Genomic DNA, 60,948 nt, shown 5'->3' on the forward strand with positions numbered 1-60,948 from the left:
GCCAAGAGAATCCACTGCTACTCCACTGAGACAAAAAACATATCCAGCATCCACACTGCCGTCACCATTAGCATCACTGTGGCCATTAGGACGGTTGGCAAGGCAATAGGTTGGCACTACTGCTAGGCAGCACCATTAGTCTTCTTAGTGATTTTTCATAATGGACAGTCTGAAGCTAAAAGCACGAGCCCTGGAGGAGCTCATTTCATCAGACCTGCTGCAGGCAAACACTCCTCCCTTCATACCTTTCCCGCCTGTACATGTAGGGTGATGCCTGTGTTGGGAGGAAATATAGATACAGTGCCTAGATATTCCAAAGCCCAGTCTCAGAATCCGTGTTCCCTTTGTTTTTTGATATTTCCCCTCCTTTCCTCCTGCCCTTTAGATCCTGTGCATTTGTGGGTTTTTCCTTTTCTGCTCAGCTGTGATCACTTACTTGCTTTTGTTTTTGGAGAGCTGTGTCCTCTCGTTACCCACGTGCTTCATTAGAGATTGCTACTCACCTGCAGTATCTGTGCTCACCTTCTTCCACAATAATCAAAAGCCTGTCTGGCACACAGCTGTCTAGTTAAAAACTGCTTTCCCTAGTATCCCTTGCAGCCTGGTGTGATCATGGGACTAATTTCTGCAAGAAGAGTTTGAGCTTTAGTGTGGTGTGACTTCTGGACCTTTAAGGAGAGCAGCTTATTCCTTCCACTCTCCCACCTTTCTCTTCCTTCGTCCTTGTTGGAGTGTGGTTGTCATGGTGATGGTGAATCATCTTGGACCACACGCATGATGGCCACACACTCAGGATGCTGGAGCAACAAGGTGGAAGGTACCTGGGTCTCCACTGCTTACCCTTGTGAAAGGTAAATGCAGCTCCATCTTATCTGAATCCTAGTATTTTCAGGTTCTGTTAGAATTGCTGCACCTGTATTCTAACTAATGTCTTTTTTAGGCTCTTTGGCCCACTTACCAGATTGCAGGTTGCAGGAAGACAGAGCATGGTTTTGCTCACCATTAGGTCATCGGGGCTGGCACAGATTGCTCAACACATAATAAATAGTTGTTGGAAGTGTTAATGAGTTACGGTTTTACTCTGGTATCTGGACTTCTGCTTTCCAAAGGATGAGTGGCCCTTGACGCATTGTTCCCTTGGGCGACTGCAGCCTCTGTCATGGGCCAAGTATGGAATGTCCCCAGGAAAGAAAATCTCAGAGGAAGAGAGCTCCTGCTCAGCGGAAAGTCACCCTGGAATTGTGAGCCTCCAATTAGGCTAGAAGATACAGTCTTCCTATCTGTTGTAGAAACAGAAAGTTATTTAGAGGATTAAAACAATCTCCCGGCTTCATGTGTGAAGCCTATTTGAAAGTCAGAGGGTTCCAGCAGAGGCAGGAGGATCATCAGATACACCTGGAGCTCTGGGGCTGAAAGAACCCATGAGGGCCTCATAGATTACAGAGTTTGGACTCCCCCAGGGAACCATGATCCAGTGTGCTGGCCTATGGTTCTTTGTGATCCACAGAGTGAGAGTGTCCATAATCGCCTGATGTGCGGTATTTCCCTGACTTGAGCCTTTGCTCATAACCAGCATAGCCCACAGTCTCCAGCCTTATCCCTCAGTTCCTGACTCCTGCTTTCCTGTCTTTACAGACGAACCCCAGCTGTGCTAATGGTCCTGCAACCTCTCAGCTCAGGGTCATGCAACCTTCTCTCTGCATGAATCTTGCCTCCTCTGCACCCCACACTTCCACACCACTTCCTCATAAAATGTGTTATCTGACTGCACAACCCTGGAATTGATGTTCCTCCTGAGTGTTCCCAAGCATTCTTGCCGTTCTACTTCCTCTAGAAGCCAGGGAGCTTCAGGTGACCGGGTCTGTGTCTTGGGCACCTGCCTTGGTGAGTGACCTCTGGGAATTTCTCACCAAACACTTGTTGAATGAACTAGGAGATGAATAAGCGAATGCCTCTTCTGCCTTCTGCCTACCACGAACATGGCCTTAAGTGTTATCTGTTGCTTGGCCAAATCTTGGCCTTGAGTCCCCAGTGAGGTGCCCAGCCCTTATTCCTGATGAATAAATACTTTTAGACTCCTGATTATTTTCTTGCTTCCTGATCTATTCCTAGTCTAGTTCTCTGATCTCCCTACTGCAACTTGGCTCCATATTGAGTTCCTTGCCTTATATCCATACTTGCATGGCCGCTATTTGCCACCCAGAGTCCCTGTGCTGGCAAATTCAACATCTGGAGCATCAACATTTTGGTGCAATTCCTGGGCACAGCTTGCTGACTCTTAGGTACTTATTGTTTCTATCTGGAATACAAGAGGGAGTATATTATGAGGAAGACAGTAAACCCAGATCACGGTGCTCAGAGAAGATCTGAAACTCTGGCCTCGTAACACCTCTCTCCAGCATGGACAGATAAGGGTGATTATTATTTAGTTAGACTTTTCATTTGGAGAGAACTAGATTCACATGCAAATGTAAGAAATGATGTGGAAATCTATGTACGTTTTATACAGTTTCCCCCAATGGTAATACCTTCAAAGCTATTGTATGATTTCACAGACAGGACACTGACATTGATAGAGTCCAGATTTAGAACATGTTCGTCATCACCAAGGTCCCTCATGTTGCCCTTTTGTGGCCGCACCTGAGTCCTCTTACTCTCCCCATCTCTGCCCCGTCTTTAACTCCTGACAACTACTAAACTGTTCTCCGTTTCTATAATTTTGTCTGTCATGTCAAGAATTTCGTATGAATGAAATTACACAGCATGCAACTTTGACTTTTCTTAATCAGTACAACCATCTGGAGGTTCACTCAGGTTGTGGCATGTGTCAATAGTTTTATCTTTTGTTGCTGAGTAGTATTCCATGATAGAGATGTACCGCAGTTTGTTTAACCACTCACCTTCCACCTGAAGGGCAGCTGGGTTTTCCACTTTGGGGTGATTACAAACAAAGCTGCTACAGACATTCACATGTGGGTTTTTGTGTGAACCTAAGTTTTTTTTTTTTTTTTTTTTTTTTTTTTTTAGCGTGGTGGGGCGGGGGGATGAATGCCCAGGAGTGCATGCTAGGTTGCACGGGACTGGCATGTTTAGCTTTATAAGAAACTGTCAGACTGTTTTCTAGAGTGATTGCACCATTTTACATTCTCACCAACAATGTATGAGTGATCCAGTTTCTCCATATCCTTGCCAGGATTTGTGGTTGTCACTCTTTTAGCCATTCAGTAGTCATGTAATGACATCTCATTGTGGTTGTAATTTGTATTTTCCTAATGGCTGATTTTAAATTACCTCTTCATATGCTTATTTGCCATCTGTATATTCTCCTCTTCAGTTAAGTACCTCTTCATGTCTTTTCTCAGTTTTCTAATTTAAAAATTCCTCTTATTATTATTATTATTTTTACTATGTAGTTTTGAGAGTTCTTTCTATATTCTACGTACTAGTCCTTTGTCAGATAGGCAGTTTGCAAATATTTTCTCCCAGTCTATAGCTTCACTTTTCATCCTCTTAACAGAGTCTTTCATAGAGCAAATGTTTTAACTTTGATGAAGTCTAATTTAACCATTTTTCCTCTTATGGCTCATGCTTTTGGCATCAAGTCTAAGAATTCCTTGCCTAGCCCTAGCTTTCAAATATTTTCTCTTTTTCTTCTCTATAAGTTTTATCGTTTTATGTTTTACATATAAATCCATGATCAATTTGGAGTTAATTTCTGCATAAAGCGTGAGACTAGATTGAGGTTTATTAATTTTTTGCTTATGAATATCGATTGCTTCCACACCATTTGTTGAAAAGGATATCTTTCCTCCATTGAATTGCCTTTGCACCCTTATCTAAAGTCAGTTGGAAATTTTGCATGGACCTATTTCTATTAACTTCCACTGGTCTGTGTATCTATCCCTTCACTAACACCATGTAGCCTTGATCACTGTGGCTATACAGTAAATCTTGACATTAGGTAGACTAATCTATCCCCTTTCATTTCTCTTTTTCAAAATTGTTTTAGCTATTCTAGTTTCTTTGCCATTTTATATACATTTAGAATAATCTTGTGTAGATCGATGCAATAATATTGCTGGGACTTTGTTTGCAGTTATGTTAACCCATATATCAAGATGGGGAGAATTGACGTCTTTACTGTTGAGTCTTCTGATTCATGAATTTGTTAATGTTTCTTCATGTATTTTTAGCTCTTCTTTGGTTTCTTTCATAGGAATTTTAAGCACATAAGTACTGCACATATTTTGTTAGATTTGCATCTAAGTATTTCATTTTTCTTGAGTGACTGCAAATGGTATTGCATTTGTAATTTTGGTGTCCACTTGTTCATTGCTAGTATACAGAAATAGAATTGAGTTCATATGTTTATCTCTTACTCTGTAACATTGCTGAACTCACTCATTAGTTCTAGTTTTTATTTTTTGTTTGTCTTATAGATTCTTTGGGATTGTCTATGTTCATAATCATAGGGACGGTTTTATTTCTCCCTTTCCAGACTATCTGCTTTTATTTTATTTTCTTATTTTATTACACCGGCAGAACTTCCAGTAGGAAGTTGAATAGGAGTGGTAGAGTGGTCATTCTTGCCTCTCCTTGATCTTATGGGGAAAGCATTGAGCCTTTCATCATCAAGTATAATGTTAGATACAGAATTTTATAGATGCTTTTTAGCAAGTTGAGGAAGTCCCCCTCTATTCCTATTTTTCTGAGAGTTTTTCTAATGAATGAGTGTTGGATTTTGTCAAATGGGGGAAGAGGGTGATAATTCTTCATTATTTCTTACTGTAATTAGTCTGTCAATGTGAATGGGCATGCTATTATTAAGCACCTATTGGATGTTCAATGTTGTGCTAGGCCTTGTGAGACATATAGGAACCTAAAAATTTGGGCCTTGCCCTTAAGCACTAAGGAAACACAATTTCTAAACCACAATTTAGCATATATCATAAGTTCTGTAGAAGGCCCCAGGCAGCGGAGGCCAGTGTTGCTCTGGCTACAAGGTGTCACTTAGATTGGTCTTTGGGAAGGAGTAGAACCTAGATACACAAGACAGGGGAGTGAATTAGAGAAAATTCAGTGGCCTAAAATTGTATTTTCTAACAAGGACAATGGTAAGTTGATAATTAGTAGGATACAGATAGCTTTTGATTAATGAAGTGGGATTATCTCTATTCTGTGGCTTATCCCTGACAAATGCTTAATCCTGAATTTCCTCCCTTCCTGAGCATTTGGGCTCTCCTTTCTGCCATCCGTCAACATGTTCAGGGGAATGCAAACTAATATTACTATTAGCTAAAGAAAAACATAATTAAGGAGGACAATCTGTTGTCCCTAAATTGTATCATCTCTTCCAAACTAAATGTCAGTGATATGGGTACTATCTTTTGTTTGGAGATTCCACACTACTTCTCTCCCTCTTTAGGCTCAACCACAGATGACTGTGACCATGATCTACACAATACATTTCTTAAGCTGTCGCTCTAACAAGTTAGCTAAATACTTGGGAACAAAGAGTAATGCCTTAGAGATTTTGGAACCCATGACATCTGATTCACTGGTCTTGTCCATATTTGTATGTGTTTCCTCTGACATAAAGCAATAATATAATAGTGCTGTCATCTGCAAAATTAAAAATCCTGGCACATTATTCATGGGTCATGCTTTGGGTTGTTGTTCTAATGGGTTTGATGGATTTGTACAGATCTGGTCCTCTATCTCACTTTGTCCTGCTGGTGACCAGTGACTCCTCTTGGAGGCAGATGGCCAGGGTTAAAGGTGTAATCTGAGGCCATGAAGGAGAGTGAAATTAACTGCTCCCTTCACAAGGGGATTGAAGCCCTGACCTTCACCTCATTAGCACAGCACTCCAATGCAGCAATTCCCAACCTCAATTTTATATCACCCCAGGGTGTTTCTACTTATCTCAAGCGGGAGCTGCAGAATTCCTCCAACAAAATTAATTTTAATTCACTTTAATTTAAACATTAAATATGGACCATGAGGCTGGACCTTGCAGGAGTGGGGAAGAATGGCTGTTGTTAATAAATCCCACCACCACAATGCACTGTTATCCAAACACCCCAAAACATCCTCTAGAACCCACTGAACCAAACAGTGTGGGGAGGAAGAAGTCTATAAGTAAGTAGCAGGCATGGAAGGCTTTTAAATTATGGGGGAAGCAACACCAAAACCTACCAAACATCTGCATTTCATAGAGACTGTTTCATGTGGTCGGCTGGGGTGCACTCTGACATTCCCTGGGCCAGATGGGCATATTTCAGCTCCCGTCCAGCCAGCCCATCCCTTTTTCCTCCTAGGGACTGTGATGCTTTGCATAGTCCCAGGAATTTTCTGCAGGAACATTTTGTGATTTACTAAGAAAATAAATTGGTCTTTGTTGCTGGGGCTTTCTCTTGGGTCAATACAAAAGATTTATCACCTCCATGCTGGCCCAGGGAGAGGTTGGCTCAAAGGATTCTCTGGCCACTGGCTTATTCTGGAGGCAAGCAGGGTCCCAGCAGAATCTTTGCAGGGCAGGCCAGCAGCCTGAGTGTAAGGCGGGGGAAGTAACTGTAGGAATCAGTTATTAACGAACATCCTTAAAACTCTTTTCTTTTTTTTTTTTTGAGATGGAGTCTCACTCTGTCGCCCAGGCTGGAGTGCAGTGGCGCCATCTTGGCTCACTGCAAGTTCCACTTCCTGGGTTCATGCCATTCTCCCGCCTCAGCTTCCTGAGTAGCTGGGACTACAGGCACCCACCACCATGCCCAGCTAATTTTGTTTGTGTGTTTTTAGTAGAGACAAAGTTTCACCGTGTTAGCCAGGATGGTCTTGATCTCCTGACCTTTGATCTACTCGCCTCAGCCTCCCAAAGTGCTGGGATTATAGGCTTGAGCCACCGCGCCTGGCCGAACATCCTTAAAACTCTTCATTGTAGTTTACTGAGAACAACATCCACATGCATTTTTTAAAGGAGAATAAGCATAGTTCCTTACCCTGGCCATGCATTTTATATAATTTATCAAAGAGTTTTGCATGCATTGTATCTCATTTGTTCTTTACCTACCCAGAATTACCATCTTCATTTTATTGAAGAGCAAATAGACTCAGAAAACTTAAATGACTTGCCCAAGGTCACATAGCTAGTAAATCATGGTGGTAGCACCACATCCCATGTCTTCTCACATACTGCGCCCTTTTCCCTATACTAAGCTTATCTTGGTTTATTATCAACATCCATTTGCTTTTGGCAGGGAAGGGTCCAGCATCTTCATTTTACAGAAGAACGAATTGATATAATTAAGCATTTTGAGTCCTGCCTCTTTTTCTGATGGCACCATGTACCTTTCTTGCTGAAGGGCAAGGAGTTCTTTTGCAGGCACATTCACTTCTGCTCTCAGAGGCCAGGTTCTCAACCGTCATCATCAGTGCCATGGTGCTCATTGGGCCCCACCCTGCCCTCTGTGTCCAGTGGGGGCTTGCATCTGCTGTTTCTGGATAGTGAGGGGTCATATGTGAACAGTTCCTTCACATCTTAAAATTGCTGTTTCAACTCTGTAAGTTCAACTACTCAAAACACTCTCCTTCACACTCCTTCAAAGATGAGCATTTGTTCTACATCTCTTTTTGTAGTCACGTGTTGCAAGTGCACACTTTCCCACTTGGGTCCTTAGACACACCCTTTTCCAGGTATGATTCACTTCCTCAAGCTCCATTCTAGACACATACATCTGGTGCCACCTTACCTAGAAGAGGGCTTATCAGGTCCTCCCACCTGGGATACAGCTTAGCCAGAGTTGATTTCCAAGGCATGCAACCAAGAAACCGGACTGATATAAATGGGATATTATTGATTTTATCTGCCTGAGTCTATACATTTCTGAAAGCCATAGAAGGAACTCTATTTTGTTGCATCCAGAATGGTGCTTTGCATATAGTGAGTGCTCAAGGCATGTTTTCAGATGGTGACAAGGATGATTTGATATCATTTTAAAGGCCGGACATCCGAGAGGAGGTCTGTTCTCTACGTGTGCGTGCACGTACACTTACACACACTCTCTGACTTGTAAGATGCCCTTTGCAAGAGTCCATTTGGGAAATGCAGTGGGCTCACTGAAAATTGGAAGAGACTCAAGGCCACGGGCCAGCTACACCACGGAAGCCGCACACCCAGCCAAACGTGCTCACTGGCAAGTCAAACCCAAAAGCTGTCATCAAATTCTGCTTCCTGGCAGTCCTGATCCAACAATGCTCTGAAAGACAAAAGAAGCAGAAACTCAAATGAAGATCACCAACGTGTCTTTTTGGGCAACTAGCAGATTGAGCAGAGGGTCAGCACAGACACCAGCAGAGAAGAACATTCTCCTGGCAGGACTCTGCCTCCAAATTCGGCACCACTTCACAGGATCTCAGCCTCACACCTTATGGGATTTAATTTTTTTTTAAAGATCCAACATTTGTTCCTAATTATTCTTAGTAAAACTGCCTTTCTTGATGCGGCACCCATTCACTTATTCATTCACTCACTCATTCATTCATTCAATGAAACCCCTGTCATCCACGCTCTGGGCTCTTTCTATGGCCACACGAGATGATCAAGAACTCTAGAAAACAGGTAAGCTATTATCATCAGTGTATACGAAATATGAAGAAACCCAATTAGATGGAGATATCTCCTACAATGCATTAAAATCAGAACTCAGACAAGACTCAGATGTTCTAACTTCAAATTCTGAGCAGTAGCCCCTGGATAAAGGATTATGGAGAAATACTGACCAGAAAAAAAAACACTCTTAAAGGGCATATTATGGTGTTTTAAGGCAAGGTTATTGGTAGTGCCTGTAACCCCCAAAATACTGTTCTGGAAGTTTGTGGTGATTTTGCAGAATGGCTTTGAGTTACCTCTGGATGTTATCAATCATCGGATAGTATTCAGAAGAAATCCACTTTAATTTGAGTTAAATAATATGTCATTTAGCCAGATTTCCCCCTGCCTGCTCCCGACCCCCATAGGAGTGAGAAGCCATGGCTTGGGACATTATCTCAGCTTCATGGGAATTGCAGAGAGGGTACCACAGCTTTAGAGTTTGAGGTGGTGAGCCTGAACAAAAGGAAAGGGTAAAAAACTTGGGATGGACAGAACATGGAACTACTCTTACGAGCTTATTGCGTAGAAAAAGAGAAATTTGAGTTTAAAAAAAAGAAAAAAGGAAGAAAGTAAAGACAGCCCAAATGGGAACAGTTACCAGAGGAGATTCCCTGGAATTTGAAGGAAACAGGCTGAAGGATGGTTTCCAAATCTGAATAATTACAAGAATCACCTGGTCCTCTTTTTAAAGCTGTAAGTTCCTAGGGCCCCAGTCTTAAAGATTGCATTTCGTGGGTTTGGGTTGAGGCCCAGAAATCTGTATTTTTTGCAGAAACCCAGGTGATTTTTATAGTCAGGAAAGATTTGGGCAATGTCTGCATTTGAAGATGCTGTCTCCCAAAATGAAGAAATAACTGGACAAAGCCAAGTCCAAGACGGGGGCTCTAAGTCAAAAAGGCAAGAGCAAAAACAACATGAGCCTTAAAAAAATGTGAATTGGCAAAAAAGCAGCTGTAGCTCATATTTAATAACCTCCCATGGCTTCCAGAGAAGCAGCTGGGTCTGCAGAGTCCTGTTTGTGTACAGGATGAATGGAGCCTGTGTGCTACTCAGGATGCCCCCACAATACGCACATTATCACTGAGGTGCTCCAGCGAGCCATTCATTATGCACTCCCCTGCCACCCAAAGCCTCAGGTCAGGTTTGCCTTGGACACTCTCCCTTCTCCCTTCTGCCTTCTCTGAGGCTGAGGGGCTGCAGGGGCGGATGCCTGAACTCCCTCCTTCTCTCAGGGATGCCTCAGCTCTATGGGACTTCCTCTGGATCACAGGATCGCATTCTCCTGCTTTGGGGCATCCAAAAGGCCTGCCTCTGGGAAAGGGGGTCTAGAGGCATGAGCTTGTCTGGACAACAGAAGCTCAATTTCCACCTCCAAGCAGTTCGGTCCCTCAACACTCTCTGTATTAAGAGGGGAGTCTCTGCAAGTGTGAGGACCAGGGGACTCTAAACACGGTTTTTTTCTTTTCTTTTCCTTTTTGAGATGGAGTCTTGCTCTGTTGTCCAGGCTGGAGTGCAGTGGCACCATCTCCACTCACTGCAAACTCCGCCTCCCAGGTTCAAGCCATTTCTGGCTAAGTTTTGTATTTTTAGTAGAGATGGGGTTTCACCATGTTGGCCAGGCTGGTCTCAAACTCCTGACCTCAAGTGATCCGCCCACCTCGGTCTCCCAAAGTGCTAGGATTAAAGGCATGAGCCACCACACCAAGCCCCTGAGGCTGGTATCCCAGGAGGCCTTGAGAAATCTCAGGTTTTCTGCTGACAGGTGTGCCAGGAAAAGACCTGGCTGCTGTCTTCAAGTGGCAAAACTCTGATAATCCCAGAAATAAACAATAAAATAAAATCCTCAACGGTGATTATACAGTACTATTGTTTATTCAGCCAGGACCTGTGCTAAGCTTTTCACCTACATTATTTCATTTATATTTCAGAGCAGTCCTTTTGAAGTAGTCATGCTTACATCAATTTTATGGATGAGGTCAGAGACTTCTGCTGGTGAAGTACCTTGCCACTATCACACAGCTAGTTAGTAAATAAACTTTAAAAAATGGAAGTATTATGTACATAAAGACAGGCGTAGTGTACAACTAAATGTGTTATCATAAAAGTGAACATACCTGTGTAACCATCACTGAAATCAAGAGCTAGAAGATAACCAGCATCAGAAAAATTCCAGACCCACTCCAATAACTTCCTCTTCCCCAGTGGTGACCATTTTTGTCACCAAATATTAGATGGCTAGTTTATGAATTTTATAAAAATAGAATTCTACATTGTAAATTCTTTTTGTCTAACTTTTTTTCTCCACTCAATTATGTCTGTAAGGTTGATCTAATGTCATTCACGTATGAGTAGTTTGGTCACTGTTAATGCTATAAAGATGTTCACAGGATGAATGTATCACAATTTATTTATACATTTTTCATTTTGCTGGTTATTTGAGTAGATTTTAATTTTGCCCTATGACAAATAATGCTACTTGGAATGTGCTTGGATAGTTGACCCTGGAACAACAAGGGTCAGAGCAGTAAAAAATTCATGTATAACTTTTGGCTCTCCCAAAACTTAATTACTAATAGCTTACTATTGCCCAGGACCCTTACTGATGACATAATTGATTAACACATATTTTGAATGTATATACTGTATTCTTACAGTAAAGTAAGCTAGAAAATAGAAAATACTTTTAAGAAAATTATAAGAACAAGAAAATATATTTACTATTCATTAAGTAGAAGTGAATTATCATAAAGGTCTTCATCCTCACTACCTTCACACTGAGTAGGCTGAGGGGGGGTTGGTCTTGTTGTCTCAGGGATGGCAGAGGTGGAAGAAAATCTGTGTGTAAGTGGACCCACGCAGTTCAAACCCATGTTGTTCAAGGGTCACCTGTACATGTGTTTTGTTGTACATGTTTTGGTGTGGGATATACCAACAAATGGAATAGATGGGTCATAAGGTATGTGGATTTTCAGCTTTAGTAGATACTGTTTACATAGTTTTGCAAAGCAGCTGTATCAGTTCACTTTCAGCTATGAGAGTCCTGGGGCATTCACATCCTCACCAACATTTGATACTGTTGGTCTTTTTTTACTTTTGCCATCCTGACAAATGTGTTTCAGTTTGCATTCCCTGATGACTAATGAAATTGAGCAGCTTTTCAAATGCTATTGGTCATTTGGATATCTATTGGCTTATTCAGGTCTCTTGCCCATTTTTTATTGTGTTGTCTGTCTTTCCTGGTGATTTGCAGGAGTTTCTTTATATTTTCTGGCTATGAGTCATTTGTCATTTATATGGATTGTAAATGTCTTCTCTATGGCTTTTCTTTTCACTGTTAATAGTATCTTTTGGTGAAAAGAAGACTCAAATTTTAATGTAGTCCAATTTTTCAATGTTTTCTTTTTTGATTCTGTTTTTGTTTCTGTTATATGTAAATACAACTCACTTTGTATATTGATATTTCAATCCAAGAACCTTGCTGAATTTACTTATTCTGTTAGTGTTTCTATAAATTATTTTGGATTTTCTACATATGCAATGATATAGTCTGTCAATAACAGCAGTTATTTTCCTTCCATTTCTTAAAATTTTATTTGTTTTCTTGCTTTGCTGCAGGCGCTAAGGCCTCCAATACATTAATGAATAAGAGCGGCAATAGGAAGCAACTTTCTTTTATTCTCAGTATTAGGGGAAAAGTATCAATATTTGAACATTTACATGATAGTTGCTGGAGGTTTTTTTTTGTAGATACTCAATCATGTTAAGGCATTTCCCATCTAGTCTTACTTTCCTAAATACGTCTTTTTTCCTTTTATTATCATCAGGGGTTGAATTTTATCAAATGCTTTTTCTGAATCTATTGAGTTGATCAATGATTTTCTTCTTTATTCTGTTATGGTAAATTACACTGACTGATTTCTGAACACTGAAATAATATTGCATTTCTGGAAAAAAAATATCATCTTGGTTGTATTGATGTATTGTCCTGTTTATACATTGCTGAATTCAGTTTGATAACATTTTATTTAGGATTAGCATCCATGTTCAGGAGAAAGAAATCACCATTTTCTTTCCTTGTCAGGTATTAAGGTTATAAAGTTCTCAAAAATGAGTCAAGAAGTCATTTTTATTTTCTAGAAGAGCTTTTGTAAATACTGATATTATTTCATCTTTAAAGGTTTTGAAGAATTCACTGGTGAAGCCAGCTGGGCCTGGAGTTTTGTTTTTTGTTTGTTTGTTTTGATGGAAAGGTTTTTCATTATGGATTTTATTTATTTAATAGGTATAAGGCTATTATGTCAGATATTCCTTTTTTATTTGGGTCAGTTTTATTTTATTTATTTATTTATTTATTTATTTTTTGAGACGGAGTTTCGCTCTGTCACCCAGGCTGGAGTGCAGTGGCCGGATCTCAGCTCACTGCAAGCTCCGCCTCCCAGGTTTACGCCATTCTCCTGCCTCAGCCTCCCTAGTAGCTGGGACTACAGGCACCCGCCACCACGCCCAGCTAGTTTTTTGTATTTTTTAGTAGAAATGGGGTTTCACTGTGTTAGCCAGGATGGTCTCGATCTCCTGACCTCGTGATCCGCCCGTCTCGGCTTCCCAAAGTGCTGGGATTACAGGCTTGAGCCACCGCGCCCGGCCTGGGTCAGTTTTAATAAGTTGTGTTTTCCAAAGAATTTGTCTATTTCACCTAGATTTAAACATTTATCATCATCAATTGTTTCTGAACAGCTTTTTATCTTATTTAGGAGCCACAGATTCTATTGTTAGGGCTTCCTTCCCATTCCTGATAATATTTGGGACTCTTCTTTCAAAAAAAAAAATTAGTCTTATCATGGGCTTACTAATTGTATTAATCTTTTTTTTTTTTTTTTGAGTCGAAATTTCACTCTTGTTGCCCAGGCTGGAGTGCAATGGTGTGATCTTGCCTCATTGCAACCTCCACCTCCCAGGTTCAAGCGATTCTCCTGCCTCAGCCTCCCCGGTAGCTGGGATTATAGGCGCCTGCCACCACGCCTGGCTATTTTTTTGTATTTTTAGCCGAGACGCAGTTTCTCCATGTTGGTCAGGCTGGTCTCGAACTCCTGACCTCAGGTGATCCGCCCCCCTCCACCTCCCAAAGTGCTGGGATTACAGGCATGAGCCACTGCGCCTGCCCCTGTATTAGTCTTTTTTAAAAACTTTTTTTTTTTTGCTTTGTTGGTTTTTTTAATTGTATTATTGTTTTCTACTTTATTAATTCCTGCTATTTATTATTTCCATTCTTATACTGTCTTAGGGTTTAATATGCTATTCTTTTATTAAAATCTTGAGATGGAAACTTAGTTCATTGTTTCTTCATCTTTTCTTTTTTTCTAGGAAAGCATTCAAGGCTATAAATTCCTCTTAAGCATTCTTTGGCTGCATCCCTTACATTTTGATATGTTTTAGTTTTATTACCTTTTTATTGAAATATTTCCTAATTTCCATGGTGATTCCTATTTTGGTTCATAGATTGTTTAGATATGTATTAGTTCATTTTACATACCTTAATCCAACCGAGCACTGAGCTCTTTAAAGATGGTGCAGACTTTCTGCAGGCTGAGTTCTTCCTGGATCACCCCTTTGTGGGTGATCACTCCCTTTGTGGGGAGTCTCAACAGAAGACCAGTGGTATTTAACCCAGCTCTTCCTCCTTGCTGGGCTCTGAATTCCTTTCTGTGCCTCAGCCCCATAAGAGTCCTGGAAACTCTGCTCACCTTCTCAGTTTCCGAGCCACTGCTGGGGAATCCACACAAGCCTAGGAGAAAAGTGGCTAGCACCTCTCTGCTCACACCTTGTTTCTGGGATCTTAGTGCCTTAGTTTCTCACTGCATTGGTGGGTTTTGTTGTTGTTGTTGTTTTTGTTTGTTTGTTTTTAATTCTTATTTATTTATTTATTTATTTAGGAGCCAGAGGTCTTGCTGTGTTGCTCAGGCTGGCCTCAAACTCCCGGGCATAAGTGACCCTCTCGCCTCAGCCTCCTGAGTAGCTGGGACTATAGGCTGCTATTAGCTAGTAGTTTTTGATGTCTTCAAATAGATTTTGAAAAGATGTTTTGTCCACATTATCCAGTGTTCTTGGCACGAAGGGCATCTGATAAGCCAATCTACACTTACCAGCAGGGGACATCCCCTGGAACCAGGATTTAGGCACAGATCTGTGCACACCCAGACCCCAGAGCCCACACCACTGCAAGGCAGGAGGAGCTGCCATGTTGGAGTACGGGCCACCAAATGCGGAGCTGAAAAGGAATGTGAAGCCCTCTTGCTCTCCAGCTCTCTTCTTCATCATCTTCATTATTCTGGATCTAGTCAAGCATTGCCATTTATCTAATCTCAGTTCTAAAATGTGTTGAACACAAATTTCCTAGTTTCTTAGTAAAATTAATCTTTTAAATCACTTACTTTCTAATAATTGTTCACAGGGCATCTGGGACCCTCTTTTTCAAGTTCACCTTCTCCTGGTCTGAAATCAAAATGAAAACAAACAGAATCCAAGTGTGCTGTAGCTTCTGACTTCCCTCTGTGGGCTCGGCCAGCCCCTGCGTGGAAGCCTCCACATGGGTTCACCAGGCTGTTGTTTGGGCTCTCCCAAAGTGGCTGCTTTTCCGTCGATATGTATGGCATGACTGGCCACATCTCCCTTTTTTCTTTGGGTGCCAGGAAGCCTGGACTGTTGAGCCAGCTTTACTGTACAGCCATAGCAACTATGTCAGCGTGCAGATAACTGAAAGTGCCTTTCCCTCCCTGGCTTGGCTTCTCCCTCTTACTTCTCTTCCCAAGCTCCGAATTTGCTTTATTTTTGTATATTTTGCCATGATATTGTCTCTCTGTATGTCTTTACATAAAACTTGAGTTACTCCAGTTCTGCCAATCTGTGTCATCACTTGGCCTTTTTATTTGTGTTCATAATTTTTCAGTCACGGAGACATTTGAAAGACAACAAAATCGATCCTGGAGAAACAGAGATGTGGGCACTATTGCAATTCGGAGAATTTATTGTGAAGTTGGACTTTTATGAATCTTTGCCATACATATTCTGTTGCTTAAGATTTTTTGTAACAATTTATATATCTATTGCTTTATGTGAAAGACATTTTTCAAAATGAAAATCACTAAACAGTGTTCTGTGATTAACCAGGAACAAAGGTAGATGGACAACTGCTCAATGAACATGAAACCATGAAGATCAATTTATTTTCAAGGTCATGGACAGATTCAAGTAGTTAAGTGTTAAAAACAGAGACCATCATGTCATTCCTCATGACTACAATAGACCAATATGTAACTCTAAGTGTATTTCCTTTAAAAAAAAAAAAAGTAACTAACAAAAATGTAGTTAAAGGTGCTAATCCACTACTTTTGATACTGTAATATTTACTGTCGTATTTATTTTTCTATTTTATGGGCATAGCCATCCACAGAAGGGTCAGTAAGAGATAAATTTCACTGCTTTCCTCTTCTATCCATTATTTTTGTTGTTTCATTTCATAGCTATTACTAAAAATAATGTCACAGAGAAGCAAGGTGATAAAAGGATCCTCTCATGGGGGTCAGTCCACGAAGAAAGCTGGAGAAATATCTGCTGAACAGAGTTCATGGCTTCATGTTCTATCCGAGCAAGTCTCATCCTGCTGTCGGCTCTCTTGAGGCTGAGCCAGGTCTTTGCACACCTTTCCTCTGGCTGATGCTTTTAAATTCCCTCTGTCTCTGCTATTGAGTTCGGTCTCCTCCGTGAGTCCCCCACGGGGCCTGGTGAGGACAGGTTCTGTGTGAGCAGCTTTCTGTTTTGAGCCTGTGATGTCTGGCCAAGGAACGCCTGTCAGCTGCCTGGGCTCCATCTCAGTCCAGAGACGTCTTGCTGTGTGGTCTTAAAGCAGGTCACCTCACCTCTCAGTATCTCTCTCTGTAAAACCCAGATAATAATACTTCCCAAATAAAGAAAGGGTTTTCTTTAAGCCCTTTGAGCTCCTCAGATGGAGCGCACCACAGAAATGCCAAATGCAGCATTGTGATCCGCGCTGCCTCCATGTGATTAGGTAATGTGAGATTGGGGTTCATTATGCTTTGTCTGGAATGAATGTGAGCCCTGCCACAAAGCACTGGGAACTCTCAGTTACATAGAAACCCCATGGTAAGCTTGGATTGGCTTACACTTAAATAAAGCACACCAGAAAAGAGCAGTAGTTTTGATGAACCCGGCCCTCAATTAACATTCATTTGATTTCTTCTGCTGAGTGTGGGCCATAAGTAAAAGATGACCCAGTGACAGGTGCAGGGGGCATAACCAACACTCTGAGGTGGCTGAGTTGGGGGAAGGGCAACTCCTCTGCAAAATGCTTCAGGCTCCCAGGGAGGCAGGCCCAGAGTGGGCAGGTCTGGACTTACCACTGTACAGAGAAGGGGGAAATTCAATAGCTACCATTTATTGAGTTTCTACTAGGTGCCAAGAACTCTGCAACGTATGTCATTCTTCTAAACCCTCCAGACAACAGTATTAAACCATATTAATATTCTGAAAACCAAAACAAACACCCACTACACTTGAAACATTTTTTTTTTTGTACATAATGAAAGCCTATCTGTTTGGGCCCAGAGTTTCAGCCAGAATTCTGACCTGGGGCCTCCTCACTGATCCTGAGGCTTTAAGACCACACAGCACGGGTCTGCGAATTGCAAATGGGAGGCTTACTTTTCCCATTCTTATCCAGGCCTCCAGAAATGGCTCTGGAGCTAGATCCAGCCTCCTTTCTTCTGAGGCCTTGGATATGTTCCACTTAGCTTGACAAACTTTTACCAGAATCCTCTGATCCCATTTCACAGTCGGTGCAAAGGTAGGATCTTGGCTGTGTCTTCCTTCAAGCTGATTATGAACCAGCGGTGGAGACTAGGAAGTAAGGAACCCTGGAATCGGAGAAATCAGGGGCAAACATCTTTTTGGCTTGAGGTTCTCCAAGAACCATAAACGAAGTAATGTGCATACTAAGAAAACAGATTGGACAACAAGAGGAGAGAGGGAGGGTCCTTAGGATTGGCTGCTTGTACCATGGCCACCAGTGGCTCACTAGAGACAAGGTGAATCCCAGGTAAGAAGACTCCTTGGCTCCCCAGTGAGGAATCTATTGTGTCAATTGCTGGGAAACATGCTCAGGTGAACTGACACTCTATCACCATACGTGTGTGTGTGGAATCCATTGTTAGGGAAACCATGGTAAGAAGGGAAGTGAGATGCTCTGGATGGGTGCTGAGCTGAGTGCCGATGGAATGGGCCTTCCAGACGAGATTGCATATTATCCAAGGAACTGTCGTTGCCTGGAGAGTCCTGGGCTGACTTGCTCTCTTAGGAGCTGATGTTTAGGGAACGGGAGAAGCAGCTGGTTTAAAACATCAAACAATGTGAACTTCAGAATCTGCCAAATCCTAAACGTTTCTTGCCAAGCACCATTTTTTCTAGATTGTGAACTCATCTGTGCTTCAAAAGCAATTTTGTTTAAATGACTTCTTCCCCTTACTCCTAATCCTTGGGAAGCTGTAATACACAGGTGGTAAAGGGGACTCCCCAAGAGATACTCACTAGGGCTGCTGTGAGCCAGACACTTGGCTGACACCGCATAGCACCGAGGGTGTGGGAGACCAGAAGTCAGGAACCTGCTTTCTCAGGGGAGGGGCTGGGTCCCTGCAAGGAAACAACGTGTGGTGTGTGTGGCTTCATGATCCACTGGCCGAGGTCTCACAGCAGATCATTTTGCAAATTTCTCCTTCCTTCCTTCCTTCCTTCCTTCCTTCCTTCCTTCCTTCCTTCCTTCCTTCCTTCCTTCCTTTCTTCCCTCCCTCCCTCCCTCCTCTCTCTCTCTCTCTTCTTTCTTTCTTTCCTCTCTCTCTCTTTCTCTCTCTCTTTCTTTCTTTCCTTGCTTTTTTTTTTTTTTTTTTTGAGACGGAGTCTGTCTCTGTCGCCCAGGCTGGAGTGCAGTGGCTGGACCTCAGCTCACTGCAAGCTCCGCCTCCTGGGTTTACGCCATTCTCCTGCCTTAGCCTCCCAAGTAGCTGGGACTACAGGCGCCCGCCTCGTCGCCCGGCTAGTTTTTTTTTTTTTGTAGTTTTTAGTAGAGATGGGGTTTCACTGTATTAGCCAGGATGGTCTCGGTCTCCTGACCTCGTGATCCGCCCGTCTCGGCCTCCCAAAGTGCTGGGATTACAGGCTTGAGCCACTGCGCCCGGCCTCCTTGCTTTTTTTTTAATGGAGTTTTGCTCTTGTCACTCAGGCTGGAATGCAGTGGTGTGATCTTGGCTCACTGCAATCTCTGCCCCTCGAGTTCAAGCGATTCTCCTGTGTCAGCCTTCTGAGCAGCTAGGACTACAGGCAGGCAACGCCAAGCCTGGCTAATTTTGTATTTTAAGTAGAGACGGGGTTTCACCATGTTGGCCAGGCTGGTCTCAAACTCCTGACTTCAGGTGATCCACCACCTCGGCCTCCCAAAGTGCTGGGATTCCAGGAGTGAGCCACTGTGCCCGGCTTGCAAATTTCTGTTTCTAATTGAGCCAGCATTGTCCCCCAAAAGGTTCACTGGAAAATCACTGACAAGAAGTAGATTGATGAATAGGAGAAAAGGCATACACATTTATTTAACGTATATACACAGAAGTCTTCAGAATGAAGACCCAAAGATAGAGGGGCAATTGTCCACTTTTACTCTTAGGTTCAAGAAAGTATGGATGGTCATGTGGAAATATGACTGGACAAAAAGGGTCTGATGGAATGCTAGACATAGTGGGAAGCCCAGCAAGGCCTGTCTGCCTAGATTCTTCCTGGCATTCATGCAGCATTCCTTCCTTCTGGGTATGGGACAGGACCCTTTCTGGAATGGGGGTCTTATGACCTACAGTCCAACAAGATAGGTCAGATGAGTTCTTTACAGCCAGTTTTTACACAGAAAGGTGGAAGGAAAGCTAAAGTCCTATTTTAGGTTTTATGGCTGGCTTTGGGGAAAAGGGGTTCTGGTTTTTATACCCGCCTTGGGGAAGAAGGATTCTGGTTTCTATTGCTGGCCTTGGGGAGAATGAGGGGCAAGAGATAGGAGGGCAGAAGAAGATCAGAGAAATATTTTGCCTCTGAGGCTAAGCCTTCCTTTTGGAGTATTGTTTTCTGAGTCCCAACACTTGTTATTTGGAACAACTCATTAGAAGGCAGAGACTGGGACTATGTCATGTATTAACATCTCCCAGGGAGTTGTCAGCCTCCCTCAGCAAATGCTTCCTGAAAGAATGAATGAACCAGTGAGTGAGTGTTGGCCATGCAAAGTCAGTAGTTTTCTGCCAACCCCATGAGTTCCATGAGGAGTCTCCAGAGATTCCTTGCAAAGAACTTGGTACTGGGGCATGTACTTATAATATCTCCTTCTTTTTCCTTCTATTCTATCATCCTGTGTCTTGTCCAGACTCTAGGAGTTCAGTGAGAAAGGAAAAAAAACAAAAACAAAAACCACACACACAACACAAAAACCAGGAGAAAAAAACCGTTAAAAACAATCCCACTGCAGGAAGATTCTGCCGCCTGTAGACATTAGGAAAACCACTGGCCTAATTCATTTGCTATGGTGGCTTTTCATCCTCAGGACTGGTGCTGCCTGTGTAGCTCAGCCTGTGAAGGCTCCCTTTCAAGTAGGCCAGCTGTGTGACATTCTGGACTCACAATGTGCAGGGCAGATGTGGTGCCGCCTTGAAATACACTTAATGGTGGTCACCAAAATCCAAAGGCAAACCCCCACAAAAATCTAACTTAAAAAAACAAAAAAAAACTTTCTAGATATCAGTCCTCATCTGGATATTTCATTAGGATCCTGCGACATCTGGGAACCAGCAATGGAAAGAAGGAAAGAAACTTCCATATGTTGAGAGCCTATTATATGCTTGCATTGTGCTAAGCCCTTGCCCATATGTTATCTAATGTAATCCCCCCTAAAAACCCTGCCAGAGTGGAATTATTCTTCTCATTTTACAGATAAGAAAACAGTAGCTCGGAGATGCTAAGTTACTCGCCCAAGGTCACATAGTAAGTGGGAGCTGCTGAATTTGAATCCAGACAGTGACATTATCAAGGGGTGGTTTGGGAGGCTTTCATTGTAACTGTCATCTCTAGCAGCCCCCTTCTCCACAATTATTCCAATAAACACACAATCTAAGTCGGAAAAGCCTGTAGGAGGTAAAAATGAAGCTTCAGTATGTGCTCCCCTGCCATTTCCCTTTCATTGAGATTATTGCTGCCCCAAACCCTGTCTACACAGGCATTCTGGAGTCCATACTAAATCAAGATTTGTCTGGCTCCAAAGACCACGTTCTTTCCAACACAACCAGGATGCCTCTTCTCTTAGATTCCTACCAAGAAGATCTTGTCTTCTTGAAACCTTTACCTAGAAGAGCCAATGAATCAGTTTAGGATTTCCCTAATGGTGGCTGGCACCATAGGTTCCAAAATGTCACCAGCCAGCTCAAGGTCACAAGCCTTTAAATGCCTCCGCACATCCCAGGGTGTACTGACACGAGGAGTCACGGTGGGTAAGCATCACTAGGTTGCAGAAGTACTGGCTAATTGTGTGGACGAGGGTTTCAATTTACTTGGAAACATCCACGGGCCAAGGTTCAGTTCATTTTAGGTTTCGACTAAGTTTTTCCAGGTTGTAAATGTAGAGAGCAGGGGTGTTTAAAGTGACTGTCCTGACACAGGCTGTTCCCTAGGGGCCACTCTAGCTTCCTTCTTGGAAGTGTGATGTGGGTCCAGGGTTCAGGCCAGCCATGGTCTTGGATTCCAGATGGGAGTTCATTTTGAGAGACCAAATGGTCATAAGTGAACATGTCATCATGGGCTAGCTGGAAAACACGAACACCAGCTCAGAGTCCAGGAATTCAGGATTGTAAATCCTCCTTCCCTCAAGGTGGTTCACATACGACTACTAGCAATTGACATTCATAGCTCTTGTAATTCACAGTATTTTCATGGCTGGGACTCTGTTTTGATCCCTGCAAGTACAGTGTTATGATACTCCTTTTATGGATGATGAATTGGAGACACCAAGAGGTTCAGCGCTTCTTCCAAAGTCATAGAGCCAATGAGTTGTGAAGACGAGGGGCTCAGTCTTCTGATTTCATGCAAAGGGTTGATGTGACATTTTCAGAGCCTAGTTCTAGCTTCATTGTGCTGGAAAGTGGTCTTGGCCTGAGGACAGCAGGGTGCTTCAGGGTCCAGCCTGATACCCTTTGGCAGCCACACACCCTCCTGTGAAGGCACTGCAAGCTCCTTGGGACGGAGATGTGTTCCAGGTGTGGGTGTTGCCTCTAGAGAAAAGGTGGCTTCTTCTGGCGAGCCACATGCAAGGTGTCTCGCTGGCCACTGTGAAGTGGGGAAAGATGCCTGGAATAAGCCATGATCTCTGCCAGTGCTGGAATCACCAACATCCTTGAGCTTCCTTCAGTCTGATGCAGAATCTGAGGACGTGGCCATCTCTGGGTGGTGTTCCAGGAAAGCAGGAAGTCTTCAGACCTGATTGTCTTCAGATTTCAGCCATGGGCTCCCTGGTGAGCCATCTCAGGGGTACAGGGAACATGGATGCCGCCCTGGAGGCAGCTCTCAGGTATGCATCCCCTGGTGGCCTGGGCCTCTCTGGGGCTGGTGGCTGAGGCTGGAGGGACAGGCGCTGAATGAGGCTTCTGTGTACTAGATTTCTCCCCTTTCCACACACCGGTCTTACCCAGGCAGGTTCAGGGGGTGCTCTGAGGGACAGTGTGCTGTAGGGAACAAAGAAACAGCATCCCCTTCTTCCTCTGAAGGTTTGCTGAAAAATCAACTCAGAAAAGAAGATTAATTGGAATAAAGGCATGCAGATCAATATGCGCATGGGGGAGAACCGTGGAGTGATTACCCCACCATCTGCATCGAGATATAGAAGCTCACATCCCATTTTACAGTTACAGAGAGAATGGGGGCTCAGAGCATGGCCCAAACCAGGCTATGGTGGAACAGCAGGTTATGGTGGCAAGGCAGATTATTGAGGGGAAGAAGAGGAGTCCTGGCTAACAAAGGTGATCTTGTTATGCAGATGAAATCCCACAGATAGCAGCCCTCAAAGAGAATAGATGATAATTCTTTTTCTTTCTTTTTTTTTTTTTTTGAGATGGAGACTTGCACTGTCACCCAGGCTGGAGTACAGTAGTGCAATCTCAGCTCACTGTAACCTCCACCTCCCAGGTTCCAGCGATTCTCCTGCCTCAGCCTCCTGAGTAGCTGAGACTACGGGCATGCGCCACCATGCCCGGCTAATTTTTCTATTTTTAGTAGAAATGGGTTTCACCATGTTGGCCGGGTTGGTCTCAAACTCCTGACCTCAGATGATCTGCCCGTCTTGGCCTCCCAGAGTGCTGGGATTACAGGGTTAATCCTTTTTTAGACCTTTAAACATGTCAGACTCTCAGTTAATCTTTCCTAGATCTGGACAAGGCGGGGTCTTAGGGAAGGCCTGGTTGCATCTCTACAGATGCAAATCTCCCCCACAAAAGACAGCTCTTCAGGGAACCTTCTGTTTGCTGGCTCTCTGAACAACCATCTCAAAATATGTCAAAGACCTATGTTTTCTACTGAAATATTTTTATTTCTTCCAGCGCAATCTGGGATTTCAGGGGCTGACAGCAGGTAAGTTACCTGAAGGCGCGGCAAGCAGTGGTCCCTGCAGGCAGAAACTACCTGACGCCCCAGTGATGTGGGAGCCCCTCAGTTCCTGCACTTCTTGCTGCCTGGGCACATGTCCCTGGAGGACGGCAGGCCCTCCTGGCCTCTCCTCTGTCTACTCTTCACCCCCAGGAGCTCTGCTTCTTGAGATAGGACCACCTCTTCCCTCCAGCCAATGTGGTGCTCTTCTGATCTCAAAATCTTGCACTTTCAGGGCTCAACATACAGTGAGTTCTCAAAGATTTGGTAAATGAATGTACAGATGTCTCCCGTTACAGCCACCACATTCAGTGGGGTAGGTCTTATGATCATTTTTCTGAGGAAGGGTGCTGTGCTAATGCTCTCAGTCTGCAAATTGCAGAGCTGGGAATCCAAAGAAGGCTCCTGCTCTCTGCCCCACCCCACCTCCCACCCCGCCCCAGGCTGCCCCTCTCCTCCTCTGGTGTGAGCTGGAAGCATTGTTGGAGTCCCCAGGGTCCCGGATGCTTCCCTGTGTGCCCTGTCCCTGAGGTGCTCATCGTCTCAAATCAAGACACACAGCTGGGTGTGAGAGGTCAGGGAGCCCATGGGAATTCCAGGGGATGCCCTCAGCGGGTTTTGTGTGAGTAACGACTGGCTCACCTAGTCAGGCCTGGGACCAAATAGCACCTTCTGAAGGGTGACTGGCTGTTATGCTGGCCTTGTGCTGGAAGAGGGCCTCTGAGAGCACAGGAAACTGCCCCTGGGCATTTTCTCACAATTGTTCCGCGGGTTAGAGGCTGGATCCCAGTAACCATGTGTGGCCACTCTGTCCTTCTTCAGGGAGAGATTCAACTTCTGGAGCCAGGGTCACCCCTAATGGCTCACTTCCCTTCCTTCCCCTGCCAGGATTTTCCCCCAGATTGTCTTGGGGTTGTCTCAGCCCTTACCACACCTCATCCTTCCCAGCAGTAGCCTCTCGGCCCCACACAGAGTGTTCCACTCTTTCCAAAGACTCAGCCCACATTTCGGGGTCTCCTGCACCCCCAAATGTGGGATTGGTCAGATGCGCGCTTCCTGACGTGGGTTTCTTCTTTCATTTGCAGTTAAAAACCATGACCACAAAAGAGACATCCACAACTTGCTGTAATAGGCACTTGCATAATAGGCTTGGGGACAGTGTTTGGGGGAACAGGATACGGTGGCTCTGTTTTTCCAACAATTGTGAGATTCATTTTGGTGAAGTAAGAAGGTTTTACAGGGTCCTCTAAGACAGAAGGGGTTTCCTGGGAGGGAAGTGGGTTTATCAACCTGCCTCCTCTCGTTCACCTGGTGCTACCTGCTGCTTTCCATCCTCTGCCCTCTGCTGAAGGGAGAATTTGAACATCTTTAATTCCTTTCTTTGCTTGGCAAGATGTGCTGTATTTATTCAACTTGGCATCAAGGTTAAGCACATAGACCCTTGTCAGAAGCCAGACAGCGAATGTTCAAATCCCAGCTGTGTCACTTACCAGCTCTGTGACCTTGGGGATGTGACTTCGCCTGCCTTGATTTCCTCATCTGTGAAATGGGGGTAATAATAGTACTTACCGGCCGGGCGCGGTGGCTCAAGCCTGTAATCCCAGCACTTTGGGAGGCCGAGGCGGGCGGATCACGAGGTCAGGAGATCGAGACCCTCCTGGCTAACACGGTGAAACCCCGTCTCTACTAAAAAATACAAAAAACTAGCCGGGCACAGTGGCAGGCGCCTGTAGTCCCAGCTACTCGGAGGCTGAGGCGGGAGAATGGCGGGAACCCGGGAGGCGGAGCTTGCGGTGAGCCGAGATCGCGCCACTGCACTCCAGCCTGGGCGACACAGCGAGACTCCGTCTCAAAAAAAAAAATAAATAAAAATAATAGTACTTACCCCATAAACGGGGATAATAGTATGTACTTCATATAATAAGGATTACATGCAAACATTTAATAGACACAAAGCTCCTTTTTGTTTGTTTGTTTGTTTGTCTGTTTTTAGAGACAGGGTCTCAGTCTGTCATCCAGGCTGGAGTGCAGTGGCCTTGACCTCCTAGGCTCAAGCAATCTTCCTATTTCAGCCTCCTGAGTAGCTGGGACTACAGGTGAGTGCTACCATACCTGGCTATTTTTAAAACTTTTTTTTATATAGATGGGTTCTCACTCTGTTCCCCAGGCTGGTCTTGAAATCCTGGCCTCAAGCACTCCTCCCACCTCAGCCTCCAAAGTACAGGGATTATAGGCATGAGCCACTGTGCCCAGCCAAACAGTTCTTAAAATATACAAAAGCTCTTAAAATAGTGCCTAGCACTGTGTTTACCATTGTCACTATCTACTTGGATTCTCTGCCTGTTGGTCTCCACTTTGCATAATTATTTGTGGACATTTGAAATCGTCAAGTTCTCGAGAGCCAGTCAAGCTGATTTACCTCCAATGTACGTGTAACATGTTTTTTTCCTTTTCTGGAACTGAGCAACATCCTCTAAGTTTGTCCACTCTCCGGGTGTCTTAACTGCCCCCGGTAGAGAGGCATTTAGCAAACAGAAACAGATTACAGAGACCCTCGTGGCCACATGCAATTTGCAGTTGCTCTCACGAATGGGTGTGGTCACTTGTTCCCTTTAGCCATCATATCAGCTGCCTGGGTGAGAGGTCAGTGTGCCAAGCGTTCCTGGTGGGAAATGACTTGGTTTCCCATACGAGCCCCGACCTTCACTGGCCTCTCCCTCTTACTCCCATTAACTATCATGTGTGCCGGTCACTGCTGCTGAACCCATCCACAGGGCCTGCCCAGCAAAAGACAATGACTTCTGCAGGGCTGGGGAGGCTGTCCTTGTGCAAACAACCGAATCTACCTGTGTGTGTGGCCTGTGCTGGGGAAACATGGGTGACTTGAATGATGTCAGACCATCAATGCAATTGAAATATGTCAAAAAGGACTCTGTCTATGCCCTCGGCTCGTATTTACCTATAAAATGTGAGGCCAGCTTATGAACCGGAAGCATTTCATTCAACTGAAGTCATTTGAAAAGGAATATCTTTGGCACATCCTTGTGGCGCCTTCCCCCATTGCAGTGTCCCTGGCTGTGTGGCTGGCAGCTTGACTCTTGGTGAGTTGCAGCTGCACCTGTGCCCACCTTCTTACCATAGCAGTAGGTGCTTCTCCTTTGGACACCTCTGGCTTTGCACTGTAAGAGTGAAATACGGTGTGGTCCTGCAAGCTGCTTCTCCAGTGACGTGAAAAGCGTAAGAGAGAGGCTCTGGGAAAGGGCAGATACTGCAGGTGCAGTGATGCCAGCTGTCAAGGATGGTGCCCTGTGCCTGGGGAAGTACGTGCTGTAACTGGAGCTCCACCTTGGTACCCCACTGTTGGACCCTCCAAAGAGAGCTCTGACAGGTATAAAGTTTCATATGCTCAATTCCTTTACCGCTGGACTTGTGAGAATTGTATGAGGAAGGCCACTTTGAGGATAATATTCACGCTAGCAATAATGGCATGAAAAGCAACAGTAATAGTAGCAACCATTGTCAAGGTACCAGTTTTCATGCTTAATAGCACAATCATCTCATCTCAGCAACCCTGGAACCAAGCAAGCTCAGTGCTGTTCATCTTCATTTTGCAATTGAGGTAACAGAGGCTCAGTTAACTAAAGTAACTTGTCAGGGGTACAAAGTAAGTATAAGTGGCTGAGCTGTGATTCAGATCCAGGCCTATCTGATGCCACAGCTCATTCTTTTCTCCATGACATCAGGAGTTCTCCTCCTCCCTTGTGTTGCTCAGAGTTCTGATAAGAATCAGATTTCTAGGTGAATCACAAGAAGGTGACCATTCTGGTTAGATAACAGGGGAACTGGCCCCATCATGGCAACAGACTCCTACGACTCTTGCATCATGAGAAAGGGCTCCCTACAGCTTTGACAGTAGGGTGCTTCTCTGTGCACCTCCTTGCTCCCCTCCCATGAGAAGGACTGTTTTTCATCCTCATAGCTATTATTTTTCAAACATCAGTTTTAATTTGGGGTACCCACTCTCTTTGGGAGATTGCAAAAATTAAATCGTTTTTAAGCAACCCAGCAACACTTCTGGGGTTTGTAATAAACTTGTGAAATTTGCGGAACTTGGTGGTTGAGGTTCTCTCCGTCCTACTTCCCTGGGGCCCCTAGGAGTTTTCGAGTTGGTTCTTCATGCCCTCTTGTTTGGAGCTGCTTTTGCCCACTGGGCCCAGCCACGGCATCTTGGACCAAGGAGGTGATGAACCCTGAAGCAGTCCAGGGTCTCTAGGAGAGCAACCCTCAAACCATGTTTCTGGCCCTGCCTTCCCTCTGTTATTCTGGGAAAAAACCGCCCCTACGTAGGTGGGAGGCCCCATCTGCAGAGACCAGCCTTGTTTGTTTCCATAGGATTTGACTACTGAGGGGCTCAAAAATACATAGCCAACTTCCCCTTGGAGAATTCACTGTCCCCCCTTCCAGCAGATGACTCCAGGGTCCCTGGAAGCATAGGAACACACTCCAATGGATGACATTGTTTCCTCTCGTCTGCAAAAGAAGATCCTCTCCACTCACAGAAAAGAGCAGCAAGATGGTTTCCAGGCACCAGCTGTCACTGGGCTTGTACTGTCACAGTCCAAGCTCAGCACGCAAGGCAGGGTGTGTTTCTGACTCCCCTTAGCTGGAAGCTCAACTTCATGTGGCCACATCTTAGATGGTGTCAAGGTCTATAGGGTAAACAGAACTCTCTGAGTCACTTTTCCCTGCTGTTCAGGACCTTTGATATAACAGAGAGGGCCATTGGCTCCATAGGGGGATGATGGGGAAGAAGGGGCCAGGAAGGCACTTTGCCTTTGTGTCTTCTCCTTGGTATTTGGCGGGCAGCACCTCTGTATTTTTCTAATCCTATTAGCTAAGAATCTGGAACTTGGGCCAGAGGCCTGGGTTCTAACTCTATCTCCAACCTTTCTCTACCATGGATACGCCCCGTACTTTCCCTCATCTGTACAGTGGAGCTAATAATCGTACCTACCTCATGGAACTATCATGAGTCTTAAATGAGTATTAACACACATGAAGTGAAGTGCTTATACCTGGCAGATAGTAAATGTGTATTATCAATTTACACTATTATTTGACTATATTTCTACTATACAGAGCAACTATTGCCTGGTCATACGTCCTAACAAACTGTGGTGACAGACAGGTAACTGTCTCAGTGCTTGGTGAGACTTAGAGACAAAGGATACTACTGACCATCAACAGAATAATGCCCCCTAAAGATGTGTAGACCCTAATCCCTGGAACCTGGGAATGTGTTAGGTTACATGGCAAAGGGCAAAGGAAGGTTGGAGGCGGGCAAAGGAAGGTTGCAGGAGGCCTGGTCTCTTCTGCAGCTGCTTTCTAAAACTCCAGGACTTTCTTCCACCAACAAATTCTTTAGGTTTTATTAGAGTTAGGAGGCTGCTAGCATCTGCAACAATAGAAAAAGCATACATTATTTGGGATGCGTGTGTGGCTTATACAGCTCCCAACCCATTCAGGAGTCTTAACACATTGTGCTAAAAGATGCTGAAGGCTGGGTTTCCATTTCCCAAACAATTCCATTCTCTTTAAGAAAACTGCCAATAATGATAAAAAAACATTACAGCCAAGTGGAGTCTTGCCTGAAACCCAGGCCCTGCCACATTGCCCGCTGGTTCTATCAGCGGCCAGTGATCTGGAAAGGCTTCCCCAACATCAAGGAAGCCGGATCCTCCCCCACACAGGATGGGTTCTAGGCCGTTTTTGCTGCCTTGGTCTGGGGGTTTACCACCCTCAGAAGCTCCCAGTGCCTGGAGATGTCTCACGTTCTGGCTGAGCCTGCTCACTTTACCAAACAAGGTCAGGATTTATAACTGCTTTCGCGGTGACATCTGGCTCATTTCCCTCAAGTCCCCTCGCCACTCTTTATATATATATATGTGTGTGTGTGTGTGTGTGTGTGTGTGTGTATATATATATATATATATCTTTCATCTAAAGTCATTTCGTGTCAGTTCAATTCCTTCTCTCTCTCTCTCTTTTTTTTTTTCTAGTTGTTTGTTTAGCCTTTGGAGATGGAGAACGAGGAGTAAGAGGACTCATTACCCACAGCTAGTGACTTGGGTTAGAAGTGAAAGCACTTCTGCTGGGCCCTGACTTATTTATTTATTTTTGGCCACAGAACCACAAGGCTCGGTCCCCAGCGAGCCGCCCGAGGACATCTTGTGGCACCATCTGTTTGCCCCCACCCACCCCCACCAACCGCCAGGCTCCGATTGTTGGTGGTGGTGGTGTTTTTTTCTTTTTTTTTTTTTAAGTTTTTGTTGACTTTATAAATTCTGTAGCTCTGTGTTTTTTAGTCTCGGCTTGCTCATGTAAACGCAAAACCAGGACAAGCAGAATAAACAAAGAGAGGCTGGCAGAAGGCTGGGTGTATCGCTTCAGGGCTACAGATGTTCAGGGCCACACTTAGGAAGGCCCCCGTGTGCATGCAGGGCACTGGTCGGAGCGCCTTAGGATGCATCTAAAAACTTCTCATTGCCTCAGGGTTTAAAATAGCCACACTTCCTGCTCCTCAGAGAGGGTATGCACAGAATGTGGGTGACTCACCGTCCGTGGTTTTCGATGTGTCTGTCATAAGGAGGTATCATCAAAAGCCCGGCCTGTCTCAGATGTTATTTTTTCCACCCTCAGCCATGCCGTGCTGGGAGAGCCGAATGCCTAAAACCAGTGTTTGTTTAGAGCGCAGAAAGTGAAGGCAGAATCAATTGTGCCGCAGCAAGTAAAAACTGAATGCGCGAGGGGAAATAAAAACTGCCAACAGTGTGAAGACGGAGTTTCAAAGTTCTTGTTTTCAAAAAGTTTAATTATATTTCAACTAAAGCCAAACTGTCAAAACATGGGAGAGTGATCTGCCTGCTTTGAAAATGCATTAGCCTTCTTATGTAAAAGCCAATAATTGATATCCAAGATGAAACCAGAGCTGTGGGGGTTGGGGGAAGAAGGAAGACAGCCTCTTAGAACTGCTCAAACGACACTTCCCTATCAACCACGTGCAAAGCTTTAGATCTAAGTTTGTGAAGTGGGAAATTGGAGAGGAGAACAAAGGCAAAGCTAAAACGCTCCGTGAATGGAGAGGGTTTACAATATCAGGCCTGGTTTACGAGACGTGTGGGCCCAGGGCACTGTGAATTAGAATTTACATAAGCGAGAACCTGGAAGAGATCCTCAAAATTCTCAACAGCTTTGTAAATAACAGCAGGCTGTGCCTTCTTCCTCCTGAGAAATGCCAGGGCGTGTCTGGGCTGCCCCCAGGGCCAGGCGAATGCCTGGGCTCTCTCCTTGCTTCCTGCCCAGCTGGTTTTCAGGTTGTCTGGTTGTCTTTTTTTTTTTCCCAGACTTCGCTCAGCCACTTCCTCCAAAAATGGACCCTCGGTGGCTAAGTCTTTGCCGTCTTCATCTCAGTTCCCATTCCTGCCTCTCCTTCAGTGATCTCCTAGAACTTTCTAGTTTCTAGCACAGAGATTCTTAATCGTCTTCTTTTGATGGGCTGAGAAGTATGTGTATTCTTAAACCACTCTCAGATTAAATTAAGCTTGCACTAAATAAAAAATACTGATGGAAGCCATATAACATGTATTTGGCATAGAGCCAGAGCAGGCATCGAACAGATCATGACAGTTTGAATAGAGTATCAAAGGGCTGGGAATGACTGGCCTACTGCCTGGGTCCCCAAAGGCAGCCACCATTTCCTTCTTGGGCCAAGCCACTAGCTTCTGGGAATACCAGGTTCCTCCAGCGTCTCTGTCGTTTCCCCTTGATTGCTGATCTTCGAAAACAAGCCCAGGTACCTATAATGTGAATGCTATCATGCTTTAGAACCCTTTCTTCGTCTACCCTGCTGACATGAGACAGCCATCTTTCTCCCAGTGTGGCTGATCCCCACAAAGATGATGCATATCCTGTAGCCCAGTGTCGGGTAGAATGGACTTTCTGGTCTACGGTCTAGGACCCTCTGTTGACCTTGGAAGAGAGCTGCCAGATAAAATACTGGATGCCTAGTGAAATGTGAATTTCAGATAAACAACACATTCTTTTTTAGTGCAAATATACCTTAAATGTTATAATAAAAAGAATGTCCCATGCAATATTTAGCGCATACTTACACTGAACAATAATATGTTGCTTATCTGAAGTTCGCATCTCACTGTGCGTGCTGCATTTTTCTTTGCTAAATCTGACAGCCCTTCTCGAACCTCTTGCATTCCAAATGAATGTGGGCTCCACAAGCCATGCATGACAGTGGGTTCTAAAGGGACCGGGAGCCAGATTGGGGCTGTGTTCTCCTTGTGAGGTTCTCATTGGTGCAACCCATCACGCCAGTCATTCTCATTCCTGCTCCATGCCTGGGGTGCTCCGTTCACACCTTTGTCAGCGTGCTGGTGATCACCGTCATGGCTCTAGATCTAAGAGATCCATGACAGTAGTTCTCAGCTTTTCGGGCTGAGGCTATGTTTGCTCATCTGGGGGCCTGGCACACAGTAGGTACTCAATATATACATAAGCAGAGCTGGTGGCATAGGAAGCAGAAAGCTGGCACCGGGCTTCCTCAGGCCATGTCCAGACAGCAGAGCCACCCCTTTGACGACCTCCAAATGTCTGGGAAGCCAGCGGAAGCCACCGCACAGCTCACACACATAATGATAGCTTTCTCCTTTCTTATCCCAGACAGTTTGGATGCTTAAAAAATTGCTTGGGGGAATCAGCAGAGGGTGAGGGAAGCTCAGACACCAGCCGCGAAGGAAAACAGGAAAGAAGCGGCTCTAATTAAAAGCAGCCAGCTCCCAGCTCCCTCTGCCGGGCTGAGGGTCCTGCTGGGAAGGGGAGGCTGTCCCCCTCACCCGCTGGCGCAGGGGGCAGGCGGCCTGCACAGACCCTGCAGACGAGCCCGGGGGCTCTACAAAGAGGAGGGTCAGGGTTTGTTCGAACCCTCTCCACAAGACGCCCTTGCCCTCACACCTCTCCTAAGTTCCTTCCTCCCCCACCCAGGCTCGGTGCTCGGGTCCACAGCCTGCATCATCTGAGGGGCTCTGCAGAGCCATCTTCCGTTTCTTTCATCGCAGAGAGAAGAGCCTCCTTTCAAGTTCTCTTACACTTGCTCTCAGCACACAGCATTTATTGTTAAGCACTGTTGTTGGTGCCTGTATTTCCAAGATATTTATGCAACAATATATACATTAAGACACAGCCACTCTGTGAAATAAGTCAGTAGTACCCCGTTCATTTTATAAATCCAAGAGAAGGCCCAGAGATGGTGAACAACTGGGCCATGGTCACACAGCAAGCCACGCATTTGTATCAGACATCCATGGTAGGTGCAATTGAGGCACTGGAGAGACAAGATGAAAAAAGACACTGTTCCTGGTAAAATGGTAAGGAATTCAGACACATCTTGAGCCAACAGGTATACAGTGGGGAAAGAAAAGAGATGCTGCATGAGAGAATTAATCACATGCGGAGGAGGAAGGGAGTAATTTTGCTAGGGAGCAGGGGTGTCAGGGAGCATGGATAGGACATAGTGGCGAGGCTCCAGGTCAAGCAGCCTGTCGGTGCTGAGGTTAGGCCTCCGAGTAATGGCAAAGAGACATCAGACAGATGGTGCTGGTCAGAAGGGCCAGCTGGCCTGGGGGGCATGTGGTAGGGAGAGGGGAGCAAGGGTTACTGCCCAGAACACCTGAGTGCAGTGTTACCTCTGGCATTCACAACATTTGGACAAGGGATCTCAAACTCTCCGGGCCCACGCCTGAGTTTCTCAGCTGAAACTGACGGGGACTGGATTTGATCCTGTAAGAACACTGTTAGCGCTAACATTCCAGGATTCATCGTGAAGCCACGAGCCCTCCAACCATGGTCCATTGCATGGATCCAAACGTAGGCCACTTCAGGCTCAGCATGGTCCATGGAGATGAGCATTCAATGACTCACTGCTATTTACTGTGCACCTCTTATGTAGTTGGCACTGTGCTGAGCCTAGGGCGTCAGTAGAGCAGAAGCAGACACTGTTTGGGTGCCCTGGCAGGGACTGGAGAAAACTAGCTGCAGACAATATTCATCTCTGCACCAAGTTCTTCATGGTCTCTGCACTCTTGCTCACCATCGCTTCTGCACCATGGGTGAGCACAAAGCGATTTCTGGGTAATTTCAGACACACAGCTTCAGCAGGTTCGCACTTTGATCTCAGCAAAGTTGCATTCTGCTGCTGTGGCGCGCTCGGCTCCTCCTCAGGGCGTGGGAGTCGATGTTTAAGTAGATCAGAGTAAGCGGTACCCTGCTGAAGAGGTTTTTCCAAAGCCTGTGGTCAGTCGCTGAGGGGCAACGTCAGGAGGGGCAGGTTCACCCCCCAACAGACTCACCCACCAGCCAGCCAGCTCACTGTTGATGGGTGGGTGAGGTCTCTCTCCCTTGAAAATGTCTGTAGCACCCAGAAGAGGCCCTGTTTAAGGTGAGTGCTCAGAAAACTCTGTGGTGATCAAGAAAGAGTAGTTGAAATAAGCATTCCTATGTTGATATTTGATGGAAATGACTCAAAGGAGTATTTAGACCTTTGGGGAAAAGGTATTCTTTAGACCCTGGGATGTGGGGCAGAACCAGAGAGAGGCAGAAGAGCCCAACGGCAATGGCGTGGGGCTGGGACTTTCCCTGCTTTGTTTGGTGCATTAGAAGGCAAGATCACAACTAAGTTCCTCACGATCAGAAGAGCTGGCCCGGGGATCAGGCATCCCAGTCAACCAGGGCAGAGTCCCATTCCCCACTGTTGTCCTTGCCTAATTATGAATTGTTCCCCTTTCATTCTCGGAAGTGCCATTGTTTGAACAGTGTATTATATGGTCACACTTGAAAAGATAAACCAGATGACTACTTAGAAATCTCAAATAACTAGGATAGAGGAGACAAGCGTCAGAAAGAATGATGCCCACCCAGGTCCTGTGACGTGCCCTAGAGCTGGCCACTTCAGTGTAGCAGTCTCTTTCCCAGAAGCTCAAAGTGCTTCTCAGTTAGGACTATTTTCATCAGTTCTTACCCCTTCCCAATGTCAGGTTGACACTAAAGTTCTGGCCCTCAGAACAAAGATTTTTCAAATCCCAAGTTGCCGTGCACACTTTGGAAGTCCTTTTTTTTCCTGCAAAGTATCTGTCCCTGCCTTTCCAGCAATTTCTTTGCATATCTCATGATCTGAGTGCTCTGAAGAGTACATTTTATGGGGGAGAGCTGCACAGAGCTATCTCAGAATTACTGCATCTGAAGGGGGGTCAGGGGGTCCTTGGGATGTGGTAGAGAGGACCCGGACCTTGGAGTCATGGAGGTCTTGACTCCAATTCTGCCACTCTGGCCGCATGACTGAAGGCCTGGATTTCTCATAAGTAAAATGCACATATGGTTGATGAGAGAACTAAACCAAGAAACGAAGTAGGGTGACCAACTATGCCAGTTGTTCAAGACTATCCTAGTTGCAGCTCTGAAAGTCCCAGGAAATCCCTCTGACCAGGCACACTGGGATGGCTCATAATCTTGAATGCTGCCTGAGATTTACTAACTACTGAGTAAATTTTAGTTCTCTCCCCTCTTCCTGCAAAAAAAAAAAAAAAAATTGCATTATTAATGGTGAAATTTAAGAGATAGTGATAGATTAGTTAGTGGTAGAGCTATTTGTGGGTGCAAGGTTTTCCTAAAGCACTTAAAGTAGGGTGCACTCCCTACTCTACTGGCCAGGTTGGCTGTGACTCCACTGGTGAAGAGAACTGGCCACAGACTCTGGGAATCCCAAAGCACTGAATCCATCTATGTGTCTCCGGTGTGGATCTTAGCATTTCACCCTTTCCTTGTGTCCATAGAACTGAATTGGCCTAGAGACTGAGATGTGCTGATGCATCTCACGATGGGAAGCACATTCTTCCTGGAGAGCAGGGAGTTCCATGCCAGGCATTACTCCATGCCCTAGGGATACAGCAGCCATCAGAACCCTCTCCCTTCCATCTCGGAGCTTATAGTCTAGGGGGAAAATAAACAACCAGCCAGTAAATAATCAGGTACTGTAAGGGCAGGAGTGCTAGGTAGCTGAAGAGCTGGAAACTGAATTAGGAGACTGCTGGTGATGAGAGTTCCTATTCTAGTCTAGATAGGATCATCCAGGAGCGCTCTCTGAGGGGGTAGCATTTCGAATAAGCCATGTGATGATTTGTGGGAAGCAATTTCTAGCAGAGAGAACACCCAGGGTCAGGGTCCCAAAGCAGGACCTAATCAATGTGTTTGTGGAAAAGGCAGGAGTGGGCACGCATAGAGGATGTGAGGCCAAGTGAAGGGCTGCTCATACAGCCCACGGTGTCTTAGTCCCTCTGTGCTGCTGTAATAAAATACCTGAGACTGGGCAATTTATAAATAATAGAAATTAGGCCAGGCATAGTGGCTCATGCCTGTAATCACAACACTTTGGGAGGCCGAAATGGGTGGATCACTTGAGGTCAGGAGTTCGAGACCTGCCTGGCCAACACGGTGAAACCCCTGTCTCTATTAAAAATACAAAAATGAGCCAGGCCGTCGTGGCACATGCCTGCAATCCCAGCTACTTGGGAGGCTGAGGAGGAGAATCACCTGAGCTCAAGAGGTCGAGGTTGCAGTGAGTTGTGATTGCATCACTTCTCTCTAGCCTGGGCAACCGCAGTGAGACCCTATCTCAAAAACAAAAACGAAAAAGAAGAAGAAGAAGAAGAAGAAGAAAAGAAAGTATTTGTCATAGTTCTGAAAGCTGAAAAATCTATGATCAAGGTGCCAGCAGGTTTGGTGCTGGGTGAGCGCTGCTCTCTGTGTCCAGTTGCTGCCGCTTGCTGCTCCTCACAGGGCGAAAGGCAGAGAGCCAAAAGGGCCTTGCTAGTTCCCTCCAGCCATGAATAAGGCACTAATCTCATCCACGAAGACGGAGTGCTCAGGGCCTAATCACTTCCCAAAGGTGCCACCTGTTAATATCATTGCATCGAAGATTCAGTTTTAACATGAATTTTGGAGGGAACACAAACATTCAGATCACAGCCCATGGTAACACCTTTGGGTCTTTTTTTTTTTTCTTTCCAATTATGATGAGAAGATTGGAAGTTTTAATCAAAGGAGGGAAGAGATCTGGTTGACGTTTTAAATGGCTCATGCTAACAGCTGCATGAAGACTAGCTGGTAAAAGGGCAAAGATAAACTATGTGGGGAGGCTACTGCAACAGTGAGGGTGAGAGGTCAAGGTGGGCTGGGGCCAGTGGCAGCAGCAGGGTGGTGAGAAGTGATTTGGTTCTGGATATATTTTGCACATTGATCTGATAAGATTTGTTGATGGGTTGGAGATGCAGAGTGAGAGGGAGTTGCTGATGCTGCCAAGGGCCCTGGCCCCAGCTGGGTGGTGATTCCACTTATGCAGGTGGGAGAAGCTGGGGAGGAATAAGCTTAGGACCATCAAGACTTTGGGCTTGGATGGTTCCCCTATGAGACGCTAATTAAACACCTGAGTCAAGCTGTGAAGTAGCAGTTGTACGTATTGTATAACAGGTGTGATGTTAAAAATATTCAGCAGTTCCTCAGAAACAAAACACAAGATTACCGTATGATCTGGCAATTCCACTTCTGGATGTATATCCAATGGGAATTGAAGGCAGGGACTCAAACAGATATTTGTACACTCATATCCAGATCAGCATTAGTTACAACAGCCCAGCATTCATCAGTGGAAGAATGGATAAACAAAAGGTGGTCTATCCATACGACAGAAGAGTATTCAGTCTTGAAAGGGAAGGAAATTTTGACACATTCTACAACAGAGATAAACCTTGAAGACATTATGCCAAGTGAAATAAGCCAGTTAAAAAGGACAAATACTGCAGATGAAATACGTAGGGCCGGGTGCGGTGGCTCATGCCAGTAATCCCAGCACTTTGGGAGGCCAAGGTGGGCGGATCACGAGGTCAGGAGATCGAGACCATCCTGGCTAACATGGTGAAACTCCGTCTTCCTAAAAATACAAAAAAATTAGCCGGGCGTGGTGGCGGGCGCCTGTAGTCCCAGCTACTCGGGAGGCTGAGGCAGGAGAATGGCGTGAACCTGAGAGGAGGAGCTTGCAGTGAGCCGAGATTGTGCCACTGTGCTCCAGCCTGGGTGACAGAGTAAGACTCTGTCTCAGAAAGAAAGAAGAAAGAAAGAGAGAGAGAGAGAGAGAGAGAGAGAGAGAGAGAGAGAGAGAAAGAAAGAAAGAAAGAAGAAAGAAAGAAAAGAAAGAAAGAAAGAAAGAAAGAAAGACTTAGAGGAGTCAAACTCATAGAGACAGAAAGTAGAATGGTGGTTGCCAGGAGCTGGGGAGAGAGAAAAGAGGAGTTGGTGTTTAATGGGTATAGAGTTTCAGCTTGGGAAGATGAAAATAATCTGGAGATGGATGGTGGTGGTGGCAAAATAATGTGAATGAACTTAGTGCCACTGAACTGCACAGTTAAAAATGGCTTAAATGGTCAATTTCATGCTATGTGTATTTTATCACAATAAAAGCAATTCAACAATCACTGTGGCAGGGGTACTGACCAGTCAGAGTGGGTACTGGCCATAAAGAACATAAAGGTCTAACTATAGCAGGGAGCTCCGTCAAATGCCAGCACTGGGTAGCAAGTGCATAGTTCAAAGCGGAGGCCTGGGCCCCCATGCAAAGCTGAAGTTAAAACTAGGGCACTGGTAAGATCACCCAGGGAGAGAGCATAGGTGGTGGGGGGCAAGAAGGTAAAGAAGATTCTCCAGCTTCTCCATGACCAATGCGCCAGAACACAAAGCTGTAAAATGAAGCCTTGTGCTGGAGGCAAATCTGAGATGCGTGCAGCCTCTAACTGAGCACATTCATGCTGAGATGCATCCATTTCTGCAGTGCTGGGCTTCTCCTGCAGCCTAAACATACAGACATTCTTCCTTCCACTGTGGCCATCAGTGTCCTCTTTGATGTGTCCGTCTTCTTTGCCTTCTGCGTACACTTAGTTGCCTAATTGACCTTCCCTCCAGTTGGTCCCTCCAACTGGTTCCCAAGGCTACAGTCCTGTGGAGGCTCTCTTTCTTCCTGCCTGAACTAAGCCACCACCTCCTCTTGCATCCTGGTCTAAGATGACGGGCAGAAACCACATCCAGGGATGTCAGGTGCATCATGGACAGTGTGACTGAGAGTCACTACCCTGGTAGGACAGTGAGGGGTGTGGAGCGTAGTTCCAGAGACTGTGACCCCACAGGTGAAACTAGGCTGAGGACACATCAGAGCAGCCAGGTTTCAGAGAAAAGAGCTATGCCAAGTCCAAGGGTGAATGGGTTCAGGGGAGGAAGAGGAGCAGGACACTGACTCAAGGCTCACGCGTGAGTCTTTGTGTATTTCTGTCAATCATTGTGTTGCTCCTTTCCCAAAGAATCCTGATTTGCAGTACATCAGCTGCTGATGCCTCTGAGCTGGTCTCTCTGCCTCCCATCTGTCCATCCCAAATTTCTTTTTCTAAAGCAGGGTTTGGAGAGGGGTAGTCCTTGCCTTAGGCCATGGGCATGCAAATCTTCAAAGCTTCTTGCTGTACAGTTGACATTAACATATCTTACCCTGACATTTGCAACCCTCTGTGGTCTGCAGTTGCCCAGTATTTCAGATCTACATCCACTGCGTGGTTCTCACCTACGACTGCTCTCTCCCTGCTGTCTGAACAGTCCTGAGCTCTCTGGCCTCTGCACCTTTGCGTAAGCTTTTCCTTGCAGCTGGAAGACTTTGTTTCCCTTATTCTTTTTGACCACTAGTTGCCAAATCCTGTGCACAGAGGGGAACTTACTATAAGGCTAATGAGTTTTAAGCTTCAGGCTCCTTCCATTTCAGGTTCATCCCTTACATGGGCCTGGAAGTATCATAGCAGGCAGTTCCCAAGACCATGTGTTTTGCAAAAATAACATAAATAGATTAAGACTTTCAGCTGGGCGCAGTGGCTTATGCCTGTAATCCCAGCACTTTGGGAGGCTGAGCAGGTGGATTTCTTGAGGCCGGGAGTTCGACCAGTCTGGTCAACATGGTAAAACCCCATCTCTACTAATAATACAAAAATTGGCCAGGCGTGATAGTGCACACCTGTGATCCCAGCTACTCGGGAGGCTGAGGCAGGAGAATCACTTGAACCCGGGAGGCAGAGTTTGCAGTGAGCCGAGATGATGCTGCTGCACTCCAGCCTGGGTGACAGAGCAAGACTCCATCTCAAAAGAAAAAAATAAATAAATAAGCAAAATAAAATAAAGACTTGTCTCTTTTCACCTCAACTTTGCCTCCACACACTTCATTAGTTTCTTGTCGTATTGAAGTGGCTTTGGACATTTTTGGCATCTGGTTAAGTGAAAATTAAGTCAGGGAGATATTTAGTTTGAATTTGGTGGAACATTGATGCAATTTGCAGTCTCTTCAGCCTATATGAAGCTATCGCCAGCTGTTCTGATGTAGAAGTGGCTTGCAGGGACATCCTTCAGCTCTCTGTGCTGGCTCCTGTGGCATTTCCACAGGGAGGACAGGGCCTGAGGTCATATCCCAGCATAAACATGTCCTATGACCCATGTCCCCAGAGCCAGGCTGATAGGAAAGTGGAAACAGGATTCGCAATGTGTGGAGCCAGAATTCAGTCTTCAGAGAGTTTTTCAGCTATCAGATATATAAAATTGTAAGGATGCTGTTTCCATCGACACCTAGTCCAGATGGAAGGAAATTCTCTGCTGTCAAGAATGTGCCCGATACCATAGCAGGACTGGGAACCAACCCAAATGTCCATCAATGATAGAATGGATTAAGAAAATGTGGCACATACACACCATGGAATACTATGCAGCCATAAAAAAGGATGCATTCATGTCCTTTGTAGGGACATGGATGAAGCTGGAAACCATCATTCTGAGCAAGCTATCGCAAGGACAGAAAACCGAACACCGCATGTTCTCACTCATAGGTGGGAATTGAACAGTGAGAACACTTGGACACAGGATGGGGAACATCACATACCAGGGCCTGTTGTGGGGTCGGGGGAGGGGGGAGGGATAGCATTAGGAGATATACCTAATGTAAATGACAAGTTAATGGGTGCAGCACACCAACAAGGCACGTGTCTACATATGTAACAAACCTGCATGTTGTGCACATGTACTCCAGAACTTAAAGTATAATAAAAATAATTGGCCTATTCTTTTATAATTGTTGGTGTTAAAATGACCCAATAAATTAGTTCACTTCAGTAACCTAAAAAAAAAAAAAAACGAAAGAATGTGCCCGAGAATGCAGACGATACAATTGCGAATGCACGGAACAGACTTCGGGAGGCGAGGAGGTGATGGGGCGGCCCAAGGTTGATTGAGACGCTGGTGACTGTGGAACCCTTAGAGGGGTTACTTCTGTGTGGTTGTGAGTGTACATGTCTTTATGCTGGAACACACGAGCCTAACATTTCGTGTGTGTGTGTTCACACTATGCTACATACATATAGAGTATTCTATACTATATAGACATAGTTATGATGATCTAGTTGCATAACATACAAAACAGCTATGAATTATAGTCCACAACAATGAAGTCAAAGGAAGCCCAGCGATTTGTTTGTCACAGAAAGAGTAGAATTTGGGATTTTCATTTTAATCCATTGACAAGAAGCGTTTCCATGCCCTGTGTGCACGGTTCCAGCAACAGTTTGCTCTTACCTGGGTATCAGGAAGGGGCTCCTAGCCAGGGCAATCAGAGAGTCATTCTCGCTGACTGCCCCAGCTCACAGTCCTTCTCCTGCCCCAGTAACATCTGGCGAACCATGAGACGGGGGAACAGGAATGGGTTTGCTCAGAACTCTGTGAACGAGGCCATGGGACCTGGGGCACACCCAAAGGAGCAAGAAGCAAGCAGACCCCAAATACATATTGACCCAAAGGCCGATCTTCTGACACATCCACACACATCTCATCACACATCCTGGGAAACAGTGTCATGTCTGAGTTCCAGAACTCCAAACCTCTCATAGTAGTCAGGAGAACACTGGGATGAGTTTAGCTTTTGAGAACCATAAATGTGCCCAAGTGTTGGTTTGGCTAGCAGACTGGAAAATTCTTAGGGTTAAAATTCAAATAAGAATAATATAGCATTGCTAGTCATGACTACAATATTTACTTAAATTATGCTCTTGGATCTCTATGAAGACAATCCAAAACATAATTAAAACTTTTTTTTTTTTTACTACAGAGGATAAGTTTTGATTGTACACACACACACACCCGCCCCCAACACACACACACTATAATATCTATACATATATTTGCCATGCAGAAGTAATGGAAAAGTGAAGGGTATTCTCGAGTTGGCGGCAAATGCCCAGAGTGGTAAAACTGATGTCCATGCTCTGGGCACGGGGAACCTCTGAGCAACCCGCACTGCTCTGCCCTGGCCTGAGCGTGTGAGCAACCTGCACTGTGGTGCCCTGGCCTGAGCGTGTGAGCAACCCGCACTGCGGTGCCCTGGCCTTAGCATGTGAGCAACCCGCACTGCGGTGCCCTGGCCTGAGTGTGTGCTCAGAGGCCTGCTGCGCCTCTCCATGACCTAGTAAAGCATGGTAGCCTCCTCCCTCCCTGCCCAAAGCATTAGAATGTCAAGCTCCAGTCCCTGAATGCCATTCTCTCCCTTCCCCCTCAATCCCCCCAGCTCCCCCTCCCCCACATCCTGTCTGTTTTAAAGAATGGGCACCCAGCATTCCCCCCTGCTTCTCAGTGGGAAGGAAGGCAGGTGTATGGGAGAGATCTGGGTGGTTGTGGAACAGGAATGGAACCTCAAGAGAGTAATGAGGCAGGAAGGGAAAGGGCAGGTTGAGGTGCAAGAGCTGGGACTTCATAATCTCTGCGAGTCCTGGAAAGGAGAGGGGTTTGCTTGGAGGGTGATTGCCTTTCATGGGCTTCTTGGGGGTGGCGGCCTTTTGATCTGCGATGCTGCTCCGTCCAGCCCTGGGCACAGAGTTAGCCCTTTCTCCAATGCATGGGGCTTCTGCACTGGATCAGTGCAGAACCTCGGGAAGGAGGGTGAGGGCTCTCATACTGGAATGCCCTGGAAAACCACCAGGAATCTTGGTGTCCTGTAGCCGTCTCTCTCCAGGGCCTGGGATTCCTCATCTGCATCTGGATATCCTTCATCTCTCAGCCGTTGCCCTGTCCTTGGTGAACTGCTTGTTAGGATCAAAAGCCGCCCACGCCTTCCTCTGGGACAGCGCAGAGCACTGGGGCCACAGGCTCAAAGCACTTCCAAGCTGAGATCAGAGACTTTGGATATCGCTGATCCAGAGGCTTCCAAACTTTTCCTGGTGATTGAATTCTTACCATGAAATCCAGTGAGGAGCTCCAATGCCTCAAGCAGATGGAAGAGGAACTGCTCTTCTTGAAGGCAGGGCAGGGCTCTCAGATGGCAGGACTCATCCCACCCCCCGCCACGGGCTCTCCAGGGTGACTGTGGAGCCCCAGGGCTCTGTGGAATATGGTTCACAGAACACCTGCATCTGCTGTTGGGATGCCACCAAACTGTAATAGCAGCACGCTGAGTCTTTCATCAGAAAGAACCATCTTATCATCTGGAGGATGGTCAGGAAAATAAACTCAAAAGCCAGCGCCTCTCCCTTTAGAACTCTGCTCCTGAGGTCACCTTTCAGTCTGCATAAGTCCGGCCAACCTGGGCGCCCCAGAGCTTCTCAGCAGATCCATCCCCTCTTCCATTCTCTCCCAAGGTTTTAGCTGCATTCTGCTCTGTGTGGTCTTCCTCTCCTCTTTACACAAACTAGACCTTCACCCGCTGCCCACTATGGCGCTGCAAATGCCATTGAGATACATTTGTTTTGGTCCAATGTCTTTTGGGGCTCCAAAAAGCGCCAGAAAGAGTAATGCCTTCAGCCATGGCCCATGTGATGCCTTTTCCCCATGGGTCAGTGATCCATGCTTCCCCAGCCTCCCTTGAAGCCTTCAAGTCTGTGTAGAGGTGCCTTCTGTTCTCTGGGCATTCCCCACTTTGTTGTAGAGAAATTGTTTTCTACTCAGCGGCTTTCAGGTAGAGACAGAAAGTGCACGCGGTATGAAGGATGTGAAGATGGGGGGCTTGATGTCGTAGGTCATGTTTTGTGGTTAATTCCCCCACATAACAAAACAGTGAGCAAATGTTTATAAACAGGAACTCAGTGTTTCAGTGATGAAAGCCTCTAGCCTCACCACACTGATTGCTGGTGTATGCACACACACACACACACTCACACACCCTGTTTTTCTTACACACACACAGCTGCATGGAGCAGAGAGCTGGAAACGGCGTCCAGAATGGTGGATCAGGCTTATTATTATTATTATTTTTTTATCTCCACCAAACTCTCTCTCTCCTTAAGCCCCAGCCGCCATCCCCGCCCCACCCCCACTGGATAGCATGTTGAAGGAGTAAGCTGCGGGTCAGCCCATAGTTTAGACAGAAAATTAGGCAACCTTGGGAGAGACGGGTTTCCAGCAGACGTGCACGGACGCGATGGTGAGGTTGACCTGAGACGGTCCTTCCTGGATGCAGTCACCCTCCCCATCCCGAGTTTTACTCCCTGGGGGGACTGTGGTGGGCGCCTGGGCTCCTCTTGCACCAGCACACTGCCCCAAGCTTGTCTGGGTAGCATCAGCACTGGGGTGAGGGATGAAATGCAGGTTTAAAGTTGGCTGTGGCGACTTCTGATTTCTCCACCCCATAGATAAGTGACTGTGGGGCTTCCTCTCCCAGGCCTTTCCTCACCCTCCTTTGTCTTTCCGTCTTTCTCTGTGGGAAAGGTAGAACGGGACTTGCCACCAGGCACATCCAGGCACATTCCTCTTCCCAGTCAGCCTCTACCCATTCTCTTTGTGTCTCATGTGTATCGGTGAAATTTTCTTGTGTAGCTTCCCAGATTTGCAAGCCCGCTCCACATCCTGGACACAGACCCCCTTCGCTGGCTCTGTGAAGGCTTCCTGGGGCATTTAAGATTTGAATTTCCAGAGCAGCTGTGGATCCACCCTGTTCCCCTTGATTTGTTTTGTTTTGTTTGGTTTGGTTTTTTCTGAGAGGGAGTCTCGCTCTGTTGCCCAGGCTGGAGTGCAGTGGCATGATCTCGGCTCACTGCAACCTCCGCCTACTGGGTTCAAGTGATTCTTCTGCCTCAGCCTCCCTAGTAGCTGGGATTACAGGTGGACACCATCACGCCTGGCTAATTTTCGTTTTTTTTTAGTAAAGACAGGGTTTCATCATGTTGGCCTGGATGGTCTCAAACTCCTGACCTCAGGTGATCCACCCGCCTCAGCCTCCCAAAGGTCTGGGATTACAGGCATGAGCCACCATGCCCAACCTCCCCTTGTTTTTGACCTTTGTCCTCAAATGTCTTTCATCCAGTTACTATAACTTGTAGCCTTTTTGCAAATAGGTATCTGTAAGCATAGAAGAATATGGAGATTTGCGAAGTGACCCTTAGTGGCATCTGTGGTGGTCCTGTTAATCTGATTTACAGAAGAAACATAGGAAAAAAAACGAAACTCCTCTTTTATATTAAAATAAATAAGGTATTCAATTTCAAATTTCAGAGATCTTTCCTTTAGCTTCTCTGAAAATAAATATAAAATTGTCTTGAGAGTCCTACAAGCCAAACACAGGATGCCGATGTTCTCACCACTTCAGGCCCTTCACAGGGCGAGGAACCTTAATCTTGAACCAAGTGACTCCCCCAAAATGGCGCTGATGCTTGTGAGTGGGTTGTGTGCATTTTCTGGGGGAAGCGTCCCGTGTTCTCAGTTGCACATCACACAGGGGTTATAGACTCAACAAGGATGTAGAGCTGCTGCCTTGGATCCTCTTTGACAACTTCTTCCTTTTATCCACCAAGGACAATCCATCCCCCAAGTTCTTTCTCTACAGTGCCCCTCAGATCCATTCCTCCTCCCTGCTCATCTGGATGATGCCTGGATATGGTTTCCCATGATCTTACAACCAGCCGCCAACTCCTGACCACGGTCTTCAGTGCCCGCTCTGACAGCTCTCGGCGCTCACTCTCAGCTCTTCTCCCTAACTTCTCGTTGAAGTGGAAACCCAGACTCACCTGGATTTTCCTTCTGGCTCTGCTACTTGAGAGCTGTGTGGCCCCTGATAAGTTGCTTAAGCTCTCTGATCCTTGGCTTTGCTATCTAAAAACTGGGATAACAATACCTCTATTACAGGGCATTTGATGAGGATCAAATGAGTTGACAGGTAACAAACCTGGTACATTCCCTATTGAGCTTTTAAATCAATGCTGCTCCCCTTCCCTTCCCTTTTCCTTGGTCTCACTCCCCAACTTTTCAATCCAGCACTGCACTGTGCAGAGTGGCCTCTCAGCAAATGCCTTTGCTTCATGATTTCTTACAACTCAAAGTTGTCTGATATCTGCAGCCGGCTTTGCAGCGCTTGTAGATTTGGGTGAGTACAGGGAGGTAAACGCAGGAGGTTTCGGGGAGCAGAGAGGATGGAAGAGGGTAAGCAGCAGGGTGGGGCTGCCGTTCATTTAGCAGGAGGGCCCTGGGGAGGGGCTTCTGGATTTTCTTTTCTTTTGAGCATCTGCTGTGATGACTCAACAGCCTCCATCTGAACTCCAGAAAGAAGCCTCGAGAAAAGTCTACAAAGCGGGTGGTTATCCCATCATATTAATCACCCAGGTCACTGCACAGCCTCTTGTCACGGGGTCACTTGGGGTCAGAATTGTCCCAGGCTGTGGCTGTGTCTAGACTGTGTTCAGGTAGATGACGGGAGAGGAGCCCTCTTAATTTCCTTGCTCACTCCAGGTACCCTTGCTCCTGTCCTACCTGGCATTTTTATTCCTGGTTTAGAGCAGAAACGGATATTATGTCCGCCAGTTGATTTGTGAGGATAGCAGAACCATTATCCCTCATGGAGTAACTTCTTAAAACATGAGTCCTTTTTTTTCTATTAATTGTCCATCTGTTGACAACGTTTCTTGTGTCTGTAAAGTGCTCTGAGCTCCTCAGAAGAAAAGTATTACTCAAACACAAGGTATTATTATTATTTTTGTCAATATCATTATTTCATAATGCAGGACCTCTTTAAAACTGCAATAAGTGTGGAAAACAATTATTTGGTTTGCTTTGGTTCCTTCTGGGGCTTATATCCAGGTGCAACATCCAGAAAACCAAGTCGTGGAGGAAAATGATGACACTGTGTTTATGTGCCTCTTGTCATCTTGTCATTTTACAGCCTCCGGGACATTATTCATGAATCCCCTGGGGTTATAGACAGACAAGCACTCTTGTCCCCCATTTAAAAAATAGGGAGGAGTTGTGGAAGAAAGAGCCCTAAGCTGCAGCACTTACCTGAAACCTTTTTTGGGATGTGCTGGAAACACCCTTTCTACTCACGCACAGGATCGCTGAAAGCCGATGATGTACTTTGCTGGCCAGCAGCTGTTGGAAGGGCAGGGGCGTTTGTGTACCTTCTGAGCCCTTCTGTGAGGAGGGCTCCTCCCATGCCCTCTTCCAGACACTCTGACTGCTCACGGTGCCACTGGATGCTCTGAGTGGGTGCCACGTGACCGGCTTGATTGCACCACACAATAATGTGCCAAAACTGAGTAAGATAACAACTGCCCAGCGAAGCCATCTCGTAGGCTGTGAGAAAGTTCATGTCTTCCAAGGCTGGGTTTGGATTTTGGGGGCAGTCATAGGTCTTTGTCTGGAGACACTTCCGCTCAACCGGTCTTGCCAGAGTTTGTGAGTAGCGGGTCACCACATTCTTCCATTCCCGCACAGCTGTGTGGGGAGGAAGTGTGGTGCACTGGAAAGACGGTGGGCTGTGGAGTCATGCAGACCTCTGTTTAAATCCCAAACTCACCTCTTATTAGCTATGCAACTTTGGGCAAATAATTTCCCAGCCTGTTTTCTCATTGGTAGGATGGGAGCCAATAATAGCAATAATATCTTCCTTGTAGGGTTGTTGTGAAAATTCTTGTGAATAGTTGTATAGCTCTGACATAGTTTGGGAGGTGACCGGTGCAGCTCCTGCAGGCGGATGAGCTGAGATTGTGTTTGGTGGCATTATGTTGGTAGCTTGAAACTGGCCATGGCAGGAGTATTTTCACTATGGAAATCAGCAAGTGCCACAAAGCGGCGTGATTGCTTCCCCAAGAACTTACTTATCAGTATACCGCTGCACAGTAGGCACTCAATAAATGTAGCTATCATTAGTAAACTTGGGTAAAACCCACCTTCATTCAAAATGTAGAAATAGAATACGACCCTTATACAGAACATAAAAATCACTGCTTGTTTTATAAGAAAAGCAGTATCACATCTGCCCAAAATTGATCACACAGAAAGACGAATGTGTGGCCTCTTTTGATACATGTTGCTTGTCATTTAGATCTATTGCTTTTGCTTATTGAACTTGGGAGCATATTTTCTGTTGCTTCTAGTAACTCCAGTAGTTGTCTGGCTTATAATAATGCACTGGCTAAAACCCAAACTGATAGGAAAAAAGAAAGGAGAAACACTTGTCAATCAACAAACACTCAACATGGTGCTCGATTCCACAATGAACACAGAAATATCCAAATGATTCTCGACTTCATGAAGCTCATAGTCTGCATGGGGAGGCAAGGGAAAAGGCACACATATTTTAAAGTAATATAAAAGATTAATAGCTTTCGCAAACACATTACAATACGTTTTTACATGTAAGAAATTCAGGCACAGGGAAGAAGTGAAGTAAATTTTCTCGGGTTACACAAATAGTATAAGTCGCAAAACTGAAATGTGAACTCAGACTGTAGATTTACTTTCCACTGATAATTAGAGAGCAAGAGATGACATTACATGCTGACATAAAAAAGAACTAAATTTTATATGTAGATTATTAGGAAATGAACAAACTATAATAAAAAGTTAATTATGTGATCCTGGACAATGTCTCAGGGTGTTTGGGCTGCCATAACAAAATATCATAGAGTAGGTGGATTATAAATAACCGATATTTATTTCTTACTGTTTTGGAGGCTGGGAAGTCTCAGATCAAGACGCCAGCAGATTAGTGTCTGGCAAGGGCCCACTCCCTGGCTCATAGATGGCAGTCTCCTTGTTGTGTCCTCACGTGGTGGAAGAGACAGATGAGCTCTCTGCAGCCTTTTTTATAAGAGCACCAGTGCCATTCATAAGAGCTCCTCCTTCACGATCTAATGGCCTCCCAAATCCCTACCACCTAATACCATCTGATTGCGGGTATTTCAATATGTGAATTTTGGGAGGACGCAAATATTCAGTCCATGACAGACATCAACTGCAGAAAGATCAGAAGAATTAAAAGGGGGCAGGAATCATCACATGCTAAAAACCGGTGGGAAAAGCTCCATAGGAAGATGGGATTTCTCCTGTATCTTGACAGATAGTTACATATGTTTGTGATATTTTCAACTCAATGAACACAACCTGGTCTACATATGTTTTTGCTAAATGCAATAAGCTATCTGATGAGACTGCTGTGTCTAAGATGGATTGGGTGAAGTCCCATGAAAGAGGGTACAGAAAGGCAGTGAAGAAGGCTTCTCTTCTATGCTTGGACAATCTGAAAACATCAGGGAAAATCCAGTCCAAACAATATTTTGGTATATACAGACTTAGTCTATTTCTCCAATTAAACAAATCTTTCTTGCTTCTCTCACCTTCCTCACCTTCTTTCTTGGTCTAATGTGAAAAAAAAAAAGATGTGTTTTTTTTCTGACGGTAGCCAACCCAAACACAACTTCAAATAATAAATACTGAAGCAATGATGACAACGCCATTGCTTGGCTGGAGGAAGCAATATTTCATTTCATACATCATTTGCTACTGTGCTAGGCAGCAATTTCAAAAAGCCAGTAAAGATTTGGAAAGCTAAGAAGGGAGGAAAAAAAACTCAACAATATTACTGCTCCATCTCCATTATCTTATAAGACATATTGATGCACAATAAGAGAGAGGTAGCCATGACTGTTCTGATTTACACAGTAAGGACAAGATGGCACTAAACTGTTTCCATAGCATTTTATGTGTCATGGGCTTTATTGAAAAGATAGTGACTTCTTTCTGTGGCTCAAATGTGGGTTTTCTAGAGCTTGTTTTGGGGTTGAGAGCAAATATGATGCACATGCGCTATGGACTGAGGTGATCTGAGGTGTCTATGGCAGAAAAATAACTGAAATTGCCATCAGTCCCAGCAGCCACTTTCCATCCTTAGGCTTTTGACCAAGCCAGAAAGGAAATCAGGGATCCTGTCTGCAGTCGAAGAAAGAAGATGCAGGCGATAGAGGAGGTGGAGAAGGAGTAGCTGCCCCCTCTTTCCTACCTGATTATCTGAGCTAAAGAATTCCAGTGCATAATTTCATCCCCATCCCTCCCTCATAATACACAGATTTCCAGCCTCCACCAGTTCTCCATCACTCCATTCCCTACTTCCTACCGCCCCTCGATATCACAAGTTCATGTGGGCGACTTAGAAGTCATATCCACATTGTCTGGGTCTTATAGTCCTCCCTGTGCTGACACTGGAATATCTATGGTGAAGTTTCCTGACATACTGTTTGCCCTGGCCTTGCTCCAATCAATCACGAAGACTGGGCTTGAAGGTTACAGGCCAGAGTATTAGCACACTGAAGTTGTTCCTGACACACAAAACCTTACCCTGATCACTTCTGAGAGGTTGTTGACCTCAGGAATGGCCAGAGTATGGTGTGTTGTTAAAATGGAGTATCAGTTACTTGTCCCAAAGAGGAAAGAGAGACCTAGATATGAGGAAGGGTGGCCCCAGGGTAGCTGACCCTCAACTGTAGTGAGGGCAGCTGCTGGAGTCAGGCCACATCCACTTCTCCTGGGGCCCCTGTGTAAAGTCTCTCAATTCTAAAGGGTGCTTCAAAGCAGGTTCCATTGGGTCTGGCTTACTGGGGATCCCAATGGCTTCCTGCCCCACCCCACCTCCGGCTCCCTCCAGACAGCCCTCAACAGCTCTCAGCCCGCATTAGGCTCTTTCCTGGTCTCTAATTTCAGGAAAATATGAATTTGAAATCTGCATGACCCCTTGGATTAGTTATTTAAAACCTTAATTTCTCATCTGTGAACTGGGGATAGGAATACTACCTATCCAGTGGTGTGCTGGTAAACGTTGAACAATAGCTCTCAAATAGTGAAACCAACCAATCGACAAAAAGAAACCTCTGATTTCATAGCACTTGCCAATTTCCATGGTGTACATACTTCCACCATGGCCAATTTCAAGCTGTTGCCATGATGTCACTGGATGTGGAGTTGGTAAGAGATAGACATAATCGGCTCTTGTGAGCTGGCTCTAAGACACCCCTCTTTCTATGCACTGAAGTTACTGAGGTAATGCACAGGTAGTACTTACAGCGCTAGTCAAGTGCCTGGCACACAGTAGGTGCCCTTATTATAGTTGTGCCTCACACCAGCCAGGGCTCTCAGCTTGCGAGTCTTCTTGCCTTTCAGAATGCAGTTAATGGATCCTCTCTTTTGGGAGGAGCAAATTGCAATAATTTTTAAATAATATGAGGCTGTCATTCCTGGCTCCAGATCCACTGCTCTCAGCATCTTCTTGGAAATAGCTCAGAGTCCAGTGCATGTGCTTCAGGATGGCATTGGAGAGAGAATCACTCCCTGCCACCACAATGGTTGAATTTTATGGTCCTTAGAGCCACACTAAGCTGCCTTGGCCGGTATCACAGTACTTTTGCTAATACTCTGCAATATCCAAAACATTGTTTGACTTTCAGCAAGCTCCTAATGTGTTTGTTCCTTTCCTAAGCAACAGCTATGCTGCTGGCCATGTCTGACAAAGAAACAAAGTCACATTGTTCAAAGCAAACAACTCCAGTGTCAGTTGGAACAAATAGACAATCACACTCCCAGACCTCAATCTCCAAGCCCAGCTGGACCAAGCAGAGTGAAAAGGCTCAAGGCCACAAGGCAGCAAAACACACCTTTATCTGCTTTCAAAAGGCCTCTGTCAAGTACAGTTTTTATGTGGATTTTCCCCCCCAACTGTTACTAGTATCCTTTTAGAACCTGAAAATAGCCTGTCTTTCCTTACTGATGGGTTCTGTTCCAGGTGACTTTGATTGATTTATTTTTTTCTCACCACCCCCTGTGTTTAGAAGAGGACAAAAAGGTTTGCTTTTGCTTCTCTGTTCATTTTTTAAAGGTCTTCCTAGTAAGACTATAGTTTCGTCCTTTTAAACCCAGTTTCCCCATCTGTGGGACCAGGTGATCATTTGGATTCTTCTCCTGTTAGATCTACTACAATTCTGGAAGCAGTCACCCCTTTTCTGGTCTCCGGCCACAAGAAAGCCTGGCACTAATGGGCAGAATGGTGTGTTGTGTGGAGGGGCTTTCTGCTACTTGCAGAAGTGCTTGAAGACTGTTGTTTGCAGCCCTGTAGGTTCATAGTAAGAGACGCTCAGAGGAACCTTCTAGAGAGCTTCTCCTGCAGGCCACTGGGCCAGCAGAGCACAAGATCCAGCCACCTGCAACGGTGGAGAGTCCCACCAAGTAGAAAGGGGTCGAGATGAAAATGAAACTAGACTGGCCCTTCGCCAGCCCTGAATATGTGGTGTGGCCTCATGCACACATTTGTTGTTGTTGTTGTTTGTTTGTTTGTTTAATTAGGAAAGTAACTGGTTACTTGGCAAACACCTAGTCAGGAACTGCTCACAGGTGGGTTGGAGGCTGCGAAACTTGGTGTGACTGGGGAGTATCAGAGGCACAGAATGGATTTGTCACTTTGAGAACCTGACCAAGGGAGAGATAGCCTTGTTTGGAGAGACTGGAAGGGTGGGACCCTAAAGACTCCAAGGATAAGGAACTGTATCCTGAGGAAACAGCAAGATATCTCCAGGCCTGGAAGGATGAAGAAGGGAAATCCAGGCAGAAAGAGCAGCTTGGAGAAAGGAGCAGAGATATGAAGAGCCCACAAGCCTGTGTGTGTGGACATGGGCTAATGTTTTCCTGAACAGAGAGTGGAAGAACGCGTTCTTATGAGATCACTAACTTATTAAATTATTGTTATGAACTTTCTGGGTTCTGTGGTAAATTCAAAAGGAGCATGAGGGATGGGGGCAGTGGTTCACACCTGTAATTCCAGTGCTTTGGGAGGCTCAGGCAGGAGAATCCCTTGAAGCCAGGAGCTCGAGATCAGCCAGGGCAACACAGTGAGACTCTGTCTCAACAAAAAAAATTTTTTTTAATTATCCAGGTGTGGTGGCATGTACCTGTACTCCCAACTGCTGTGAAAGCTGAGATGGGAGGATGGCTTGACCCCAGGAGATTGAGGCTGCAGTGAGCTATGATCAAGCCATTGCATGCTAGCATGGGTGACAAAGCAAGACCCTGTCTCTACAAAAAAAAAAAAAAGGAAAAAAAAGGAAACGAAAAGGGGGAACATAAGGTGACCCACCTGGCAGACACTCTTCCTTCCCTCTGTGATCCTTAAGGTCCTCACGTTTCTCCTTTAAAGACCTCCAGGGTCTAAAGGAATGAGTCCCTCCTTTTGACTGTCAACACAATTTTCTGTATAACTCAATTTGCTATTAACTGTGACTTGCAATATCTCTTCCATCATGGTTGTTTTGAACTGCTTTTTACATTTTAAAATACGACTTAATTCTCTACTCTTTTCATTTTTAGATGAAGTCACTCTGTCACTCAGGCTAGAGTACAGTGTCATGATCTTGGTTCACTGCAACCTCCACCTCCGGGGTTCAAGCGATTCTCCTGCCTCAGCCTCCCAAGTAGCTGGGATTATAGGCATATGCTACCATGACCAGCTAATTTTTGTATCTTTAGTGGAGACAGGGTTTCACCATGTTGGCCAGGCTGGTCTCGAACTCCTGACCTCAAGTGATCTGTCCACCTCCGCCTCCCAAAGTGCTGGGATTACAGGCGTAAGCCACTGAGCCTGGCCTCTCTACTCATTTTTAATCAACTCAATTGGAGTATAATTTACATACAATAAGATGCACAGAATTGAAGTGTGTAGTTTGATGACAAATGCATGCGTGTAAGCACCATCCCAATCAAGATGAAGCATCTCCATCACTTCAGAAAGTTCCTGCATGCTCCTTTGCTTTCGTCACCCCTCTCCCCATTCCAACCACCAACCCAGGCAACCCAGGCCACACGTAATCTGAGTTCTGTTATAAAGTTTTGTTTTCCCTCTTCTGGACTTGCCGTATGAACAGAATCAATTGGTATACAGTCTTTTGGGTCTGGCCTTTTTTGCGCAACATAATGACTGTGGTTCATCAATGCTGAGTAAGCCTATCAGTAGTTTATCTCTTTTTACTGCTGAGTAGTAGTATATCGCATGAATACAATAATCTTTTCTTTTTTAATTTATTTACAGATATTTAAGGTTGTTTCCTCCATTCATTTTTTTAGGGGAGAGGGACTTGCCTTTCCACCTAGATTGTGAATTCTTAAAGGGCAAGGATGTGTCTCACAGGCTTTGTCACCCACCCTTGAAGCACCTTATCCAGTGCCATGTCAGACTAGGCCCTCCAACGTGTGCGTTAATTGAATTATAGTCATGGATAAGATGTGGTCCCTGCCTTTAAAAAGCTTTTAATCTAATTATGGAAGCAGCTACAAACATCAATCCATTATTCCAAGACAACATGTTTATCCATTCATTCAGCAAGTTTTTATTTTAAAGAAGAGAGAAAACATGTCCATGAATACCTAAATCATGGGGCAGAAAGTGAAATGTGGTATAGAGGAAATTCAGGCGAGGAGCCACAAACACTGAGAGCAAAGTGATGTCTTTTGCTGAGAGGCTCCGGGAAAAATCTCAAAGGGGAAGAGCGAATGCCCAGACCTCAGAGACTGGGCAGAATTTGGACACAGGGAAGTCATTGTGGGCCGACAGTACAGGGTCCAATAGACACAAAGAGCTGGAAATGCAGGGGAAGAAAGGGGAACATCCTCCTCTTCCAACAGAGGAAGCTGGGTGAAGAAAGGCTCAGGAGAAGTGCTGCGCTGGTGTGGGAAGCACGGGGCCGCTAAGGTTGAAGTGAGTGGAGGTGGGAGGTGGCGGGAATAACTAGGGGCTAGGAAGAGAGGCTCACACTACAAAGGGGGCCTTGAGTGCCAGGCTAGGAAATCCATGAGTAAGTTCAAACACACGTTACATGCCCATCACACTTATGTGAGGATGGGGATACAATCATAATGATTTAGCATCTGTCCACTGCAAGGAAAAACCCCCACTGTTTATGAATTATTACATGCATGTTACAGGTGAATAACTGAGGCTGAATCAGGATTCAGCCCTAACTTCTGTTAACTCTGCTCTGGGCACAGTGAGGCTTTATGCACAGCAGATGGTAAATGCATGTAAGAGCATGTGACTCAGTGTATAAAGATCAGAGAGAGTTAAAGTGTGTATGTGTGTGTGTGAGTGTGTGTGTGAAAATCATTATAGGTATATAGAAATATAGAAGTAAAATTGAATTCTTTGTTTTAAGGGATTGAAATGCAATGAACTTATCAACACTGCATGATACTTTGAGTGCTTCATACTTTTTCAGTAATTTTATATTCATTTTGTCATTAGATCTTCACAGTAATCCTGAAAGTTCAACAAGTCAGATATTATTATTATTATTAATTATTATTATTATTATTACTACTACTACTGCCACAATGATTATTCTTGATTTTTCAGGGGGAAGAAACCAAGACTCAAAGGAGTTAAGAACCTTTCCAAGGGAACCATAGCTAATTAGTCAGGACTCAAACCTACATACTTGAATGAATTTCTTTTTTTTTTTTTTTTTTTTTTTTTTTGAGACGGAGTCTTGCTCTGCCGCCCAGGCTGGAGTGCAGTGGCCAGCTCTCAGCTCACTGCAAGCTCCGCCTCCCGGGTTCACGCCATTCTCCTGTCTCAGCCTCCCGAGTAGCTGGGACTACAGGCGCCCGCCACCTCGCCCGGCTAGTTTTTTGTATTTTTTAGTAGAGACGGGGTTTCACCGTATTAGCTAGGATGGTCTCGATCTCCTGACCTCGTGATCCGCCCGTCTCGGCCTCCCAAAGTGCTGGGATTACAGGCTTGAGCCACCGCGCCCGGCCACTTGAATGAATTTCTACAACCTGTTATTGAAGAATAAGGAGGAAGAATTCTGCTAGAAGACTGTGTTGCCGAACCAATCAGTTTATCTAAAATTCTCTCACTCCCCATCCCCAACTCTCTGTTGGCCTAGGAGCGGTCTGAGAGGGAGCTTAGAATAAATCAGAAGAGGGTCTCATTCAGATTGTTTTGCTGTGATCACGTGGGAGTCAGATTTTTCTTCTGTAACAAGAGGTAGTTGAAGAGTAAATCCCTAAGCTTTCTGCCATTGTAGACCGGTGTCCTTCTCTGATCCTCAGGGCCATAGTCGGAAAGGAAGCTGTCTGCACTGAGAACAGGGAGGGATCCCTCTGTTGCTTCCATGAGGGTGCGGGACTCATGGCTCTGGGCCTCTGAGACACCACGGCCTCTGGCTCCACTCCACCCTCCCCGCGCCTCAGGCTTCTTTTTGCTGCCTGCTGTGGGGCTTCTCAGCCTGGTCTGGATCCTGGACAGACAGGCCCAGGCAGGCTGTGCACTGTGACCTGGGGCCTCGCTGTGAACAAAGAGGACTTCAAGAGGGGATGGCCTGGAGGAGCTCGCCTTTGTGGTCATTTTGCTTCAGGTAAATCCTGTATAACCAGGAACCAGGGATAATGAGTCAGGGACCAACCATGAGAAACACACTGCTCTAACACAGCTGCTGAAGAACCTTCTCCAGGGGGCTCCCGCTTGCCACATGGGGGTCCTCTCTCCAAGACCCAACTGCCTAATTTGGAAAATCCCAAAAAGTTTGTTTGCTTTTGTAGGCACATGATTCTCAAGACAGTGTGCTAAATGACTTGAATGAATCATCCGCTGCTCCCTCCATTTATCTACCACCTGCTTCCTTTTCAGTCCGTGACAACCTGGCTTCCATCAAACCCATCAGCCCATCACCCAACATTAGATGTTCCAAATATAAATCATTGTCTTTGTCACTTTGCATAGTCACTCTCCTCTTGAAATATACACATGTTGTGAAAGGACTCTAGAAACAAATCTTTCCTCATTAAAATGTTCCACATATGCATTAATTTCTCCTCCCTTTTCAACAGCGAGCCAGTCAGCAAATAATGACTGCCCTTGGTCATCGCTGGGAAGACAAAGGATTATTAAAAGAGGGGCCGGCTGCTTGCAGATTACACCTGCTACATTTGGAGTGGAAAGAGGATTCTCTGTCAGTGCCCCTTGCCCCCATGGAAAGACACTAACAGCAATCTTCAACCAAAATTGTTTGGTTCATTTTGTTCTGGACCAAGTTTGCATACGTTTTAAGCCTGAAAGTCAAAGAAAAATGAAATCTTACATGTAAACATGGCCTTTCAATCAATTGAAAAAGGCATCCTCTCTCTCTCTTTCTGTCTCATAAACACAGCAGTCTTGCTCAGAGCAATCTTGAGCTCTGAGCTGTGAAGAATTGCTGTAGGTAGGAAGAAACGTTGGCTCTGGAATTCAATTAACTGTCAGCATTGCTGTTGGAGTCGGGATGACTCACTCCTCTTCAGCAAATGGGCATGGGGGCTGTGAGCCTCCAAGATTAATGGCGATTGATAAGCTGCTGGGGCTCCAGGACGAAGCCTCCCAGAATCCTTCCCTCACCCACACACGTTTTTACATGAAAATATAATAAAGCGACAGTGGGAGAGGATGTGTGAGTACAGAGGAGATGCTGTCAAGAATGTGCCGGTATCCTTTTCTTTCATATTGGTAAGTTTCATTGGATTCTAAGCTACTGAAGAGGAGGGACTATATTTTATTTATTTATTTTCCCTCAGTTCATGTTCAAATTAATGCATCAGGTGAAAAGAAAGGATGCTGTCTGATACCACATGAGGTAGGTATATTATGAGTCCCATTCTATAAATGAGGGGAAGCAACTTGCTATTAAGAGAAAAAGCTAGGACTTGGTCCCAGAAAGTCTGCCAAGGGTGCCAGCTCCAACCACTGCAGGTGCCGCCTCTTGACAAGCACGTTACACCATTTCTCTCTTTAACACGGAAAGCAAAATGTGGACCTGACCGTGGTGAGGGCACGCTTTTCCATTCTAGATAGCAGCTAGCATGCATTATGTACAATGTACAACAGGAATGCAATACGCAAGAGAGAAAACCTTCCCTCTCCTTTTCCTCAGGCACCTGGCTGGTTCAGGCTCCAGTGCCTTGGTTTTGTCGCTGGTGTTATTTGTTAGTTACCCCCAGCATCCCCATTCATTTTCCAGAATCCTCTGTCCCTCATTGTAGTTTTGTATTTGCAGAGACAATCTAGGAAAAATTCAGATGGGAAAAGAAATCTTTTAATGAGAAAGGATAGTAAAATTAACAGAAAGCTGGTTAAACTTACAATTTCCTCAAGTATTGAGAATAAACAAGAACTCATGAGAATAAAAACTCAATGTGGATTTGTCCACAGCGCTTAGGAGGAACATGTTAGAAATGCCACGTGCGGGCTAGGCGCGGTGGCTCATGCCTGTAATCTCAGCACTTTGGGAAGCTGAGGCGGGAGGATCACGAGGTCAGGAGATCAAGCTCATCCTGGCTAACATGATGAAACCCCGTCCCTACTAAAAAAATACAAAAAATTAGCCAGCTGTGATGGTACGCGCCTGTAGTCCCAGCCACTCAGGAGGCTGAGGCAGGAGACTTGCTTGAACCCTGGAGGTGGAGGTTGCAGTGAGCCAAGATGTGCCACCACACTCCAGCCTGGGCGGCAGAGCGAGACTCCATCTCAAAAAAAAAGAAAAGAAAAGAAAAGAAAAAGAAACGCTACATGCATGTAAGAGTCCAGGCAGGGTGGCCAAACTGTCAGATGCGCAACATTCGAGGGGCAAAAAGGATGAAATAAGATGCTCTCGAAACACATGAGCAAGACCAGCTGTCAGAGCACTGGTGCCTTTATTCACACATTTTGTAAACCTCAGGTAAACAGGAGACGACAGTAAGTACGTGACCTCAGTGCACGATCCTCATTCAAACTGGAATTCGAGTATCACTGGTCTCAGCTGCAGACATTTCAGAGTGGGTCCATTTGCTCTTAGGACCTTCCAGGGCACCCCAGCGCCACTTGTTTTTGCCTTTGTCTTTGCTTTCCTTCCCTGCATCTCTACAAAACCAAACAGACTTGCTCTCCCAACTTCACAAAGAGAAACGGAGTCCAAGAGGAAATCACTTCACAGCAAGTGAGCCCTGGGAAGAATTAAAGACTGAGGAGCCCTTGTAATGAGATTAAGGGAAAAATGCTTTTGTGCATCCAACTCAGACCCGTCCTCAGTATACAGGACGCGAGTGGAGCCAAAACAAACATGGGCATTGTTTTGGGAAGGAAAAGGTTAACAAGCTATGAAAACAAAATTAGAGATATTTTCAAATCATGACCCTCAGCAGAATGAGTAGAATGCAGTTTGTCCAGGCAGCAGCATTCCCTCCTCACTGACATTTATCCTGCAGCTTGTGGGGGAGCAGCCTCAGCTGTGATGCTCCCAACAGATGAGGAGGGAGCTGCACTCCTTGCGGCAGAGAAGCCGCATCCACTGGGCAGAGGCATAAAAGCCTGGGTCCAGGGGAAAAAGACATTGAGCTCCTTGGCGCCTTCTTAGAGATGAGCTTAGAGAAAATTCTCTGTGGATCTTGCAGAGCTTGAAACATACGCTTTCATCTTCCCTCTGGCAAAAGCACTTAGCCTGGAATTGGAAATTCTGAGCTGGTTTCCAGATTTGGTCTCAGAATGACCCTGAACACAAGAGCTGTGTCTCAGTTTCCTCGTTCTTTCCATTCAGGTTTATTGGACACCCACTGTGTACTAGGCTGAGGGCTTCCTGCTGTGGCTCTAAAGTGGAAAGGCTTATCCTTGTCTTTACGGGACTCATGCTTTTGTGAGGAAACAGATATGCAAAGAGACAATTATTATTGCAGTAGAGAATGCATATGCATGTAATGTTTATCAAATGGAACAGCTTTTAATTGGTTCCCACATCTAGCAGTAATGTGGCCAATGTCAGCAGACATCTGATACACAGTAGAGTGTGTGTGTGTGATGGGACACCCAGTATCCCTCCTTGTTCTTGAAGAGCCCATGAGAGCCCCCGTCCATGTCCTAAACCTGATTACGGTGACAGAGACTGTCACTTGGCCGTAGAGTTGGAGCCACAACTATGACATGGTATGTGAAAGAGCCGAGATGAAGGAATAGGGAATGGTTCCTTGCTACTCTTCATCCAAAAAAGATAGCTAGTGCCCACGAGTTCCCGGGCTGTCTTAGTTTAATTCCACGCACACAGACCCCAGCATTTAACCATCAGTGCTGTTGATGATAAAAGTCAGAGATGTTTTATAAACAGTCACGAGCCCAAGCAAGAGAGACAAGCAGGTGAGAGCGTTGAGGTGTCTGCACAGGTTTTATGAGAAGACCCCCCGTTTTCTCCAAACAAGGCTCAAAATCTTGCTTGTTGCATTCAAGTCTCAGCTCTTCCAGGGTCTTCCAGCATTATTCTTGGCATTTTAGATGAACTTTCTGAACTTGGCTCAGAATGAGGTGGTGAAGCTTATTTCCAACGTCTTTGTGATTATTTCATACTTGACACCTCACATCCCTGACTGGAGCTCTCCCAAGATCTGAATTGACGGGTTTCATTTCCATACATCTCAAAGTAGACATACCAGACGCAAGTGCGCAGGGCGGCTCGAGCTCAGAGAGGACGGGCTGCGGGCCATGACCTACCTAAAATTGTTGCTCTGATTATTGAAATATGGCCACATCATTTTTCTGAGACTTGTGATAATTAGCCAAGAAATCTGCTAACACTTAAAAGTAAATTTGGTGTGAGCAGGTATTATAGAAGAACAATTCTACTGCCCATTCCTTTTTTTTTTTTTTTCTTTTTTGAGGCAGAGTCTCGCTCTGTCGCCCAGGCTGGAGTGCAGTGGCGCGATCTCGGCTCACTGCAAGCTCCGCCTCCCGGGTTCAAACCATTCTCCTGCCTCAACCTTCTGAGTAGCTGGGACTACAGGCGCCCCCCACCATGCCCGGCTAATTTTTGGTCATTTTTAGTAGAGATGGGGTTTCACCGTGTTAGCCAGGATGGTCTCAATCTCCTGACCCCGTGACCCGCCTGCCTCGGCCTCCCAAAGTGCTGGGATTACAGGCTTGAGCCACCGCACCTGGCCTCTACTGCCCATTCCTTCTTAATTCACAGAAGAATTACCTATAATCTACTTTTTGGCTCTCTGGTTAATTTCTGGTTAACTGTTAAGTACCAAGAGTTTTGGTAACCTAATGTGAAATTAATCAAGCTTTTTATTTCCAGGCCTGTATGTGAGATTTGACTTGTCCTTCTAGA

At 45.4% G+C, this 60,948-nt stretch overlaps 1 long non-coding RNA gene across 1 annotated transcript; it reads left to right on the top strand.

Moving 5' to 3' along the window:
• Positions 1 to 33,628: 33,628 nt before the first annotated feature.
• On the top strand, positions 33,629 to 58,127 carry LOC117075212. Its single transcript, XR_004433880.1, has 3 exons — positions 33,629 to 33,875; positions 55,895 to 56,199; positions 56,672 to 58,127. It is a non-coding gene; the product is annotated as an uncharacterized LOC117075212 (long non-coding RNA).
• Positions 58,128 to 60,948: the final 2,821 nt, after the last annotated feature.

Source organism: Trachypithecus francoisi, unplaced genomic scaffold (genome assembly GCF_009764315.1).
Source record: "Trachypithecus francoisi isolate TF-2019V2 unplaced genomic scaffold, Tfra_2.0 Lachesis_group5, whole genome shotgun sequence".
NCBI classification, from domain to species: Eukaryota; Metazoa; Chordata; class Mammalia; order Primates; family Cercopithecidae; genus Trachypithecus; species Trachypithecus francoisi.